We start from the raw sequence: 62,500 nt of genomic DNA on the forward strand, positions 1-62,500 counted from the left end.
GTGTGTGTCTGTGTGTATGTGTTTGTGTGTGCGCACACATGCGTGTGTGTGTGTGTGTATGTATGTGTGTGTGTTTGTGTGTGCGCGCTTGCTTGCGTGTGTGTGTGTGCGTGCGTGCGTGTGTGTGTGTGTGTGTGTTTATAGTTCTTTGCTTGCCTGGTGTTGCTGTTTGCCTGTGAGGTTGCTGCTGGCATCTGGGGCTTCATGCACAAGGATTCGGTGAGTTCACACACAAATACACATGTAAACACACACACACACACTAACACACTCTGTTTCTCACACACACACTCCTTCTCTCTGTCTCTCTCTCTCTCACACACACACACACACACACATTTACACACACACTCTGTTTCTCACCTTCCCTCTCCTTCTCTCTCTGTCTCTGGGCTTTTCTCAGTATGCGTTCTTTTCTATACTTGTGTTCTCATGAACTTGAAAATCGTTCTGAAACGTCATCAATCACCGCCGAAGTACTGTTCCAATTCACAAGTTCGCATTTATTCAAGAACGCATAACATTCCCGGAAGTGTTCTCGAATCGTTGGTTTTATCAAGGATGCATCTGGTGGTGACTTGGTGGCTTGAAGATTCCACAATGCATTACGTCAGCTCAGCCGTGACACTCACATAAGAGAAATGGCAACATTGATACATAGTAGGCCTACCTATCATAATTGCTGCTACAATCCGATCCATGTTTAGGCTATAAACGGTAGGCTACAGACTTCACAACTAACGTTAATCATAACTTAAACTGCAAACTTCAAACGTTGTTCCCGCCATTGACAAGTGAATATATTGTTATTAATGAGCGCCCTGTGTCCTCGCGTTCTCCAGAGTCTGGACTCACGATCTTAACTTTTCAAGTTCGAACTTTCAAGAACGGGAGACCGTTCTTTAGCGTACTTTGTATTGAGAAAAGCCCTCTGTCTCTCTCACACAAATACACACAAGCACACTTACACACACACTCTGTTTCTCACCTTCCCTCTCCTTCTCTCTCTGTCTCTGTCTCTCACACAAATACACACACACACACACACACACACACACTGATACTTGACCTTTCTGTCTGTGTGTGTATCAGGTGTCTAAGGAGTTCATAGCGTTCTACGACTCAGTGTATGAGCAGGGCCTGACCATGAACTTGTTAGAAGACAAGAAGCGTGCCGCCACCCAGGTCCTCAAGGCCATCCACGAGACAGTGAGTCTTTACCACACACACACACACATGCACACACACGCACGCACGCACACACACACACACACGCACACACGCACGCACGCACGCACGCACGCACGCACACACGCACACACACGCACACACGCACGCACGCACACACGCACGCACACACACACGCACACACACGCACACACACACACACTGCCGTGACATGGTAGGTGAGTTATTGACACCTGCACTATCCAGTCACTATCCACTCATCATAGAACATGTTTTTCTTCTCTCTCGTGTGTGTGTGTGTGTCTGTAATTGTGTGTGTGTGTGTGTGTGTATGTTAACAGCTGGACTGCTGCGGAAAGGACAACACCATTGAGAACCTGTTCACTCACCTGGGCACCGACGTGTGTCCAGAGAGGAGCAGTGTGTTCAGCCAAAGCAAGGTGAGGCACGCCGTGTCCCCTCAGACATCTGGACACAACGTCCTCTCATACCATCTCCCCAAATGAACATTTGAGTTTGAGACCCTAGCTTGTGCTTTTATTCTTCATTATTCCCTTAAGAGACAGTTGGTTCCACAGATGTGTTGCCATGTGCCAGATGTGTTATTCACGTATACCTCAATCACAACCTCACCCTATACCTCAATCACAACCTCACCCTATACCTCAATCACAACCTCACCCTATAATAGCTCTCCAGACTGCCAGTGAAATCTCCGGATTGGTCAGTTGTAACGTTGCAACTTTGTTGGCATTGCATCGGTTGCTAAGACACAGCTGTGCGCAGGTTCACGTGGGTCTTGGACATGTACAGCCGGTTGGAAACTGTGCAGCTGTGCGCAGCTTCACGTGGGACATGTACAGCCGGTTGGAAACTGTGCAGCTGTGCGCAGCTTCACGTGGGACATGTACAGCCGGTTGGAAACTGTGCAGCTGTGCGCAGCTTCACGTGGGTCTGGGACATGTACAGCCGGTTGGAAACTGTGCAGCTGTGCGCAGCTTCACGTGGGTCTGGGACATGTACAGCCGGTTGGAAACTGTGCAGCTGTGCGCAGCTTCACGTGGGTCTGGGACATGTACAGCCGGTTGGAAACTGTGCAGCTGTGCGCAGCTTCACGTGGGACATGTACAGCCGGTTGGAAACTGTGCAGCTGTGCGCAGCTTCACGTGGGTCTGGGACATGTACAGCCGGTTGGAAACTGTGCAGCTGTGCGCAGCTTCACGTGGGTCTGGGACATGTACAGCCGGTTGGAAACTGTGCAGCTGTGCGCAGCTTCACGTGGGTCTGGGACATGTACAGCCGGTTGGAAACTGTGCAGCTGTGCGCAGCTTCACGTGGGTCTGGGACATGTACAGCCGGTTGGAAACTGTGCAGCTGTGCGCAGCTTCACGTGGGTCATGTCCAGCCGGTTGGAAACTGTGCAGCTGTGCGCAGCTTCACGTGGGTCATGTACAGCCGGTTGGAAACTGTGCAGCTGTGCGCAGCTTCACGTGGGTCTTGGACATGTACAGCCGGTTGGAAACTGTGCAGCTGTGCGCAGCTTCACGTGGGTCATGTACAGCCGGTTGGAAACTGTGCAGCTGTGCGCAGCTTCACGTGGGTCTGGGACATGTCCAGCCGGTTGGAAACTGTGCAGCTGTGCGCAGCTTCACGTGGGTCATGTACATGTCCAGCCGGTTGGAAACTGTGCAGCTGTGCGCAGCTTCACGTGGGTCATGTACATGTCCAGCCGGTTGGAAACTGGACTAATTTAACATGATTTTTCTTTTTCATTTTCTTTTCTTTTTTGTTTTACTTTTGATGTATTCATTTATTTGTTGTCTTGTCTTGTATGTCTTGGTGTCACGGGTATGCTGGCGACTACGCCGCTCCGTCCGGCATCTATTGTCTTTTGTTATGTGTCAATGACAATGTCTTATATGTGGAGTGCTTTGGGTTGCACTCTGTGCATGTTAAATGCACTATACAAATAAAACTGACTTGACTTGACTTGACTATAGCCTACCATAGCTTGTTGTCACTTATTCTCCCATACCTTAGTCTCAATTTGAAAATCTGTTTCTTTTGTCTGTCTTTCAGAACTGTCACACACGAATCAGGTCGCTCTTCACTGATAAAGTCTACCTGATTGGCTTTGCTGCTCTGGCTGTTGCAGTCATCATGGTGAGTGGGAAACAGATGTATGTTTATAACAACAGCATGCTGTGCTTGGCAATTGTTTCACATTTTGTGTTGCTTTTAAAGGAGTCTTGCCACAGGAAACCATTTTATTCTTGGCTTTTAAAGAAGATTTGTCAGTGTAACAAGGGAACATTCCAGGATTTTCAAATGTAATGACCATAGAAAGGAAATGGTTTCTATAGGGCCCATAGGGTTCTCACAGCATGTTACAACATGAAAAAAAAAAGAGCTAATGCATTTTTTTTATCATTAAAGTAGACTATGCAGACTTTCCAAAGGCATCACAGGGAATTATATGAACTGGCTTAGATATGATTATTAAATAACATTTAGTGGTATATTGTAGGGCTGGGCGATAAAACGATAGCAATATATATTGCGATAGACAAGTAATCAATATCAATAAAAATATGTTTGATAATTTCACTAAACCTTAATCAGTAGAGAGAACAGACTAATCAAGGTGGTTGCATGAACAAACACACTCACTCCCTGGTAACCTAGCAACTTATGGAGTGACACGGTAACAGCCAATCACTTTCAGTTTCATGTTTGGTTGCGCCATTCTCATCGCCTCACAGTATTGATATTCGTCCGTTTCCCAATTTGTTTCATGCATTGGTCAACTATTAATGTAGCCTACAAAGTACTTTATTCACGCGCGCCTAACAACAGCCTGTTAATTTGGTCAACTTTACACAGCCCTAAAAAGGCTAAATTTGGCGCCAGCTGTGGGGCAACTGGCTGGGGCACCTGCACCGTACGCCGGCGACCCGGGTTTGATTCCTGCCCCGTGGTCCTTTCCAGATCCCACCCCGACTCTCTCTCCCACTCACTTCCTGTCATTCTCTACTATCCTGTTGCATAAAAGCCCAAAAAAATATACTTAACAAAAAATAAAGGCTAAATTTACCTTTGGTTTACTTTTAGTTTAGCATTGTGCGTGACTGTAAACAGTGTGCATGCATTAGTGTCAGTAAGGCATGATTGTGCTGCATTCAGCGTGCTATTCCAGCTCCTAATGCATTTTGACCAGCACACCAATGTACCTCATTCTTGCCCACCTGAATAAAACTCTAGCTCTGCTGCCTCCAGCCTTTGGAAAAAAATGTTTTACATCCATGATGGCCTTGAAGTCTTGAGTTAGTGATTTAGCTTCACATTGTTTACTAGTAACCAGCAACAAGTACAAAGTGTGCGTGCACTGCCATTCTCTCTCCTGCGCAAGCTGAATATGTGCGTTCCAAGTAGCCTAGTGCTTAATTCTGCTTTAGAAAGGTGAACAAATGCATTTGGTTATTTTACAGAGAAATATAAATAGTCTACTGTCATGCAGTTTATGGCCTACATTGCAGAGTTGGGAAGTTATGATACGCCAACTTGGAGTGAATATATACACAAGGGGAAATTCTTTCTCTACTCATAGTTGAGTAGCCGGATGGTACGCACAGTGCGTACGGCCGTCCACCTGCAGGTGCCACTGACCGCTCTCTCCCTTTGGAGCGCGGCCGTATTTGCCATCCACGGCCAGCTGAAGCATGTGGACATGTCTATTTATATGTAGGCTACATTTATATATTTTAGTGATTGATAACTGAGGTGATTTAAATCAGAGTAATTTGATCCTTATTTCAAATGCAAAACAAAAAATCAATAATTATCGATATCGACTGATATAAGACATGTTTATGATGATACAGTTTTCAGCCACTAGTGTGTGTGTGTGAGAGAGAGAGTGTCCCGTGTATAATGGTGTTGTTCTCTCTCCATAGATCTTCGAGATGATCTTCAGCATGGTGCTTTGCTGTAGCATCCGCAACAGCCCGGTCTACTGAAGGCCCCGCTGAGGAGCCTGAAAGGTCACAAGCTTTGACCTCTGGAGACAACCCCTCCCCCTCCCTCTTCAGAAGGAAGAAAATGTGTTTATCTCTCCTGCTCTCTTTTGTATCTCTTCTCTCGATGTAGTCGCTTGTCCCATTTAACAGCCCACAGGAGGGAGCACATAATGAAGTGTCTTTTAATCTGCCTGAAGTATAGCTAGTAGGCCCAATATGGTTACCACTTGCCTCTCTTTCTCTCTTTATCTATTTCTCTCTCTCTTTCTCTCTCTCTGTACTGTACTGTATGCTATGATGCATAATGAAGAGCTGTGGTGAACACTCAACATTCATATAAGCATGCGCACACACACACACACACACACACACACACACACACACACACACACACATGTCTAATTCTAATGATGTCTAAATTTCAAGACATATTTTAGCTAATTCCTCTCTTGACCCCCATAGCGCCCCCTTGTGTTATACATCTAGATATTGCTATTGCTATATGGTTGTGTTCTTTTTTTCTTTTTTTTTACCACCTGTACATGTTTCAACTGTATATATTTGCAGTGCTGTCTGACGTTTGAGCATGGATATTGTGTTCTTCTCCCTCTCTTTCTCTCTTTCTCTCTCTATATATGAGATGCCTGTTGGCCTGAGTTCGCTCCTAACTAGATGACCACTATACTAAAACAGTGTTGTACTTTCGAATAGAGCGTTAGAGAGATGAACCTAGTCACCGTTGTTTGTTAAACAGAGGTTGATATTTGACCATATCACATCAGTTCACAACGCTCCTGCTCTTTGATTGCCCGTTAACTGCACCAATAACAACAGACACAGCGATCACAAAACCCGCCCATCTGGCCAATCGGCAGCACTGTTAATCTGGGGGAAAGCTATGATTGGTGGTCCAATACACATAGTGACAGAAGAATGTCATTTGAAAGAAAGGTTTCGGTCAGTGAAGACCACTGGCAAACAACACACATTAACTATAGTTTATGTGGTTTATAGAACCCATATCAGGAGCCTGGGAGGAGTTTACTCTGTACAGGATATGACCTTGATTGTGCACACATCCAGGTTAAAGAGCTCTGCTCTCAGGGGAGACAGTCGTATGACTTTGTCCAGAAGGGGACACATGTTGTCCGTCGCTTGGCTACCAAGTCCTGGGCTGTCTGTCTTGATATCCTATGAATGTAGTAGGCTCCAGTGTTAGCTTTATACTTTTTTCACTGCACGGCGGTGAGACCCGTCAACTGGACATCTCTTCTGCTATCTCCCAAATAACTCCACACACAGCTGGACAGAAGCCTAAAACGGCACCTAGCTTTACTAATACACCCTCAATCCAACACCGTGTCTAGAACTAGTCTGCGTATATGAAGGCACCTAGCTTTACTAATACACCCTCAATCAAACACTGTGTCTAGAACTAGTCTGCGTATATGAAGGGTGGAACTGTCCTGGTCTGGGGTCTTCTCCAGAGAGAAAGGGCCACAGGATTACTATGGCAATGAGTTTTAGCATAGCAAGATGTTAGTGTCTTTACACATGGCACAGGAATATTATTGTCCCAGAGGAAAAGGTCCCTCGGTATCACAGTGCAACCGCCACTATCCACCCCACAATCCTCTTTGTCTGCGTGTCATCTCGAGTAGAGTTTCTTAATAATGTTCTGTTTTTAGAGACAATAAAAAAACGTACGTTTTTCGCGTAAGCGCTTCACGATGCTGTGCCGATAGTGGAATTTCCTGTTGTGCTGAAAGTAGCTTGACAATGCTGGTATGTGATGTGAGGCGATATTCCGTAGGGACAAGGTGTGTGAGTGTGGGAGAGTGTGTCTGTTTGTATGTGTGTGTGTGTGCGTGCGTCTGTGTGTTGGCTTCACGGAGGACTTTCTCAGGAAGTCCAAGCAAGGACAGACTTGTCTCAATCTTTGGTTTGATTTGACGTGCCACTCCCTCTCTGTACCATAGGAGTCTTGGGCCCCCTCAGTGTTCCCTGCAGTAACACAACCAGTCCTCCAGGGGGCTTTTTGGTCCTCAGTTTCCACCTCCACCTGGGTGGCAGTGTTCTGCAACCTGTGTGCATAGCAATGTCACATGCTCATCTAATCATCCACAATCCAACCCACAAACCAGCACACGTGCCCACACACACACATGCACACATGCACACACGCACACACACACACATGCACACACGCACACAGACACACTTACACTCACACACAGGCACCATCACCCTTTGTGTAATCTTACATGCAATCTGCAATCCTGTCTTGTTAACACTTATGCCAATGCTGATATGCTGAAAAGTGTCTTGTAATATGTACAGCTCTATATTATTGAATTAATGACTATGTAAAGACAACGTATGCCCTTTATTGTAATATCTTTTTTCTGGTACTTTGACAACAGAAGGAAGTGGGAGGAGAGTTTGGGGGAAGCAGGACTTGTTTGGGCGTTTGGACGGGTTGAGTCTGAGGGGGAGACACCAGTCACAGGATGAAGGTTTCACTTTGTTGGAATTACGACAGCAAGATCACTGTTGCTAAATATAATCGTTTCTTTAACTTTCACTGTGCAGGATGCTCAGTCAATTTGTGTAAATGTCGGAGGCATCTTATACCTATACAACCTGGCCAGGACCCACCTCTGGTCTGGCTCTGATCTGGCTCTGATCTGGACCCAAGTCTGTTAAGTTTTCTCAGAACAACTGCCCAGTTCCAGCAGGTCTGCTTCCACACCAATCTCTGACCCTGCCGATCAGTTAAAGTTGTGTTGCCCAGATATTTAGGGATTAAATGTATTTTACAAATAATCCTGAGTCAGACTCGTCTTTTTGTCTTGCACATTCTATTGAGGAACACCGGTACATGACACATTTTATTTAGGAACAGCGGAATTACGAATGGTTAGCCTAGAAATCTAGACGCACCCTAGCATGTAATTTGCAGCCAGGGTAGTCTAGCAACTGTCCGTTGGCTTGAATTTCCTGCTACTTGAAAACAAAGAAGATGGATGCTGCTGCTGGTGAACAGCGTGACATGAGTTAAGCTTTTTTTAAGTTGGCAAAAGTTTGATCAACTAGCCAACTAGCTACGCTGGTGGGAAATCGCATGGGACTCATGAGTTGTAGCACTATCCTATTGGATGCAGAGGGAATTTGATTGAACACTGCGAATGCGAATCTTAATGTGGTTCTGGCCCGTCAGGCTAACAAATGCTTCCAATCCAACTCCTTTAATTTATTATTATTTGAAAAGGGAATACATCGAAGTGTGAATGTACAGTATGCTTTCACTGCCGTTTGATTGGTTTTAATGATCACTGTCCTTAGGCCTGAACAGAATGTCTTATCATTCTATCAAAAACAGTAATGACCTCCTGCATAGTATTACTGTGCCAAGTATTATTAGGATTTCTATTCACAATGCAAGGTTGTCAGATGCAGTATAATCTGATGAGATGAAGAAACTGTTTTTATAAATAATCATATAGAAAAGAACAAATACCAATCGCATGAGAAAACTGACGGAGTGATCATCTAATGACTTTGATATGCTTTTACAGTATATTATTTTATATTATATAATGATTATTATTTAGGGTTTTGGGCTTTCTTCATGCATCATTAATTAATGACACAGCTATGTTAGGTGGAGTCGTTATCATCAACTTAGGGACTGGACGGGGTTCTGATGAATCGGTCAGTCACTATGGACACAAAATTAACATGTACACACAATGTAGGCTACTGTATATGTATATACTGTACTGCATATATTGACAAGAAAGGGTCACCGCCGCACACTCGTAAATTTACTTTCCTTTATTGAGCTTCTTTATTGAGCAACGCGTTTCGCATTCTGCTTCGTCAGGCTCAATTCTAGCTTCTCAAGTGAGCTCAAATAAGCAAATGCACTACATCACAGGTGAGAGGCAATTAAACCCCAAAATGTCACATGACTCAGGTCATCAATCAAATGATGATGTCATGACTGGCTGATGAAACAAACTGACAACAGCTCTATTACATGTTAATGGCATATATTAAAGGTACACTATGCAAGATTTGTACCTTAATATAACAGCTTCGAAGTCATTTTGATGATAAACGAACTCGTAGTAGAGTGAATCACGTTGCTAGCAAAGAAGGTGGAGGCCGCTGCTGGCAGAACCAGCAATGCAACGCTACGCAATGTCTTGTGCGCCGACGTTACAATATTATTTGTTTAAATTGTTGTATTCCTATAACTTGATGTCTTCTGATAAGTTCGCCTTGACTGCTTTTTGGTCATTGGTCATTATTGGCATTTTATAGATTGTGCCAGTCTGGAGAAGAATTAATGTCTGACAAAAAAGTAACTATCAGTCAGTTGCATTTTAGATTTTTGATTCAATAATGTATTTAAGTAGATTTTATAGCATCAATTACATTCTACTTATAGTGCCATAACATATTGAATTATGTCTCACAAAACCCAGCTTAAACCTGATCCCTAAGAACAGGCACTAAGTTGATAAGGGCACAAACTCTTACGGGAAAAAGCTTTGATTTGATCAGCTGGTAGAGAGTTCACACACTAGACATTAGCAGTAGCACACATGCAATGTATGCACACCATTCATGTGAACAGCATTAGTGGGTGTATGTGCGAGACCGTGCTCTAGAGTTACTTTGACCAGATAAGTAGAGCGATGAAGCAAAAAACTACATGTATTTACTTTCTATATCACTTTAGTTTTACTAAGCCGATATTATATTTTACTCATAAGTGGAAGACATGTTGCGTGAATCAGATCATTAACGTAATAACATCCATGAATAACTTGGAAGAAGTTATTAGCTGATTAATACTAGATTCTTAACTCTCTCAAGAGCAGAGAAAAGGCCAAATCACTCATTCCTTATCTTCATCCAACTGAAGCATGAAGGTAGACACATGACACCTGATAGCAAGATTCTTCAGTGTTAGTAAAACATTTTCATAATTACAGTTTTTTTCAGTCGCTAACAAGCGTTTGTCTAACCAGTTGTCACATTTTCAAAACTCTAAACACTGTAGAGTAAGCAACACTGTAAGCAATACTGTAAAACTTTTTCTGTTCTATCATACTGTAAACAGTATTTCTACTGTACCTCCTGTAGTAAACAATAAAGGGAAAAAAACTGATTTGCTTTTTACTGGAATTCTTTTGAATGTGAGCATTACATGTGCATACAGTTCCCAACCAAGAAATTTAGTGTAAAAACGGTGGATAGCATGTTTTGCATGCAAATACCTGTAAAACTGAAACATAAAAGTCTATGCAGTTATTGTAATGTCAACAATAGCCAGTATTTTGAAACCTGGTGTACTTTGATTGACTGCATTTACCTTGTGAAGTGAAAACAAGTGTTATTCTTTGACAGAATGATTTCAGTTCAGTCAGATTTCCAGTGTTTTGGTAAAGTTAGTGTGTGCAGAGAAAGATGTGTTCTGTTTTGAAATGAAGAGTTAGTATATATTTAACAACATGTGTTTTTGAGAAGAAAGTTAGCCATTTGGCCAATTGTGTTTTGTAGGTGTGAGTCTGTGTTAAGAGTTTAGAAAAACTATCTGAAGTAGGCTATGGGTAAGCGTTTGTTAGCGATTGAAAAAAACTGTAATTCGGTCAGTTCTTGGCATGGCCATTAGAGGGCGAAAGAGTACCACAGACAGCTTTCTTCCTCAATCATTATGACCGCCGCGCAGCGAAGCGGCGGTCATATAGGTTTAGTCAGATTTTTTTTTTCCTTTTTCGCATGCCCAAATTTCCGTCAATGATTCCCGGGACACTGAAAGACCGGGGTACACGAAACTTGGTGGGCATGTAACCCCACATGGATAGCATGGAACCATCGTTTTTCGCTTTGATCTGTAGCCCCCCCGCTGGACTGGACCCCCCGAAAGGAGGGTAGGGCAGACACAGTTTTCTGTGAATATCTCGAAAACCGTAGGGTTTAGGAGGACCATTTTTTTTTGTATGTTGATCTCAAGGGGTCATGTCAACCCCTTCCATAACCACTCATTTCATGTATAGCGCCACCTATTAAACACAAAAAAGTAAAAATGAGGTGTTGTAATTGAAGGTATCTGTGACCTAACATAGTCAAAACTGCACAAAATTGGAAGTGTAGGATCATTATGACACCCTCTGTATGCACGCAAGTTTTGTGGAATTCCGTTCATAGGGGGGCCACACAATAAATTAATTTATGTTACTATACACCAACTGGCCTGTAGGTGGCCGGAGACAGTTTTCTGTGAATATCTCGAGAACCGTAGGGCCTAGGAGGTCCACCTTTTTTATGTATGTTGGTCTTAAGGGGGCATGTCAACCCATCCCATTACCACTTATTTCATGTATAGCGCCACCTAGTTAAAAATTAAAAAGCAAAAAATTAGGTGTTTTCATCACAATATCTCTGGCTGACAAGGTCAAAACTGCACGAAATTAAAAGTGTAGGATCATTATGACACCCTCCGAATGCATGCCACGTTTTGTGTACTTTCGTTCATGGGGGGCCTTACAATAAAATAATTTATGTGTACATTTAGAGACGTACACCAACAAGGATTCCCGGGACACTGAAAGACCGGGGTACACAAAACTTGTTGAGCATGTACCCCCACATGGATAGCATGGAACCGTCATTTTTCGTTTTGATCTGTAGCCCCCCCCGCTGGACTGGACCCCCCCGAAAGGAGGGTAGGGCAGACACAGTTCTCTGTGAATATCTTGAGAACTGTAGGGCCTAGGATGACCATTTTTTCTGTATGTTTGCCTCCAGGGGTCATGTTAACCCATTTCATGTGCACACATGTGCACAAACAGATACACACACACACACACACACACACACACATACATTCACAGTAATCATACGTATGACACATACTCACACAGTAGACATATGTACGCTTGCATGCACAGGCACATACGCAGGCACACACAAGCACGCACACACACACACACACACACACACATAACATAAACATAACACAAACAATCAAGAATTTTTCAGAATTATGAACAGGCAAGATGGAGGTGGGGTTGTATAAAATTAATTTTACATGTGAAATCTATGAACTAATCATGTTTTGGTACTTGTTGTCTAGCAGATACCAGTGAGTGTGGATAATGCAATTTAGTGAGACAGTTAGAATCATATAGGCCTTTCAGTGTGATGTGCTGGACTGTGCGGCGGTCATATTTTGTACCGCTCTGCGGTACATCTAGTTATCTCAGTAATCACTTAAGTTTCTCCACACTATTTGGTCATTGCATTGATGTTTGTAAAAGGATGGATACTGAATCACTTCAGACTCACTTAAACATCAGATTTCAGAAATGTGATTTTCAGAAAATGTTCAGAAAGAGTCCTTCATGTTCCCACATACAGTAATTACAGTTTTTCTCAGTCATTTTTCACCAATCATCATTATTAACACTACAGCACATTAGTAAGTGCATTTATCCAAACAATTTGTGCAAATTGCACCACACAAAAGCAGGTAACTGGCTCAAAATGCTTAGTTTATGTCTCCACATGTTTATGCCAATCAACATGTCAGTACCATCAGAATAAAAAATATTGTGCCCCAGTTATGAACAAGATTGTTTTAAATGCTTAGCCGTGTTGTCAATATACCAGTTTACACTTTGAGCATTTTCTCATAAAAAGATGCACACGGCTGCTGTTTTTGGCATCAATTTAGTAAATTTAGTCAGCAAAAAGTTACACACTGCATGTGGGAGTTTAGAGTTATATAGCTGAATGTCTGTTGAACAGATTAGACTGCGACTGCTACAGGTCTGAAGACAGGTTGGGTCAGCTATGTCTGGACTCTTTAAATATCAATAACAGATTACAGTATCACAAATTCCCAAAATTAATCACATTTCATCATCAGAGACAGCGCTATTTACAGTCCACTTATTTATAGTAAGTGTTTCTAATATTACAAATAAAATATCTCACAATCTTTTAAGGAGTGTTTACATTTTTATACACTCCTGAAAAACACAATGGAATCTTACTAATCCTCCAAACACTAACACTAAATAACATTGCATAAAATGGACACAGTTGTAAATAGCACATCTTACCATAACATAATTTAAAAAATCATTTTCCCTTAAAAAATTACTGGATGTTTGCCTGCCCCAGTTAAGCTATTTCATTTTTAATTGCAATTTATAAAGAGTGCACTTAAGAATACCTGTACAAAACAGTCAAAGTTTATGTTGACAAATAAAACAAAACTAACAGACAGAATAGTAAATATTAAATACATTACAGTAAAAGAATGCTGATGGTCACATACACAAGTGAGCACAGGAGTTCTTGATCACAAAGTTTGTAAATCAGAATTGGTCCTTTGGAGTCTGAGAGTAATCTTTGTAACCCAATGTAGGGTTATTACTTTAAACACCTCATGCATGTTTGCATATTTTTGTTTATTTGTTTTGTAAATAACCCTCTTCAGGCGTAGAGTAAGGTGGGATGTACAACATTCTATGCTCCTAAACACCAAAACATAAACAAATACCAACTTTCTGACAAAAGCAGTAGCAGATGAAGAGGGCATACTAGCCTACATGATACTTCATTTGCTCTATCTGTAAGACAGCATATATCCTTTGTATGTTATTAAATGGACCAATATTGAAAACATTATGACTATAGTCCACAGCCTTGATAAGGATCTTTGCTGCCATCTCTGCTGCTGATGGGCTCCTTCAGTGGCAACAGCGGCTTCTCTCCCCTCACCCTCACCACCACTGTCACTCTCACCCTCACCACCACTCTCACTCTCACCCTCACCACCACTCTCACCCTCACCACCACTCTCACCCTCACCCTCACTCTCACTCTCACCACCACCCTCACCCTCACCCTCACCACCACTCTCACTCTCACCCTCACCACCACTCTCACTCTCACCCTCACCACCACTCTCACCCTCACCCTCACCCTCACCACCACTCTCACCCTCACCACTCACTCTCACCACCACTCTCACCCTCACCACTCACCCTCACCACCACTCTCACCCTCACCACTCACTCTCACCACCACTCTCACCCTCACCACTCACCCTCACCACCACCAGCACCCTCACTCTCACCCTCACTCTCACCACCACTCTCACCCTCACCACCACTCTCACCCTCACCACTCACCCTCACCACCACTCTCACTCTCACCCTCACCACCACTCTCACCCTCACCACCACCCTCACTCTCACCACCACCCTCACTCTCACCACCACTCTCACCCTCACCACCACTCTCACCCTCACCACTCACCCTCACCACCACTCTCACTCTCACTCTCACCACCACTCTCACTCTCACCACCACTCTCACCCTCACCACTCACCCTCACCACTCACCACCACTCTCACTCTCACTCTCACCACCACTCTCACCCTCACCATCACTCTCACCCTCACCACTCACTCTCACCACCACCCTAACCACCACTCACACTCTCACCACCACCACCACTCTCACCACCACACTCACTCTCACCCTCACCACTCACCACCACTCTCACCCTCACCACTCTCACCCTCACCACCACCCTCACCACCACTCTCAAACTCACCACCACACTCACCCTCACCACCACACTCACTCTCACCACCACTCTCACTCTCACCACCACCCTCACCACCACTCTCACTCTAACTCTCACACTTACTCTCACCCTCACCACCACTCACCACCACTCTCACTCTCACCACTCTCACTCTCTCTCACTCTCACCACCACTCTCACTCTCACCACCCAAAGACCTTGGGGGCGCTGATTGTCGCACACACTGTTACTCCTCTCAAGTCGAGTACCTACTTCAGAAGGCTTCCAAAGATCAAGGGCTATATTTTGGGCTCCAGCGCATGGCGTAAAGCTCATTATTCACCCGCGCAAAGCTTAATTCGGTATTTTGCACGTTTATTTTTTAAACATTGCGACCAGGGGTGTGGCAATTAACAACCTAGGGAGGGGCCTGGCGCGTTGTCTAAAAATCGCTATCATACACCACCTAAACCTGGTCAGAAGTCAATGGCGAGTTGTTCATATGCTATTTTAAGAGCGCATGTCAACAGTCATATTGAAAGGTGCACGCACCATCCTTCTATCATTCATGAACGCACACCAGCGCACGTCCATGCAAAGCATTACACAATGCACGATTACAATGGGAAACATAATTAGAATAAAGATATTACGAAATACTGTACATCTCATGATGAGTAGTTATTCACCATCATTTGCAAATTGGTAATGACGGTTAAAAGTGATTAGGGGAGAGGCGAGAGACACATATGGAGCACGGCTTAAGACGCACTGTCACGAGATATAAGCAACTCCTCTGCAGGATAAATGTTGTTTTATTCAGTCATTTGAGCAATATTAGGGTAAGTGTTGCTTTTTCCAGCCTATGTTTTCGATGGTAACCCATTGTCAGTTAATAGTGAAGGTAACTGCATATAACTATCTTCATTGACTGACACCTTGGTGAAGTTAGTTTCACTTTGCCAATGAGTTCAAATAATAGACGAGTGCAAATGCGTGAAGACTATGCTAGGTTTTAGTAATGCATGTGTAGCACCCCTCTACTCTACTTAATAATAAATTGCACTTTAAAGTAAAAGGAGGTGCTTCTATGAGTTACTGTTAAGTTTAGGCCAGTTCTAGGTTCGGCATTAAGGGGGGAGTAAATTGACAAGGACACCAGTATGTAAAATGTTATAAATAAATAATGCAGGTTTATTAAATGCAAGAATATCTTTTCTCTATGAGAAAAGAAGAGGAAATACTAGTAAATAGAAAATAAATAGTAAATAAATACAAAACCCTATAAAATAATAAAAGAGCTCTTAAAAATTCAAAGTATCAAATCAATAGTAAAAAACTCAAATGTCCAAAAGAAAAGAAATACCCGGGTAAGGTGGTGTGAGTGTACAATGTCAGTGTATGTGTGAAGGCTTATCTGTATCCAGGGAACAGATCCAAGGGGTTGGTTATCCAGTATGAAAGGGCAGTTCAAGGGGTTGGTTATCCAGTATGAAAGGGCAGTTCAAGGGGTTGGTTATCCAGTATGAAAGGGTAGAACAGTTCAATCGATCCAAGGGGACTGACTCGCCATCCAGTGTTCCAGTGTACATAAAAAACCAATCTGCATACAGCAGTTTGAGAATACAATTAAGGATATATATTCAATATCAAAGTCGTAAGATATCATTAAATTCCAATTGAACTACAATTCCAGTTCAATTAAGTCCTATTAACTTAGCTAGGCACAAACTACGACGTTAGCGTCGCTGGTAATGAGAGAGAAGAGGTGCCGTTCTCACTCACACACACACACAGTCTACTACTGTGCGCGCTCCTCTAAACATTCTAATATTAACGTCTCCTATCTCTTAGGAGTTCGTTACTACCAACGATCATATATTTAAAAATCATGTAATTCAATATATTCATTAACAACTTCTCTATTACTCAAAAACATACTTAAAGACAATATTATTACAATAGCAGCACTTAAAAGAACAATAAAGTAAAAGCATCTCCGATTGGTTTTTAATTAGTTAGCTCAGTTTTCTAGCATGCTAATCATCCTATTGGCTTGAATGCACTATCAGCTAACGGTGCTAGTCACTCGCTAGCAGAATGCTAGCGAAGTATTTTAACTCACCGGAGTTCGAGGTTCAAACAACACAGGTCTTCAACAATCAGTAGAAAAATAGGTATAAGGAAAGGTAAGATGATTCAATACGATCAATAGATTTAGAAAAAGTTAGATTAGAGTTAGCTAAAGTTAGTATTCATTTTCTTAAGAGGATTATCAGTAACGTCTAATCAATATCATTCAAGTGGAGTCTCGAGAGTGAAAAAACAAACCCGTCACCTAGGAGATGACTATACCACAATAAAAGTATTTTAGAATACCTGCACTTTCAAGCAGACCAAAAAAGAAATACATATAATCATGTAAACTCAGCTTCTTGCTATTTATTCATATTTATTCTATTTATATATTAAAATATTTATTGAACTCAAACTGTTCTAAAACTTGGTTATGGTCTTAGTAACCAAACTTTAAGGTGGGTTACACATGGTTTAAGAATGACTATTTCATACGGTCTCGCAAACAGCCTCCTTCAAATGCGCCGTTGAATGCCAAAATACCGATGCATTTATTTGACATATCGCGCTTTGCGCCGTTAAAGGGAATGCCAGATGTTATTCTCATTGGTTTAACCCTTAGAACCCTAAGCTGTTTTAGGGTGTTTTCACTACCTTTATTCATAAGGATTTATTCTGGTCATTGTAAGTGCCACACACACATATTGTTGTTGTTTATTATTGCTATTCTCCTTATTATATTTTGACCAACATTCTAATCTATTCCCTGTTACATTTTAATTATTATGTTGTTTTTGTATTTGTGTGTTGCTTTGGACAAAGGCGTCTGCAAAATCCAATAACCATAACCATGTCAAGACACCAAAGGATCATATTCATACAGGGCCTCACTTATAAAGGTTGCTAAGCACAAACAAAATGTGCACATTTCTACTCACCCTTTCATCCTGTTAACCTAATGATTCTGACCCCGCTAGATATGGAGAAGTTTCAGTCAAAGTAATATTACTATCCATAGTAGGCTGATGTGGGCCTACCCACGATACTGTTACAAGAATGCCTTCTAGCTATTTAATTAGACGCATCTTCCCCAAGAATAGTGTGCAAGGCCCTCCTCTGCCGATTAATTCGGGAGGTACCATTTACTAAGTAATAATCCTAGTGTGAAAGTTGGTCAGAGGCTATAGTGCTGACCTGGACCACTATACTCACCTGGACAGAACATCTTACCGAAGCTACAGAGGGTTCAGGGTGTGCTAAGATTAGCTGTCTAATCCCAGACTACTAATAAAAATCAGTGACCCACCACAATACAATAGTCAGTTCTCCTGGTAGCATGCCTACACTTTCACTGATTAGCCCCCACGGCACCAGAGACTAATCCTAGCCGTTCCCCATGGCACATCTTAAACCTGAGGGATATCTTAAGAAATGCTAGAAAACTATGCAGGTCAAAGCTTAACAATTTATTTGTCAGGTAGGCTATAAGTTACTCATCCAATACATTTTAGAAGTACATCTAAATGAATAATGTGAAAGTTACGAAAACAGGTTAAAGGAACATGTAGGGAACCATATGAAACAATCAGAGAATGAACATACCAGCTCAGAGGATGATGGCTACACACCAGAGTGGTGTGGGAGATTCTGACTACAGAATGGCTCCTAGAACAACATGTTAACCTCCCTTAAATAGGCTACCCAGTTTGTGATTGGTTACATTGATATGGATCACATGGTTGGAGGTCAGCTGATTTGGGATCACATGGTTGGAGGTCAGCTGTTTTGGGGGTCACATGAGGAGTACTTTGATGAGACTTGAGACCATTGTTGTAGTGAGAGTGAATCAATCAAGACATGACAAGGTATACATTTGATTACATTTCCTGTCCCTATAGTTAACTGCTTCTGTGGACATGTGACAGTAGGCCCACAATAGGCCCACACTTAGTACCACTTAGTAGTTGATCAAGAGTCCATATATAATTGAGAGGATTATCATCAGCCTGCTAATTAGGATCCTTACAGAAGGGTGTGTGGAGTAAATGTGATGTGGGGCTCACGCCCACCAAAATGAACTTTACCTTGGGGTATCCCCCCTCCCCTTCCTTTGTCTCTTATTGGCTGGTGCATCATGAGAGCATGCATGTTTAACTGATCAATCATTTCCGGAAGATGCAGTTCGGTTGTCACATCGAATTATATGTATTTTTTATTATTTTCAACAACAAAACACAACGTAGAGTAGAATAATAGGGACCAAATACTCCCATTACACATTATACATAATATATTCATTACAGATACATTATACAGTACATAATATATCATTACATAAGACAAGCATTACATGACAGAAAAATCAGATTGAAGTGATTAAACAAAAATTAATATTGCAATGCCAAATGTCTGGGAAGGTTACTTCATTATATCATTGAACTACCACACAAGTTCCATACAAATATATTACAGAATCACAAGATGCATGCTTAAATTATCTAGTTCTTTAATGAGTATCATCAACCCATCCAATAAACGTATGAAAGTAAGATACTTGTCTATGAACTCCACACTCGCACTTTGGCTATGTTTACACGTGGTTGGCTATGTTTACACGCGGTTGGCTATGTTTACACGCGGTCGGCTATTTTCATAAACAGAAAGCAAAATAACGTAACTGTCTGCACAGCCCTTGCCACCAACTGCTGCTCATCATTAGAAGTTTGGACATTGAAGGCACATTTACACTACATGCTCCACCAAACACTATCTTAGAAGGCAGGATTTTTCTTCAGTTTCGGACACACAGACAAAAATCATGAACAAAGTGAAAAGAAAAATTAAAATGTATATTGCCTTACAATTCTAATAGGAAGGTCATTTCAGTAGGTATTATATATCACAATATCAATGGGTCAATATCATAATACCTTTTAACTACCAAATTACATAATAATGTGTTACATGATCAAATTATCTTCAGTCATTAAGAACCTTTTGAAACACTACCACCCTCCCCAGCAGGAGACTGAGGAAAGTTAGGTACAGGTCTATCTCAGGTGAATCTGGGGCTAGACCTCTTTCCCTCATGACCTTTTGTGTCTCTTTGTACATCTCCTCAGTGAAGTAACTTCCCCCATTTATCCTCACCATCGTGTCTATTTTATTCACCAACTGCACAACTTGACTCCGGTCATTGCTTTTGTTGTTGAATGCATGGTATCGTCCACCACAGCTGTTTATGATTTTCTTCAGGTCCTCGCTGCCTAATTGCACATATTGATCAATAGTCTGACCCTCCAGTTGATCACCACGAGTGAACAGGACGATCATGTACTTTTCAGCCCTTTCCCCAAAGATCTCCTGTAGGGCCTTAACTGCATTCTGCTCTTCTGGAGTGAATCTCCCAATCTGAATTACCAGCAGGAACACATGGGGCCCTGGACATGAGTACTTAATGCATTTCACTATCTCATTTTTAATTATCTCTGGTTTTTTTTGTGTGTCTATAATACCAGGTGTGTCAATCACTTCAATTTCTCTCTGACCAATAACACTTGCTCTCGAACAAGTTCCTGTGACTGAGTTTGCAGAAACATCTGATTTAAATGCTGTCCTCCCCAGGATGGTGTTTCCCACAGCACTCTTCCCCACTCCAGTCTTCCCAATCAGCACGATTCTGAGAGGTTGACCTAAAAACAAAATAGTATATCATATCAACACATATTCTGTGTAAGGTATTGCTAAACTGCTTGTTGCATACATTTTTTAATATTTGTGGAGCAGCAAATATTTCATATTCTTGACATCATATGAATAATCTACAACGACATACTGACAACCTCATTACATATTATTTTGACAAATGTGTTGGTCCCTGCAAAAAAGAATCAATCTTAATACATCATCAAAATAATCAAAGAATAGCGAACTGATACCTTCAGGGATAGATTGTTTGGGACCCATCTTCTCTCCGTGTCAGATGAATATCTGTGCAGAAATGAAATGGACCTGTTGCTGTGCTGGTCCTTTAATAGAATCACAGAGTCGTGGAATGGTCCGCCTACTCCCTCAACAGTATAAACTCCTGCAGTGTATGGCAGACAGTGCTCTTGTTCGTCAGAGCTGCAGTCTGTTCTTTAGAACACACTTAGGACAGCATAATGTCATCCGGTAAGTTTACATTGCAGATTATGGTGTTATCATCTTTCATGATTAATCATATAATTTGGAGAGCTAAATTTATCAGTAAATTTAGAGTTTTGTCTCATTCAAGAAAGCTAACAATCATCCTGTTCCTCTATTGTGTGTGTTCTTGTCAGTGTGTCATGAGTCTTCATAAGACATACAGTACATGTAAGATGATGAGTTGAATTAAGTTGTTAAGTTGACTTGTGACTTCACTATAGCTTTCTTATAACACTTTATTTCAATTTAACTAAAATCTTATTTAAAAAATAAATTGACTGTTTGAATTATTGAATTGAATTATTGTCAAAAGAAACCCAATCTTTTTTTTTTTTCAGAAAAGCCACAATTTAATCCGCATGAATCTGAGAGTGAGAAGTTCATCATAGTCGTGTTGGGCAGTGAGTGGAGAGATGGAAGTGACCGTTTCCACAGTGCACCAGATCAATGTCAGTCAATCCAAATCGACAACACTCTGATCATCAGCACCCCAGATGCCTCTAACTTCAGTGACGCAGACATCTTGGACCTCATGGCCCTGTCCCACCCTGGCCCTCATGTCTACCTGCTGGAGGGGGGCAGGAACACACAGGCCCAATTGCTAAAGTGGCAGAAGATTCTTGGAGATGACATCACTAGCAACATCATTTACATCACAAATATAATTCATTTTGCAAGTTTGTTTAATAAATTCATAACTAAGGACAGCACACAGACGAATATGAGAAGATGTGAAGAAATCTATGACACACAGATTAATTCTAAACACAGTTTTGGGAAAATGCTAAAAAGGAGAGCAGAAAAGTTGAGTCAACGTCTGAGTTTTCCCAGGCCTGGTCCAGGTACGTCTGTCTGTGGTTTCTTCCGATCAAAGTTTTTATTTTACCGCCATTATTGTACAGTACTCGTAGTAGTAAATAAGACATAATTATGTTACAGTGATGTATCCTACTAACCTATAACATTATTTTATGTAAAACAAACATGCATGCTGCTGTATGCAGTTGCACTGGTATACAGGCAGCTATTTACCAGTGACATACTAGAAAACAATTTACAGGAGTCATCGGACTACTGAAACATTTGACCCCTGGAGGGTCATTGCAAGATATGTTGTGTATATATTTTGTGTATATCCAGAGAATTTGTACCCAATTTACTAAACTGTGCACACATTTTACTATATAGTGCGCTCATTTTACAAAACTGCTCTCAATTTTGTAAATTGTGTGCACATTTGACTAGATTGTGAACAGAATTTACTAAATTGTGCACATGTTTCGCTAAATAGTAATTTTTGCAAAATGAGCACACAATTTTGTAAAATGCGTGCAAGATATAGTAAAATGAGTGCACATCATTTAGAAAATAGTCTCTCACAGTGGGTATGGCCTACTTAGCTAAGGACATTCTAGGACAGACCGCAAAACATTTAGTCAGTTTAAAGTATAATTTACCAATGATATAAGAAGGCTTTGGTAAACCCTGTCCTGGTCATCATGTTTTCAATGTTAATTTGTTCCCCCGTTTGGAATAATGATCTGATTTAAAATAAGAAGTGGCAGCCCAAGATTGGGTCTCATAGTATAAAACTTTATTGAGAGCTCAGACATTTCTCTGTGCAGGTGACCAGGAGTGGAGCCCACAGCTGAGACTGGTGCTGCTGGGAGAGTACGGCTCTGGGAAGAGCTGCAGTGGGAACACCATCCTGGGAGAGAAGGTTTTCAGATCAAAGACCAGCGCCCAGCCCATCACAACTGAATGCAAGATAGAATCAAAGGTTTTGTTTGGAACAGAGGTGCAAGTCATCGACACTCCAGACTTATTTAATGATGGGTGTCGTCAGCAGCGCAATGTTGAGGAATGCAGGGGGCTGTGTGAGGGGTGTGTGTGTGTGTACCTGCTGGTCATTCAGATTGGCCGCTTCACTGAGGGAGAGAAAACATTTTTAGAGAAGATAGAGACAGCACTGCCCAGAGTAAGGGACAGAGCCACCATCCTCTTCACACATGGGGATGATCTGGAACACCAACCTATTGATGAGTATGTCAAAAACACCAACCAACACCTCCAGCAGCTCATCAGAGAGTGTGGTAACAGATATCAGGTGTTCAACAACAAGGACAAGAAGGAGGGAGATCAGCAGGTGAGAGAGCTCATGGGGAAGATGGCTACACTGGTGCAGAAGATCTACAGAGTTGGAATCTTCCCAGATTATGAACCAGGGAGGTCCGCTTGTGTTATTGCATAATTGCTGTGATCATGTTAACTATTCAATTCATGGATTTTGTTGCAGTCAATATAAAATTTAGTTGCATGTTACTCAGCTTAGTTTTAGTAAATCCTATATTGTGCTCATTGTGTTATTGTGGTAAAGGATACTGAATGTTTTACAAACCATTTACATTTTACAATCCACACTGAATGTGTGTCTGTGTTAAAATCACATTTTGTAATTGTTTTATTGTGGATTCCAAGGGCACTTTATCCCAAAATGCTTCAAAGGGCTTTAACTTTGGATAAAATGTCAGCTAAATAAATCAAATAACATGTGTAGAGGTTAAGTCTTCATTTAAAGCCCTGAGGGGATGCACATAGACAGGTACCTAATTGATGCTCTCATAGCCACTTGTGTTACTTGTGTCTAGTGAAATAAAGGTCAAACGTGGTGTGCCATTTGTGTTATTTATTGCTCACCATAATTTTCAATCACCAATAATCTATACAGTGTCCATGCATCCACAAATTGGTCATTATTGCACAACTACAAAAAGTATTGACAACCTGATGTGGCCGACCACAGCGAAGCTGTCAAAAACCTATGTGTGCTCCCCCTCCGTTAAGCAACACTTGTCACCTGCATATCAGTTCCCCCCTTTACTTCCTCTATGTCCAAGGTCGGCAGCCATCTTGGTAACACTTTGGGCAGTTATCGGGCAGCTATTTCCCTATTCAAGTGAATGGGGAGGCATACAGGAAGGGGTGGGGTGTGTGTAGACCACTGCCATGTTGGCATTACAAACTCACCCTATGCATTTCTATGGAGGATTATTTGAGTATTGTGTCTCCTCGTTAGAAAGTCTCTGTTCTATTGCTTTGTTTCCAAGGTAGGCTATAATAAAGTGACACCTAGTGGACCAATTAGACATTTCCAAAATGAGACCAAATTGCTCCTAAAACATGAAAATTGTTCTGATGTTAAACATCAAACAACAACACCATTTTTTTCTCATTCCTTATTTTATGAACAAGTGAAAGTAGTCCGGCAGCCAAATGCTATAACTTAGGTGAACCTGGTTTTGTCGGTTAAACTTTTTTTTTGGTGTTTCTTGTTCTCAATAACATTAGAGAGGGTGCCCGGTGATATCCCTTGGGCAATTCTCGATATTAAGCCTTTCTTGTCCAATATGTTGAATATAAGGTGAGGCACTACAGGTGAATAGGGTAAAATAATTAACTTGCAGATATCACTATGAAACTTCCCCAGTTGATTACTTTAATTAATATGGGGGGGAATGTATTACAACAAGTAATCTGTAATTTAATGTTTAAATATGCAAATTAGGCATCATCTAATTAAGTATGTGCTGATTTGCATAAACTTTAAAAAAAATTGAACATGGGATGAAGTCAGGTTAAAAATTACTTCATTGTATTAACATATTAGATGAAAAGTCTTTTACACAGAGAATTTTGGATATCTCTTTTAGTTAATTCTGTAAATCAGAAAATACTGCCAATAGCCTTAAAAAAATATTTTAGCCATGTTTTTAGGAATAAAATGCCATATAAAACAGGCTAGGAATAATATATCAACAAACCCCTCTGTGTAAGCCTTCTAAATATAGTTAGGTATATGACTGGGATGTTTGGTGTGTGTATGTGCTTCTGAAGTGCAGATTTCATTCTCAGAGTGGGAGAGGAAACTAATCCACCCATGGGTGCTAACAACTCTCTCTAGCACGTCTCTTAGGTGTGGAGACTTTCTAATGAGGAGACACAGCACTCAAAACATCCTCCATAGAAATGCATGGGGTTAGTTTGTAACGCAGTTGTCTACACATATCCCGCCCCTTCTGCAGCAAAAAGGACTTTTACATTGTGCCAATCATGTGGTGTGTTGTGGATACATTATGCCAATCATGTGTGAATACATCATGCCAATCATATTGTGATCTCACTGCTGGAGCAAGGTTGGAGTCTTGTGCATGCCGAAATAGATGCCTGATAAGTGCCCAAAAAGCATTACAATGGCCGCTGAGTGGAGGGACTTGCATAAAAGATATGTAAATGACTACTGTTAGCCTCTTTTAGCTGATTTCTAAAGTGTCTGTTGTACTGTTCTAATTTGTATAAAATATACATTTATTTTTATTCTTTATTGCAGTAGTAGTCTATGCTCAGAGCCTAAACTCGTCTTTCAAAAAGAGAATATTAATTTTTAAGTATTGAAGTATTTGGAACTGGAAACGGAATACTTCAGTTGGAAATTCAACTGCCATTTGAAGAAAGATTCATTGATTACTGAGCGCAACCAGTCTACCAGAAAATGTCAAACTCGCACCAGACTACATTTTGGAGATGGATCAGATGTGGCTGCAAGAGTGAAAATCCTTGTAGCCCTAACATATGCAGTTGGCAGGTTAATGTTGTGCCTTGCACCATGTTCTGGGCATGTTTTAGGGTAGGAGGAGCCAGAACGGGGCAATTATCAGAACTATAGAGCCTATATGACTTCATCCAATGTTCAGATTTTTCACACACACACAAATCACAGAACATTGTGCAAATCACTCAAAAAATGCATTCTTGCTTCTAGAGCTGAAAAGGGAATCAATACTACAGGGTCAGGTTATGCCACCAGAGCTTCACAACATACAGTACTGTCAGATTTGGAGAAATGACTACAGTGTATCCAGACTATTCAGAAGTGTTCAGATCATGAAAACACATATAGGGGTGTGTAGACCATTTAGACCCACATAGGGGTGTGTAGACCATTCAGACCCACATAGGGGTGTGTAGACCATTCAGACCCATATAGGTGTCTAGACCATTCAGACCCATATAGGTGTCTAGACCATTCAGAGCCACATTATCGTCTCTGGAGAATTCAGAACCAAATGATAAGTACTGTATTCTTCCCCTGGGCATATGCTCCTGGACACACAAGCTGATGCCAATCCCAGCACTCACAGGTTGGGTCTAGCAGCGCTGTGCGTCCTAATGAATATAGTGACATGTTGTGTAATGTGTCCTTTATCATTTATTACAGTTGTTGAGAAAAGAGAGCAATAAATGTGTGAGGCCAAGCAGAACTCTTTGTAATTCTTCAGTCGACTTTTGAACTGTTTAATCGTCCTCCACTACAGTCAAGTTCACACAAACTATGTTTTTTTTCCCCACAAAAACTCAGGTGAGAAGTGACAAAGGAAATGACAGTCAGTATGTGGTGACGTGTGTAAGGCTAGCTGATTCTGAACGGTGTGGAAGGCTAGCTGATTCTGAACGGTGTGGAAGGCTAGCTGATTCTGAACGGTGTGTAAGGCTAGCTGATTCTGAACGGGAGATCCATGGAAAGGTCTTTTGAATTCAAAATGCAACTAGAGGAAAAAACGCTGGTAATTGATCCAGGATATCCGAGGTATGGGTGCATAAGAGGACACATGTAACTCCTCTCCTAGTTACTCTCCATTGGCTCCCTATAGTAGCCAGAATTCAATTTAAATCTCTCACTTTGGCCTATAGGACACTGACTGGTTCTGCTCCTAGTTATTTTAATTCAATAATCAAGGTGTACATCCCCAACCGCCCACTGCAGTCTTCTGATGAGCATCTGTTATGTCGACCAGTCAGAAACACTAGGTCGGAGTTGCCCAGTCAGTGCTCTCCGTTGCTGTGGTAGCGCTTCTCATGCGTTATGGCTTGTATGATATTGTTTCATTTCCATTAGGCCGTTGATTAATTTGACATTATTATTTATTATTGATATTCTACTTAATGTAGTCTGTCATTGTTTTTTATATTATTGATTGAATGGACATTATTGTTTTTTATTGCTTTTTCCCTCATTTTCATTACTTATTTTTAGTGCTGTCAAACGATTAAAATTTTTAATCGCTGAATTCCTACAGTGGGCATCGCTTTCAAATGACCACTTCATTCGCGCATTACGCGGCGTGAAGCTGCGTGAAGCTTTAGTACCACTTTTAGCCACCGTGCGTCGCTCTGCCACTGTACATCGCTCTGCCTGCCGTCTCTTCTGAAAAAGCAGGATCTACCATTAAACATAATTGTTGCCGAGAGTAATCCCAGCCTACGAATTCAATAACAAAATAAATCATGCATAATTAAACATTACCTCGATTTAGACTACTTGGGTATGGCTTAAGGCTTGACTACACGGTGATAACGAAAATCGAAATCGAAATTTGCTGTCTACATTATTGTCAGTGTTGGGGTTAACGCAACTACGCAAATCAAAACAGTGGTGTGATAATTGAGCCAGTAGAGAAATAACTGTTCAGAATTAATCTGTAGCCTTGGGTAGGCTTCTGCAGAAAACAATGTTGTTGCCGATTTAATACTATCTGGCGACGTTTTTAACAGGCTACACAATAGAGGCTTAGACAACTATGACCCACGTTTTGGTTTCGTAAATTAATTTGCCCTACTTCTTGACTGCAATGTAGTCAATTGACTGCTTGACATGTCATTTTTATTTTTCTGTACAATAAACAAATACATCTGCTTTATGCCGCAGAATTACATTCATATTTGGCTGACTTCTGCAGACGCGCAAAAAAACACTGCCACTTCCCTTCCCATATTCCACCGATCTCACATCAGACACCAGATCAGCTTGTATTGTTTATTTTATTTTATGAAGCCTATACAGTAGATCACAATTACAAAAAGTACTTCATACTTTCGTTAAAACGAATAGCAATTTGCAACTTGACAAAACACTGGATTATCGTAGACACAGGAGAAAACGTGTACATCCACTGGTCCGTGGGGAGATCACATGCCAGTTGCCTCTCCCTTCAGTTCTATGACTCTGTTGATGACTTTGTCCAAATGGTCGATGTATTTATTGTTCGTTCGGCTGTGAGTTTGTTTCGCCAAAAAAACTCTATTGCCGATATCAATGTGTCTTTGTTCATGGGTTTGGCGTCACAGCAAATATATTGTTTCATTTCAGCCCACACTAACTCGATAGGGTTCAGATCTGGCGACCTAAAAACAGAAACACATGGACATGTCAGTAAAGTGTTAGCCGGATTCTGAATATGTGTTCATCAATTTTATTATTTTAGGTTATTAAAATAACTTACTCCGCCGGTGTTGGTACCCAGTTGATCCCCTCTCTCTGAATGCAGGTCTTGACACTTTTAGCTGTGTGTTTCGGATCGTTGTCTGACAAAATCAAACAGGACAAATTAGTGTTACTCATTCAACAAACATCAGTAGCCTAATCATCACCACGTTGATTTTACTATAGGCTCATGCAAAAAAAAAAACAGAACAATAGCCTACCTTGGAAGAATCTGTGTGTAGACATAGGGAATTGCTCCCTTAAATATGGACCAGCAACTGTTTCGATGATCTCTTCCTTGTAGAATTGTTGATCCATAATACCTGAGGATTAAATAATATGTAATCACATTGTAACGATTTATTTTGCATAGGCATTATCTTCTTTATTCTAACCCTTGGCCTGTCCACTTCATCACTCACCTTCAAAAATGACAAGCGGGCCCGGTCCACAGCGAGATATCCCACCCCAAACATGCAGTTTGACGGGGTGTTTAACTCTTGGTTTTACATTGCCTGTGTAGCTCGACTTTCTCCAACAGCGCAATGCAAAACGCTCCAGTGCCATCGGTGAAGAGAACATCGTCAAACTTTTCGCCAGCAGCCTTCCATTCTTGAACTTGGATTAGACGCAAGTGTTTGTTTTTGTCCCGGGTCATTGGAACGAATCTGTAAGCATAATATATCAAAATGTTACTGTACTGTAAGAAGGCTATATTTGCCAGATTATCACAGATGGATAATAGCCTAAAGAGACGAGTTATTGTTAGGCCTACCTCGGCTTCCCAAATGTCCAGCCAAGAATCCGGACTGCCTTTCTCATTGAGGTAAAACCGATTGATATGTTGTGTCTTCTTTGGAGAAGCTCTTTCACTTTTCTTGATGATAGTTCATCGTCTGTGCTGATGATGGAGTTTATTATTTCCCTCACCTGACTGAAATAGACATACATAGGTTGGTAAAGCAATTGTTGTTGTTTTGATTAACATGTCAAAGGTATAGGAGTAACTTGAGTTTAAGAATAAAAAAGTAAATGTACCATGTCACTTTACGCGGCTTTGGTTTCTTCTTTTCCACAACAGCACGTCGGCAATGACGCCGTATAGTCCGCAACGATGGTCTTATTCCAATCATGGCTAGTTGTTTGGCGATAGAACTAGTCGGACAGCCTTTTTTCCGCAGGGTCCTGATGCGCTCACTGACTTCTGCGTTGACGACAACCATCTCTGAACTGTGTAAATGGGCTATGCATTGGGTGTCTAACCAGGCCTTTTTATCAGGCCATCAAGCCTCAGGCCCCTCCTCCTCCTGGACAATAGGCCAGAGGTGGAAAGGTGGAAAGGTGAGTTGTTGGGGGCAGGGCACCCACACCCACACCCACACACACCATGACACAGAGCATTTCCAATTCAAACGGGAAAGCACTGCTCATTGCAAAATGCAGAATGCAGAACCTTTAAAGGTAAACAGGCCTATAACTTGACTAAAACCGTCCAAAACTTGAGGCACATCTGTTATTATCTGAACAGTCTCATGTCCCCATTTTGCGAATGCGAGGACGATATGAGCCTGTTGCATTTTGTTAGATGTCCAAGTCACGCATAATGTTTCAAAACCACTGGTTCGTAATCACAATAATTTAACGCACGACAGTTGGATACTTTATCGTGTTCCCATGCATACATTTGGTGAGTAGCATAGAGATTGTTAAAAACAATAAAGTATGGCTTTGGGACTTTGGGACATCGGAAACGTATATTCTAAATATTGTAGACTACCGTAGGAGATGCTGACTTGCAAAGGCCTTGGGATAACACGATCTCCACTATCATCAGTCAATGCCTTTTGAGAATGGGCTAGCCTACATTAAGAACAAGCATATTTCTGGTCGATTTAAGAAGGGCTTTCAATCGTACGTCCCCATGCACATAATAGAAACGCACTCGCTCAGAGAGCACAGACCTCCGCCAAGGCACCTCAATTATTGTATTATTATTATTTAAATCTAAGTTATTTAATTATTGTGTGAATGTAGGCTATTGAGTAGATATTTTTTGTATTTCGTGTTTTTCAGTAGTGTCCACAAATCGTGCATAACGTGTAATTAACGTGATTAACACCTGTGTATGACTGTCCATTCTATGGCAAGGCTATTAACACCTGTCCCTGAGTCTGTATGGGCAAGCAATTACCGGGTGTGCTCTAAACTTATCATAAAATAAGCACCTGCACCCGGAGCGGTGCTTATGAGCCTGTTTACACTTGCTTTAAATACTGTAAATAGGTGTAAACAATCACCAAGAAGCAGGGGCGCAGGAGATACTTTGAAAGTGGGGGACCAAATTGTGAACACGAACCCATAGTGAGATCAGATTTCCAGATATCGGATCACCACCTCTGGCCCACGACCATCATATTTTAAACTTGCCAGAATATTAAGATAATACCATATACTGGATGAATATATTGTACAATGCTGTAAAATATTGGCCTTTATAATCAACTTTGTTCCAACAGCATTCAAACAAAGCCTTTATAAAAGTGAAAAATACTGTTGCTTTTGCTTTTACTGTCTGCTCACTTGTGCCATCTACCGGTTGTTTGGGTTGTTGCAGCGTCTCACTGGAAAAATACAAATTAAAGTCGCGTGATACCGCGTGATCCCACGCGCGGACCGCGAGTGAAGCTGGCCAAGTCGAAGCACTGCCCACTGTATAGTTAATCACGATTAATCACTATGATATTTTATCATATGATTAAAATTCTATTATTTTGCATTTCTGAACTTTCCAGGAGTCCATATTAACAATAAAGCAATTATTGTGTATCTTGATTGGGATTCAAATGAAAGCAAAGCAAGTTACTTTATTAACTGAACTTTAAGACGTAGATCTATTTGATTATTTCAAATCAAATTTCAAAAGATGTGCAGCAGACCTGAGGCAACACAATATATTCTTCAGAAATATAGCTGATATAAACTGAAATAAATGCTACCGCATAAGTGCATACACAAAATGTAGGCCTACACACATTATAAAGGGCATAACAAACAGAAAATATTATATTCATACTATATTCATTATCTTTGAGTTTAGTTGAAAATAAGGAACTTTTCAACATGAGTGCATTGCCATTTTATAGGCCTACAGTCTATGGTGCACCGTCACTTGCCATACCAACGCCGAAGTTTTTAACAGGCAAACACTGGATGAACAATGGATTTTATGGAGCAGCGTCGACCAAATATAACTGAATCGTGATTTACACGGCGGCAAAGTGCGATGCTGGTGTGCGGAGTTGTATTGAAAAGAATGGAATCTAATGTAAATGAATGTTGAAAGCCGAGTGCATCGCAAATAGTAGCAGCTAGCAGCCAAAGAGGAATATTGATAACAGAACAAGTGACGGTGAAAAAATCTTTGGCGGCACACAACTAAAGCATCAGCCTAGGCTACAACTCTTTGGCTTGTAAACCCAACCAAGTGTGTGCAGCATGCCTTTACGTAGCCTACTAACGGTGCATCATCATAAAGATACATTTAATCTGCATCACGCCACATTTTAGCGGAAAACAAGTTAACATTATATTATTGATTCTAATGGGAAAGACTAGTTATTAATTCACAGGACATTCAATCATTTTACTAACACGGCAGTTATGAAGAATTATGTTTATGTAACTTCTCATGTCGAAACTATGTACATTACCAACCTAATTCGTTTGCAATACCCCATGTATTGTACAAATTTAGCATGTAGCTACACTTAATAACATATCCCATGCAAAACGGTTAGCTTGCTAGCTAGCTAACTGTGGAACTTCAGTATAACATAGCCAATTATCTCACCTAGTTGTAGGAAATAGGCTACGTTCATATTACAAGCGATAGAATGAATGTGTGACTTGTTTAGTTGATGTTATGACATGTAAAGTTAAGCTTGCTGAACTTAATTATAGTCAGCCACAGGCAGTTTGACTGTGCCTGCCTGCCTATCGATACATTCGTGACACTCCTGTTTGTAAACTGGAAAGAGCAAAACATAGGAACATGGTCACATTAATCCCATAAACACACAGATAACTCTTACACCAACCTTATTTTGTGCCTTTTATTCACGTTTGTTTCAAGATTTAGTAAGTTTACTATAAGCCCTTTTCACTCCCTACTTTGATGCAGCACAGGTTTCCCCTAAAAGGGGGCGTGTACGTGCAGCACATACAACGTTACATTCCATTCATCAGTGCGTATTGTTGCAACAGCATGTGAAAAAACTACAAAGTTTGTTATACAAAAAAGAATGTTAATCTTGCGATAAACAAAATTGACGCCGTTAAAACAGGTGTAACACTCCATAATAAGGTGCCATAACAAATAGCAAACTAGAATTGCGGTTCCGAGGAACTGCAAGAGTGGGTTTGATCAGTGGCATGGAACTCGGCCTCATCCAAGGATTCCAACGGTACCTCATTTATGAAAATCGGGCACACGGATCAAAAGTTATCTGCATTAACGCAACATCCAATAAGCTAAAACGCATAAATAACATGGTTGCTATGCTGGTTGCTATGGTGGTCGCTAGGTTGACATTACAGGGGTGGTTTCTAGGTTGTTGCTAGGGTAATTAGTTAGTTGCTAGTAAGCCATCTTAAGCTGACTGCATTAAGTGATTATTTTAAGAGATACATTTTCAAACCAGAACTGTGTATAGGTCATAGTTAAAAACGTATCAGAATCTCAGAAATAATCACGTAATGCAGCCAGTTTAAGATTTTTTAGGAGGTCAGATTTTTTAAAGGCAATCAAATTTCTGCTAACTCTCTTCTGGCTGCGGTTAAAGGCCAGCGCCTCCTACATGAACCCACCCCCTCCTCCCAACCCCTATCAAATTGTAATGATATCACAATTATTATTTTTATACTATATTGCTATACATGCACTTCAAAACAGTCAATGTTTAAAGTGCTAAGATTGTTCACAAAAGTTTGTGAAAGCGTGCACATCAGAGTACTGCTTTACTAATGTAAAATATAATTAGGCCTACACTAGTTTGATTGTTTTTGCATTGTTGCATGATGCTTGCATGAGAAATACTTCTCAAAACAACAGCAACTAGATGTACCGCATAGCGGTACAAAATATGACCGCCGCTCAGTCCTGGACATCCGTTCCGCGAAAATAAATCACACTTCAATTTGTCTCCATATTTTACTCCATCCCCCACTCTTGAAACTTTTGTGTATGCTTGTTTGGCATGCCTGAGTGTGTGTGTGCGGCTGCACAGAAAGTAGCCTACTGGTGCTGAAAAGGTGAATAGATTGTAGAATAGCCAAAGAAGATGTAGCATTGTTATAAAACCTTTAAAATCTCTAAGCAATCACAAGTAGGGCAGTTCATCACAGTTCATCCATTGCAACTGGATTGATGAAAGGTCACTTACACCTGTAGGCTACATTGTATTTGGGAAAAGCAAAAGGTATCAGCATAATGTTATTATGACCGCCGCGCAGCGAAGCGGCGGTCATATAGGTTTAGTGAGATTTTTTTTTTTTTCTTCTTTTTTTTTTTTTTTTTTTTTTTTCTTTTTTCTTTTTCGCATGCCCAAATTTCCGTCAATGATTCCCGGGACACTGAAAGACCGGGGTACATGAAACTTGGTGGACATGTAACCCCACATGGATAGCATGGAACCATCGTTTTTCGTTTTGATCTGTAGCCCCCCCGCTGAATTGGACCCCCCGAAAGGAGGGTAGGGCAGACACAGTTTTCTGTGAATATCTCGAAAACCGTAGGGTTTAGGAGGACCATTTTTTTTTTGTATGTTGATCTCAAGGGGCCATGTCAACCCATTCCATAACCACTCATTTCATGTATAGCGCCACCTAGTTAAACACAAAAAAGTAAAAATGAGGTGGTGTAATTGAAGGTATCTGTGACCTAACATAGTCAAAACTGCACGAAATTGGAAGTGTAGGATCATTGTGACACCCTCTGTATGCACGCCAAGTTTTGTGGAATTCCGTTCATGGGGGGCCACACAATAAATTAATTTATGTTACTATACACCAACTGGCCTGTAGGTGGCCGGAGACAGTTTTCTGTGAATATCTCGAGAACCGTAGGGCCTAGGAGGTCCACCTTTTTTTTGTATGTTGGTCTTAAGGGGGCATGTCAACCCATCCCATTACCACTTATTTCATGTATAGCGCCACCTAGTTAAAAATTAAAAAGCAAAAAATTAGGTGTTTTCATCTCAATATCTCTGGCTGACAAGGTCAAAACTGCACGAAATTAAAAGTGTAGGATCATTATGACACCCTCTGAATGCATGCCAAGTTTTGTGTACTTTCGTTCATGGGGGGCCTTACAATAAAATAATTTATGTGTACATTTAGTGACGTACACCAACAAGGATTCCCGGGACACTGAAAGACCGGGGTACACAAAACTTGGTGGGCATGTACCCCCACATGGATAGCATGGAACCGTCATTTTTTGTTTTCATCTGCAGCCCCCCCGCTGGACTGGACCCCCCGAAAGGAGGGTAGGGCAGACACAGTTCTCTGTGAATCTTTTATGGTATGTTGGTCTCAAGGGCCCACATCAACCTGGCTCATAATCACTCATTTGTGATTTGCCCCCCCCCCGGTAAAAAATGAAAATCAGTAGGATTAAAAGAAAGCCAAAATAAATATTCATCATCATCATCATGGCTGCATTTTCAGTATTGGCGAGAAGTAGTCGTTTGTCCACTAGATGGCGCATCGTTGCAGTGAGACGTAATTTTGTTGGAAGTTAAAAGTGGGTTGGAAAAAACAATGGACGCTTCATACAAGGACTGTAATTTACCGCAGCGAACATCTAATAAGGATAGGACGATGTTCACATGAAGTGTAATTCCCATTTCTTCTTGAAGCCGAAATAAATCTGAGGATGTTTATCGGACATGCTTGGTTTTTACTGCAGGTACGTTAATCTTGTAATATCAATAAGGACCTAGGTAATGTTACCGTTAGCGTTGGTTGAGTGATGGAGGCATTTGATTTATTGCATTTGTAGAAAACTATAAATGCGGTTATACCAAGCAAATGTATAGCAGCACTGTTTGTATCTTTCGACTGTCATTTATTGCACGTGCTACAAAATCATTCTGTGCAATGGAAGATTTACCAACGTTACACCGGTCTGATACAGTTTTGCCTATACATGCGTGAGACTGAGACGCCTGTTTATTTTGTTTTAAGTGCGTGCAGGGTGTGAGAGGGGAATCGATGTGCTTTGATTACAGCTTGGTAGTTGTAGTCTGTGAAATTAAAAAGCACGTGTGTGTAAAGTATCCAAACAATGACACCTTCATTTCATTATGGCTGCTTTAGCAAAACACCTTAAGCTACTGTGTAGTGGGTCCCATTTAGAAGTGGCTACTTCATTCGCGCTTTCCTTGACTCATGGAGCTGCGTGAATGTTATTACAACTTTTCGCCACGATATGACAGTTTAAGTCCGCTTGATACTGTAAGGCGTAAGCCATTGGTTTCCAAAGGAGATTTTATTTGTGTCGCCAGCATAGCCTATTGACAATTTATGTTGTAAATAGGCCTACCTTATAATCCTACCTGTAGCTTAGGGAAGCTAACAGCTTTCTATTAGGATCTAGTTTGTTAGTTACCGTTTTGTCATAACTCCCTGATGCATTTTTGCATTTAGAATAGCCAGAGCGTGTATATCTTAATCGGAAAATTAAACAATATCGGGTGCCTATTTGGACATGTCAGTTATTTGCACCACTGGTTAGATGTAAAACAGCATGTTCTCAGAGTATTATAATCATTGTTATGTAAAAAAACTAATCAATGATACATTTTTATAATTAATATGTAATGGCAAACGAGTAATCTCACCAGTTCACTGTAGTCTCAGCCAGCTGCATACTGTATTATAAATCATTGTTAAGTAAAAAAAAACTAAATCAGTGATAACTTTTTTTTGTAAATAAAAGTCTGACAAGAAAACATGTTGCTTCCTGAATCAATATAGTCCATGCAGTCATGTAGCACTCTGAACAATGATGATGCCAAGGTCACTTGTTACACAGTAGTAGTTCTTGTCTTATTTTCTTTATTAGGTAGTAAGACGAATGAGCCAAGTGCATGACAGAACATCCAGGCCTAGAACCTGTGTGTCTAAACCCATACAGTCTGCAAAATATCTACAACATTTACAAATATGATTACGGACCTGTTAGGCACAGAACAGAAGAAGAGTAAGTTACTTTGGCTGTAATAAGCTTTTACTAAACAAAACAAAAGCATTATTCTTATGTAATTTGTATGCATGTAAACATTGATGACAATAGTGCATAGCTTCTTCCATAGAGTATGAACCTTTGAGGTAATATTTGAAGAGTTTGGTTTCAAAACGCTATATCTCCATTTTTAAAAACATTAAAAAGTCATGTTATTCAATTGTGTATTTCAGATAATATCAATCAACTTGCTGTTTTGCTGTTTTGATTGAGTAAAGGTAAATCAATTAATGCCCAATTACAGTTCTACTGAAATTACTTGCAAAACAAATTGTAAAAAAATAATAATTATTTATCAAAGTTCTTTAAAATGGTCGATGTAGCGTTTTGGAACCAAACTCTTCATTTGAAAACAGTTGAACAGAGAACTGTGCCTTTTCCCTTCAGGCGTTTGAGGCATCTTGCCTATCGCAGCTTTGTAAGCTGGTGCTGGGGTTACTTAGGACCTAGTTGTCGGGTCATCATCCCGTCATGTGTGGTGCAGCGGATACGGCAGCAGTTCCCGTCTAGTGATTACATAGGCTTCAGACCACCTATTGATTGAAGCGGGAGACGTGACGGGCAACCAGCTCAGCCTTTGGAGTTTTCGGGAATTCTGCTGAGAGGTCTGGAGGGATGAGGATGGTCTTCAATTCCTCTGCAAAAGATGTAGGGTCCTCAAAAACTTCCTGCATGAGCAACCTCATGAGTTCACATACATAGTCTGGAAGATATAGCATTCAAATCCAATAAATGTCTGTACAACAATCAGCCACAACAATTGTGGCTGTATTTAAAGAAAATCTTTAACAAACTTACTGAAGGTTGGATTTGTTTTCACGGGCTTCACAATGCCTTCCCCCCCTCTTCGCCTTTGGAAAAACAACCTTGAAAACGGCCTGTCCTGTAGATGTTGTGGCTTGCTCCCGCATAGCATTTTCATTGTGGTGCATTGCTGCTAGATACAACCTATGGTAACAACACAGCAAAATGATTAAATACATAGAATGACTGACAGTCATCTCAATCAGTCACTTTTAAAATAATGACATTGTGTATTACCTGCACAACATTCCCATGAAGGGGAAAACTACATTCTTTGGTGCAAAACGTGCTACGGCTGTGGAAGGACTCTAGTGATGAGGTCTGGTGATGGTGGCTGAGTTTCTCTACATCCTTCAGGACTCTCTTGTTGAGCAGTATTTTCTCAGCTTTGTGAAGTGCAACTGATCCTTCAGTAAAATAAGAACACGTGGTGAAATATCAACCCCCCTGCATCACAACAAAAGACTGGAAAAATGTAATACTTGATTTTCTGAGTAAAGATAATTTGGCACATACCAGGTTGTAACCATTTGGTCCCTTGAGACGTGGTCGGGATGCAGACATTTGGGGAAAAGGGGGTCTTCATGAACATGAACATTTTGTAGGTGGTTTAGCAGTGATGTCCATTTTGCCACCTTTTCTGGTCCAGTGCTTGATGACGTGGCACACCAGTAGACATGGTTTTTGATGCTCTGTAGCCACTTCTTCAGAACATCACAGTCTTCATTGTGCGAAGCTTTCTCAAGTTTCTTGGACAAACCTGTTTACCACACACACTGATTATACGATCTGTTAATTGCTAACTTCAAAGTTTAGGATATGAATTAGGAAAACACTTTACCTTTCTCAAAGTGCCAAACGTCATAGAACTGAGTTACGCTGCGTTCCCTCAGAAATTTCTGGATCTGTGGATGACGGTCTGTCACAATGTAATCCACCTTCAATCCATTCGACTACAGATGATCTAGGCATCTTTTCAGTCCTTCCTTCTCCATATGATAGCTGCCACCTACTTCATTGCTCTGGTAGTGAATGGTCATTACAAACAAAAAACATTAGACAAAATCACACACTTTTAAGATTCAAATCCAAAGAGAGAAACATACCTGAACAAGTTGGATGTCCATAATGGTGTTGCTCTCCAGATTCATTAGAGTGTAGCTGCCAAACTTTGCGGAGTGCCCTAAAAAAATGTATTACAGAGTGTGTAAAGCTTTTCAGCACACCATCAAGGGATGTCATATGATTCAGAATGCAAACTAATAATTTAGTTGCCAGACTATTTCAAATTTCTACAAACCTGGAGAATCAGCCCTCATGTCTCCTCCTACTGCAACCACCCCACCAAGGTGCAATTGATGCTGGAAATGACTCTGCTGATCCATCTTCCACTTATGAACAATAGCCGGTTCCATGTAATTCATTGCATGCCTTCTGAAGGTGTCATACTGAAATATCTGGAGTTGCATGGCCTTGCACAGCTTTAAAGAAAAGACAAATAAGAGGCGTTTTAGACCAGTTTAGTTCATCACTAGAAAGATTCACATGTTTGAAATGGTAAAATGCTTACCTTTTCCAGTTGGATGAAGGAGGTCCCTGTAAAGTAGGTAGCCGCAGAAAGTTGTAGGTTGCCGACAGGGGTACTTCCAACCATGGGCTGACTCTCCCACTCTCTGAAGTAACTGCAGTGTGGACATCGCTGAGTGAAAGCCACATAGGTTCCCATCCTTCGTCGTTGGAGATTACAGCCCTTCTTACACACTGGACAGTTTTCAAACAGCTGTTTGAGGCAACTTTCAAAAACAATATACTTTTCCTCATCATGTGTGGACTGTGTCTCAAACCTAACAGATTAGAAACACAACATAATATTAGCTTTTAAATATGTTTTCTAGAATAATAGCAATGTTGTACCGCTGGTAACCATATACTGAAAACAGTAGCCAATACTGCTTTTAGTACAGCCAATACTAAACAGTAGCCAATGCTAAAAACTTGAGATGTCTCTGTAAGTACAGAATCTCCAGGGTTGTAAGTCGAGTCCAGAGGCTCCTTATGAAATTCATTTGAGGAGTCGCTCTCCTCCTCGTCCTCCAACTCAAGCCGTGGTCTCTTGCTAGGTCGACAGCCTGGGCCCTTTATTGGTGTAGACGCCAGTGGTGAGTCTATACCAGAAATTATTCCAGTGCCTACACTGAGAAGAGGCAGCTTTGTCTGGATACCTACGAATAATATAGACAAATCTTATTAGAAAATAAAAAAATAATTCAGCTGATGATTTTGTCCTGGGTACTGAAGATATAATACAGAGTAGACCTTGGTTAACAACTACATCACACAATACCTTTGCTTCTCATGTGTGCCGTTTTCAGCGATCCCATGGACAACTGTGTGCCGACTGAAGTCGTCTTCAATGGCGCACTTTGTACTCCCACAGAATGCATTCCCACGATGTTACTTGTCTGGGTTCCCGCCGAAATAAGCTGAGGAGAGTCGGTCTGACATCCGACATGCTGGAAGGGGCTATATGGGGCACTGGAGTCCTGTAATTATAACACCAAAATCTGTTACGAAAATAATTTTATACAACCTAACAGTTAACATCTGAAACAAAAACTATAACCATTCAACAATGGTCGGTAAAGTTGGGGGAATAGAGTTAAAAATAAACTCTAGCCAACAGGTACGTGTAGGCTCTGCCTTTGGCAAAGCATACAAGGGAGACGTCCCTTCACAACAAAGAAAACACCTTCTACCCATTGCTAACCGAAACTTTACTTGCTGAGAAACGCGAAATCGAACTGTTCTAGACTGACTGTGAAATCATCTGATGAGCGCTGTCCCATTTACTCCCAGCAAAAGTACGAGGTTACGTCACCTCGTACCGGAACTAAAATAAAGCAACGGCTGAAATTCACATCGAGGCGTTTCTGGGCAGCTCAGTAGTCTGTCTTTGCGATATTCATTTACTCCCCCCTAGTGGTTACTTTTGATATTGTGTCTTTGCCGACCATTTACATACACAAAAAGCTATGTAATCCACGATAGGACAAGGAAAAAACGAAAAAGCATAATAGCACCCCTTTAAAAGAAGCCTGAGCAACAGATCAGTGCTCAGTCCTCATCCTGCTTGACTTATCAGCAGCCTTTGGTACGGTTAGCTAACCTGACTCTCGCCAGATGAATTTCGTTCCGCCTAGCTCCACTCACATCCATCTGGGATCGCTTCCGTTGAGAGTGATTTCAGCAAAAGATTGTATGGTAGAGCCAATCAGGACGCAGGGCGGGAGTTTCATAGATGTGACGTAGCGTAGAAGCGACTGTGAGACTGTTCTCAGTGTCACGGGTTGGCTTCGATGTGAGTGGTTGAAGTAGCATGTCAATAGATGACGGACAAGTGGCTTATTCAATCACATGCAAGGATTTTTGATAAGGCCCAGCCTTCTGAAGCACCACTCCAATGGATCGATCCCAGATGGATGAGTGGAGCTAGGCGGAACGAAATTCATCTGGCGAGAGTCAGGTTAACGGCCACTGTATTCCTTCTCTCCATACTCTCAAACATGGGCATCTCTGGCTCAACACTTTACTGCTTTGAATCCTAACTCACAGGACACTGGTTAAATGTGCCAGCAGCCAGACCAACGGAAACCTTGTCTTAGCTGAATTACTGAAGCTAAGCAGGTGTGGGCCTGGTTCAGGGGCGGAGTGGCAATCGGGACGGTCGGGAGTTTTCCCGGTGGGCCGGCCGAGGTGCGGGTCGGCCCATAGAGCTTTTAACGCGGCCGTGCATGTACAGTGGGCAGTGCTTCGACTTGGCCAGCTTCACTCACGGACCGCGCGTGGGATCACGCGGTATCACGCGACTTTAATTTGTATTTTTCCAGTGAGACGCTGCAACAACCCAAAACAACCGGTAGATGGCTCAAGTGAGCAGGGTGTCTCGTAAAAAGAAATGGAGCCTGGAAAACCCTACACAGACTTCACTACAGACTTTAGCAGACTGGTTTAGAAATAATTTAATAGCCAGAAATATGCCTGCCCTGCCCTAATAAAGAAATATTTGGTTAACTGCGAGTGAATCCCGTTTGCAGCCGTAGAAGAAACGCAGGACAAAGTGCAACGATGATAGACAGACATCATTTGGACAAAATATAGAGCATATTAACCTCCGTTGCTCAGCCAAATGCCTTCCTGTTACGTCCTGTTATCACGGAGTTACAGGCGATAAACGATTTTTGATGGTCACAAGTTTACTTCATTAGCGTTTTTTTTTTTATTATTATTAAAGAGTGTTTTTCATTTAAAGGTTTGACTTTGTGCTTATTCAGTAGAGCATTTAGTGCTCTCCCCAATCCCAGACGTTCACATTGCAAGTTTGTTTGTAATGGATGCAACCGTGAGATAGGCTATGCGTTTGACGGCAATGAGTTAACAGACATGAACCAAGACATATAGCCCAGCAGCAATCTAGGGACTGTTCGTTATTTATTGAAGGGGCCACCGGAGGAATTTTGAGTGCTTCAGTTGCAAGTTGCATGACCCTCTCTTGCCTGCTAGAAATTGTTCAATGACCCTCCGACAGAATTGTTAAAAAAGACATGACTCTCCCCTGCCAATTGTCGCTGTTTGAGATGTTTGAGATTTGAGATGTCTTCAAATCATCGTTTTCCTTGCTTGAAGGCGAACTTAGAGTGATGTTAACCTATTTAAATTCAAAATACAAAATCATGATTTTTTTTAATTTTTTTCTTCTTCAACCTTCCTTTCCAATTCTCTGACTTTAGTGGCCATTTCGAAAAGGGTTGATGTATAGCACTTGCCGTTTTGTTTCATCAGAGCTTGCACTTTCTCCATAAGTTTGATGACCTGTTCACTGTCTTTGCTTCTGTTGTTGAGTGCATGGTATCTTCCACCACAGAGGTCAATAAGTGACTTAAGTTCTGAGCCTGCCTTTTTGAAAAAATCCTCAACACTCATGTCATCTGCCTCAAGGTCATCTCCTCTGGTGAGCACAACAATAGCAAAATCGCTAATATCTGCACCAAATATCTGTTTGATCAGGTGAACAGCCTCCTTTTCTTGTCTGGTGAAGCGGCCCACTGCCACCACTATGAAGAACACATGGGGCCCAGGAGCCAGCATAGTCACACAATTCCCAGTATCAACAAGTGTTACACTGATCACACACCATGCCTGTTTCCTGAGAGCAATGTCTGGTCACTGATGTCGCACTGGCCTGGGCTACAAACGCTTTCTTGCCGAAGATGGTATTTGCAGTTGAACTCTTGCCAACTCCAGTCTTGCCCACCAGAACAATGCGCACTGCATGAACAACAAAGAATTACTTAGATAAATGTATGCATCTCTTAACAGACCGAATATTGGAAAACATGTTCAGTAAAAACAAAACAGTTCACCCATAATTATTAAGAGTTCCTGACTGTCCTGGTTCAGCTCAGCAGCTCTGTGTCGTCTGGTGCAGTTCAACACCAGCTCATGTTTATCAGTAGAAAGTTGTGGTCATCGTAAGCCCACCCATGTGCTGTCAGATGTGAATGGTGATTGGACAAACTGAGCTGATATCTGAGTTTGGCTCCCCATTGGACAAAGAATGAGTCCCTCTTTTCATAACTCACCACTTGGCTTGGGCTTCTCACTTCACAGTCAACCAGCTCACTCCACACAAAGGTAAGAGCAGACTGCTTTCAGTGCTACTGAGGAAATGTACTGTCCTGGCACTTGTTTATCATATTCACTCATTTTACTTAAATGTCACTGTGTTTTTGCAGACAGATATATGTTATCTTAATTACATTTTATATTGCGGTAAAAGTTGTAGTTATGTGTTCACTTTGTATCTCCTACTCCACTTGTGAGGAGAGAGGGAGAGGAGGGAGGAGGACTGAGGATATATTTTGTCTGATCTGCCTGTTTTTGTTATTTGTACCATTGTGGTGCTTATCGACTGGGACCTTGAATTTCCCCTTTGGGATTAGTTTCTATCTATCTATCTGTCTATCTATCTATCTGTCTATCTATCTATCTATCTATCTATCACTGATACAGTAAATTACCTGTAGCGCTGACATTATGCTTTACCAGAGTAATTTGTTTGTACATTTTGCACATACAAAATGCCAGAAGTGTTTCTGATTCAACACCATCCTGTGTAGTTGGTTTATTACAAATTGAACATGCTTTGCATTTGACAACATTATATGTGTTGTTCATTTATGTGTACAACATTGGAAAAATGAGACCTAATTTTAGAAAGAAAATGACACCTATGTTTGCCAGAAAGACAGTAGGTACTAACTAATTGTTACTTTTTATTGTTAGATTCCAAAACAAGAATTATGACCACAATGCCATCAGCGTCCGCATCTCATGTTCAAAAACATGAAGAGAAACTTCAGATTGTCCTCCTTGGAACAACAGGCTCTGGCAAAAGTGCAACAGGCAACAACATAATAGGAAAAAGGAAGTTTGAATCTTTTGTCTCTGACCAATCAGTCACTGTAAAATGCCAAACAGAGATGCAGATGATCAGTGGCATCAAGGTAACAATTATAGACACTCCTGGATGTCACTGCACCAGGCTGTCTCATGCAGAGGTCATCTCACAACTAAAGGAGCTGACTGAAACTCTTGAGCGGCCATATGACTTCCTCCTGGTCATACCTGCTGGCTATTTCACACCCCAAGAGAATAAGACTGTGTCTATGCTCCAGGAAGCTCTAGGAGAATCGTATCTCTCTCACACAGTCATCATATTCTCAAAAAGTGATAATCTTGAGCTCAAAAACAAATCTGAACAGGGTTTTATTAATGAAGGAAATAAAGAGCTTCAAGAACTGATTGAAAAATGTAATGGCAGATACCATTTTATCAGCAACAGGTTAAAGAAGGTTAATGATAATAATAATAATAATAAGTTTGATAAGTTAGTCAGTGACTTGAATGAGGTTGCAAAGAAAGATGAAATCCTACCAACCACACCAGCACACCCAGAGAAGAAGAGTAAACCAGAGAATGGAGAGGACTTACAGGGGGAAAGGAAATCTCTCATAACATATTCAGAAGCCTCCGAGACACAGCTATTAGCAAACACGTGTTTATTGGGGCTTGGGATGAAAGGTGTTGGGAAAACAGCCTCCATTAAGAGTATCCTGCCTGCAGCTGAGCTCACAGAACATGAAGGATGCTCCGTATACAGCACTGGTCAGATGAAGATGGTCGAGTGTCCTGGCTTCGATCAGGACCCAGATGAGATCAGGGAGGCCATCCAGAAAGGTCTGCGTGTGTGTGCTCCTGGGCCCCACGTCATCCTGATTGTGATGAAGGTGGACCGCTTCAGTCCTGCAACAAAGAAAACCATGCTGCATGTCCAGACCTTCCTTGGGGAAGCAGCTCGGAAACATGTTATCATTCTCTTCACCAGGAAGGCTGATCTGGAAGATAAAAGTATTGACAAATTCATCCAAGAATGTGAAAATCTTCAACATTTTGTCTGTGTGTTTAGCAGCAGATACTTTGCCTTGGAGAACAGAGATGCTGCAAAACAGAGTCAGGTGAGGGAACTGCTGAGGGAGATGATTATAGAGCTGTTGAAGACCAACAACAAGGCCATCTACACCTTCACGGAAAATGAAAAGCATTCTTCCAGGCCACAGGGAGTGTTGCCAAGGAAACAGCAGTGATGAAGAGGCAGCCCGCTGGGCTACAGGGGAGGGAAGACGACTCAGACCCTACTCAACTCAACTCCTCAGCCGGCCAAGAAACGGGTCAAAATCACTGCTGCTGCTGCAACTGCTTTTCAAGAATGTTTTAAATGATGCCGATTTTTTTTAGAGCCACAGTATTATTGTGCAACATCAAAATAAAACTGAAAATGTATTTGGTAAATTGTAGTTTCCTTTGCTGCTTGTAGGTCACAAACCTCCACAAAAAAATATTTTTTTATCTTTTTACATTTATATTTATTATTAAATGGTATAGTTAATTGTGAGATGTAATTGTCAATTTTCAGGAATCGGGAATCCTTCCATGCAGAGAACAGAGTTGACATACAGTGCCAGTGAGGGACCTGCTGAACATGATTGCAGAGCTGCTAAAGACCAACAACAAGCCCATTTACACCTTCACAGGGAGTGAGAAGCAACCCACCTCTGGCAGCCATTCACATCGATGGCATAACACAATGTGTATATTTTCCTGGTCAAGGTGCCACCCACTAAGGGTTTGTGTGTATGAATAAACATGTGAAACTTTACATTTCTTTGTCCACTCATTGCAACTAGAACTATAAAGGTATAACTATAGGACATGGAACCAATGAACTGGAACAAATAGCTTAATGAAATTAAGGGTTTCTCATGGCTATGTAAGGCTTGAGAGGTGCCAGGTTGAGCCTAACACCTTCTCACATGGTGTAATGTTGAGTGATGGTGATGATCCCTGTGCCTTGCACTTCTGCCTATTACTGTTGTTAAGACACAAGTGGCATCAGTGAAGTTAGTTTGGAGAAGGTAAAGGAAGTAACTAGTCTGTGCACTCTAACTGTAAATAAGTGTAGCCTATTTGTCTTTAGTCCATCTGACATGGAGAATGTTTTTTACGATCTTTTGATTGACTGAAAAACATATGCTTATTTTGGACTTACCTCAAAATATTTCAAATATTTATTTTGTAGAGTTGAAAACATGTTCCCTTCACTGTTGCATGAAGTGCTAATTTGAGAGGGTCAATCACAATGTCCAGAAAGTTGTAATATGCTACCCCCTAGTGGCCACGTGGAGAAGAATGCAGAACAAGAACAAGTCATTTTATTCTATTCTAGGCTAGGCCTATTCTATTCTAAATACTCTCAGTGGCGTTGGGAATATTCTGAAGTTTTAAATTAGCTATAAAAAGTCGTTAACTTTAATGATTTGCATGCCGGATCTGATTCACATTCAGTTTGTTTGCCTTGTATTACCAGAATCACGAAGTAGCCTATGGAATGTCCATTGTAGTAGGCCTAGGCCTACTGTTTATGGCATGTTACTGTGTTCTGTAACTTTTAATCTCACAGAGAATTATCTATAAATAAATAAATATACATTTCTGAATTATCTTCATATCTAAAGCAAATGTTGTCAAATACATGATTAACATTGTAATGCAATTTGACTTTAAATATTTTACTGGTAATTAACTGCAAAATTCCGAGGGACTCTTATCTTCTTATAGTGGTCCCAGACAGAGCACCAGCTTCAGTTTTAAGCACAAACGCCTTGTGTGTCTACGGTCCGATCAGTGGTTGCTGCAGGCCCGGAAGTAGGTCCCGCTCTGTTCCGTTCATGCGTGGTGAAGTGCAGACTCGCAGGCCTTGAGACGTGGCCGCTTCTGGAAAAGCCTCTAGCGAAATCCAGCAAACAGAGTTTCTTGAGTCGTCTGCTGCCGGGGCGCCCAAAACAGAAGTGCGTCTGACGCAGGGAGCTGGATGGCAGGGACAGACCGGAGCCGTCTCCGCAGGAAACTCAGCGGGTAAACAACGCACTTGCGCCTCTTCATTGTTTTCCTTTCTCTCTGCTGAACGTTTAAACATTATATATATGTTCGTGATTTAGCAACCTCATAACACGATTTGAAGTTTTGTTTTAGTCTTGTGCCGGTTAAAGCAGCTGCGTTATAGCCGATATCAAGTCCTCGAAAGCAGACAGCTTACAGTCATCATTATTCCAGAAATGCTGCAGCCTGTGGTTATTCGTATGCGCATCAGTCTGTTTTGATTTTGACATTAAGACACAGAACAGATACAACGTGGCAGCTATCTATCGTCATTGTATCCACTGCAGTTCCTAGTCTGCCCCGGGATATAATTGTTTACACAGTTCGTTGAATATCACTGTTTTGCAACGTGTAGGCTACAACGTTAGAAGGTTCTGTTTGTGACTTTAAAACGTAATTTATTTTAACAGTGTAAAGAAATGCTGCGCACCTAAGTTGCATTGTGTCTACACTTCACCTCGTTAGTAGCCTAGTTTGATGATTTCACCCCTCCTGCACGTCTGCCCATCGCGCTTACAGCGTGTTTGATCAGGTCACGGTGTAAACTTTAAACTTTCATTAAAGTCATACATATCAGACGCCCACGGCCAAGGACCTGATTCAGCATGCTAGCCTATTCCAAAAATGTGTCACTGCCATGGACGGAGGCTCCATTTCACAAACGGTGTTGTTGACTGCAGCCCGAGCCAAGTCGGACATAACCACGTCCGTTTCAGTAACGTACACACCACATCAGCGCCTGGTGTCGTCCGGCGGCCACCGGGTCAGGTTACAGCCAAGCGAGCCGTCCGGCAGAGGCCCTGATGTTGAATCACACAGTTGTGGAGTATGCAGATCCAGAAGCCACACTAGTTGCTGCTACAGGGATTGGCTTCTGTATGGTACTTTGCCTGTCCACATACTGGCAATCTACTCTTCATAATCAAAGGAAAAACCCGCAGCCTGAACTGAGTGTTGCACATGATAATTCGTACGAATTTTTTAGAGTTTGGTAATAATAACCCCACATTGACAGATGTTTTGTAGCGATAGGGCTGCATTTGACAACTACCAAAAGCCTGATGTATTACTTTAAGTCTAAATGCATGGACAAGATTACTCTGTCGTCAATTGTTAAATGTTGATGTTCCAATTAGGATGGCCATTTCCATAACACCAAAAAGGAGGACACTTTGCGGCATTAATGAGGCAAGAATAATTACATAGGACTCTGGTGTACTCCCAACTACAATATAGTTTTGTCCATGATAACGATGGTATCATGATGCAGTGATTCTGAAATACTATGGTCATTGCAAGACTATTTGATCTACGACATATCTTGATGTATATGTAACAGAAAAGGAAAACATATTCCTGGAAAGGCTAAACGTGTTTGTTCAAAGTATGACCAGATGATCCTGCTTTGCAAATGCACAGTGCCACAAAGCATAACATTTTTGGACATAAAATGTGAAAATCTAGCTCACATAAACATAAAACAAACAAATGAATGAATGCAAAAAATACATTTCAGTTCTTAACAAGCATACACAACTTGTTTTATGTAAACAACAAAAGAGAGTGTGAAGAAAGCGCCATGCAACTGGTTAACATCCAACTGCACAAACAACAAGTATTTCTAAAGTGCTTTAGTCTTTAGTTTGGGGACTTGTCTGCAGTGTCTTCGTCTGTGTGTGTGTGCAGCAGTCCACCTGTATTTTTAATTGATGTAAGTTCCTGTCCTCAGTATCCTGTTCTTCAATTTAGCCTCAGCCAACTCCACCTTCACCCTCTGCAGCAGCTCAGGAGACAACACCTCTAGGGTGAGCTCTTCCAGGTTGAAGCGGAGCTTTGCTACGTTATCAAGTGGTTTCAGTTTCTCTCGCGCAGACGTGCACGTACGCATGCATTGAATGAACGCTTAAACCACTACCACTTAATTTTATGTCTATATTTGATGACACCAAAATTAGCATGTATTTCCTCCTGATTGCGAAAACGTATTAGCCTAGAAATCTAGACACACCCTAGCGGCGGCAAATTAATTTGCTCAGCCTGTACGTCTAGTATCAAACCATAGGGATTTCTATTGGCTGACGCCGTGGACCTCATCCAATCACAGCGCTCTATTTTGTTAGAGAGTCTTAAGGCGGGCTTAACAGGATGACGACAGTCCTGCGACGGTGAACAACAAGGAAGGTGGCTATGGCGAACGAAGAGCGGTTGTTTGAATCGGCGTTGGCGTCAACTTTGGAGGAGTTGGACTTGTGCTTGTCTTTGAAAGTTGAGCAACACAATGCACTTAAGTCATTCCTTTCGAAGAAGGATGTATTTGCCGTTTTGCCTACCGGATACGGATATGGTCATAGCGCTGGCCTATTGCATGCCTAGGCAGTTTGAAAGACAATTCTCTGCCCGCCCCTTGGATTAAGCGAGGTGAATGGTTCGATGCCAGACTATACATTTCAATGATATAGGATGGCCCGCCAGGCTAAAAACGTATGTTATCAGTCCGCGGTTCCTTGATAAATTGCGCAGCAAATGATCAGATGACTGACAGAAGCACCAGGCAGAACTTGGCTCCACGGACCAGCAGGCTCCTCATCCATAGTTTGAGAAACGCTGCGTCCCAGCAAAGACTCTAGAGCAGGGCTCTTTAGGCCCAGTGCAACTCCAAAGAGGACGACAAATGAGCGTCCAGTTTGAGGCTGCGCCGGACACCGGGCTGGGTGTTTAAAATCCGGGACGTTTTCCCCACCCTAGGTCCAACGTGCAATGATTTGCACTAGTGTAACGGATGCCAGCTAGCATAGCTGTGCGTGTGGAACATTAGTAAACCTCACTCCCTGACGCCTCAAGAGCAGTACTGGCAGTAAAGCTAGCAGCCCGGCCTTTTAGCTCGACCTCCGATCCCAGGTGCTGCTGTTCGCGGGTTCGAGTCCAGGCATGAACCGTGCAGGTTCAACACAACGCAGGTTACACTAGCCTATGGGGTATGCCATAATTTGTACATGTGAAGGAGGAGCTTCTGCCAGTGCTTCTCTTCTGATGGGCTCCTAGGTGAAATGAGGGCAACATGACCGGCCTGCTATATTGGCGGAAATGACTTGGGTTAGATCATCATCACCTTGGCAGCATATGCGCTGATGGACACGTCTACCAGCATAGCAAAGGAGGTCTCAGTTTAGATCTTAGTAATACTAGGCTACTACCACAGGATGAGAGCATGTCTGTCATGAGTTTTAACTGGGCATCTCTCTCTCTCTCTCTCTCTCTCTCTCTCTCTCTCTCTCTCTCTCTCTCTCTCTCTCTCTCTCTCTCTCTCTCTCTCTCTCTCTCTCTCTCTCTCCTCTTCCTCTCTCTCTCTCTCTCTCTCTTCTCCTCTCTCTCTCTCTCTCTCTCTATATATATTATATATATATATATATATATATATATATATATATATATTATATATATATATATATATATATATATATAATATCTCCTCTCCTCTTATCCTCCTCCTCTCCTCTTCTCCTCTCCTCTCCTCCTCAGTGCACTGCATGTATGTCCAGAGTGCGTTGCGGTCAGCGTTGCGGTCAGTGTTGCGGATGAGCCGGCGGCCCCCCCTGCGTCCGGTGTGTGCTGCTGCCGCCTCGCTGCTCGTGGGCGCCGCCCTGCTGGCCGTGGCCTGCACGGGCTCCTCGGGGGGCCGCCAGATGGCCCAGACGGCGGTTGCCCAGGCGACCGGGGCGGCAGCGGGGCCGGGCCTGGGTGTGCGGAGGAGCTGCTGGGCTTCAGGCCGCTGGCCGAGATGCTGTCCGGGGACGGGGCCGATGTGTGGATCTGCTCGCTGGCCGGAGCCGTCGCCGTCGAGACTCAGCGGCATCTTCCGCTCCTCGTCATCCCCATCGAGGCTGGAGCAGCGCTCAAGACCGAGGGTAGGACAGCTGTGTGTGTGTGTGTGTGTGTGTGTGTGTGTGTGTGTGTGTATATGTATATATATACATGTTTACTTGGCAGAGCTGAGAGACATTGTGAGTGTTATTTCTTAGAGGATTGTGCAATCAGTGTGTTTGTATGTGTGTGTAGGGGGCAGGTGACTGTGTGGAAGGGTGTGTGGAGGGTGGAATCTGTTTGTGTATATCTTAGTAGAGTTGGTTCCTGTTGAGTAGTAATGTGTGTGTTTAATAGACATGTCATTGTAGAAGTAGTAGTGGGTTTGTGAACATGTTGTGTGCTGCTAACTGAGCTAAACCTTCACATGCTGCTGCTATATATGCCTTTTGTTCTATCTCCCGTAAACTAACACAGAAAGGTTTTAACTCACTAAAGCTAACTGTAGACTAACACTGAAAGCTTTAACTCTCTAAAGCTAACCGTAAACTAACACTGAAAGCTTTAACTCCCTAAAGCTACTAAAGCTAACCGAAAACTTCACAAAAAGGGCAACCCTCACTAAAGCTAACCATAAACTAAAGCAGAAAGCACCCCTCAACCTTAAACTAAAGCAGAAAGCATCCCTCACTAAAGCTAACCATAAACTAAAGCAGAAAGCACCCCTCACTAAAGCTAACCATAAACTAAAGCAGAAAGCACCCCTCACTAAAGCTAACCATAAACTAAAGCAGAAAGCACCCCTCACTAAAGCTAACCATAAACTAAAGCAGAAAGCATCCCTCACTAAAGCTAACGGTAAACTGAAGCAGAAAGTATCCCTCACTAAAGTTGCCGGCTTCTCTCAGTCTGCCTCTCTTCCTCAAGGTCCAGATCCAGTCATAGTCATCTGTGCCTATGTCTAGGTTTAGGTGTGTGTGTGTGTGTGTGTGTGTGTGTGTGTATGATTCTAGAAGTTTCTCTCCAGCTGTAGTTTCCCCTCTGGGGTGCCTGACACACCACAGCAGCCAAACTCCAGCAGTGGTGTCCATGGAAACACAACCCCGTCCAAGTAAACGCTGTCACGTTGACGGAAACTCTGAACTCCGATAATGACTGGCTGCCTCACTAAGAAAAGAATGTGGGCAGAATGTGGGATTCCGTGTGTGTGTGTGTGTGTTGTGGGAAGTACCTGGCCTAAAATTAACCCACAGCGCACAGAATGATTTTCCAGTCGGGGAGTTGGCCAGCTTTCAACTGCTACCTAATGTGGAGGTCCACTTCTTTAACTAATGCTAAATGTCATCTAACACACACACATTCTCTCTCTATCTCTCTCTCTCTCTTTCAAGAGTCATCATGGAGATGGTCTAGTTGTATGTGTTGAACATCAATTTGGTCTTTGGTCTCTGCATGGAGAATGACAGGTCTGACTATTAGGAACTGGTGTTATGAACACAACTGAATGAGGAACTCCGTCAACACAGTCAACTTGTGTGTCTGTGTGTGTGTGCACGTGTTTGTGTGGAAATGTTCAGTCACATATTAGTCCTTGTCTGGACAACCAGTAAGCCTCTGTGTGTGTGTGTGTGTGTGTCATATATTACAAAGCTTTCATCATGCCCCATCTATTATCTATAGCTGTACTCTTTAATCTTGAGGTGGTGTGTGTGTGTGGGTGTGTGTGGCTTCTGCTACCCTCCCATCAATCACTGTCTGATGTGGTGGGATCTCTGTGTGCTGTCATAATAACTTGTGTTGGTGATCTGGATTTGGGGAAAACTGCTCGTCATATTAAAGCAGGTGAGATCTGTCTTACGGTTGGGCCACTTCTTTTGATTGGAGCAGGTGTGGCTGACTTACGGTTGGGCCACTTCTTTTGATTGGAGCAGGTGTGGAGATCTGACTTACGGTTGGGCCACTTCTTTTGATTGGAGCAGGTGTGGCTGACTTACGGTTGGGCCACTTCTTTTGATTGGAGCAGGTGTGGAGATCTGACTTACGGTTGGGCCACTTCTTTTGATTGGAGCAGGTGTGGAGATCTGACGTACGGTTGGGCCACTTCTTTTGATTTGTGGAGTGGTCAGCGTCTGGATAAAAACTTTGACATTCTGAAGACTAGTTTTGTGGACTACAGTAGATCATTGGACTAGTTCTTGAGACTAGTTCTGTAGAGTAGTTCTATAGACTACACTAGTTCTGTAGACTAGTTCTGAAAAGTAGTTCTGTGGATTGCAGTAGTTCAGTACACTAGTTCAGTACACTAGTTCAGTACACTAGTTCAGTAGACTAGTTCAGTACACTAGTTTAGAGGACTAGTTCAGTACACTAATTCAGTAGACTAGTTCAGTAGGCTAGTTCTGTTGACTACACTAGTTCAGTACACTAGTTCAGTAGACTAGTTTAGTAGACTAGTTTAGTAGACTAGTTCAGTAGGCTAGTTCTGTTGACTACACTAGTTCAGTACACTAGTTCAGTAGACTAGTTTAGTACACTAGTTCAGTACACTAGTACAGTACACTAACTGGTTCAGTACACTACACTAGTTCAGTAGACTAGTTCAGTAGACTAGTTCTGTTGACTAGTTCTGCAGACTACACTAGTTCAGTAGACTAGTGGTCGAGTAAGAATACTCAACAGAGTTTGTTCAGATTAACCCCTCACCTGCTGAGCAGTCCACATGTACCCAAATTATAATTTCTTCCACTCAATTAGACAAGGCAAACGAGGTGGTGGAATTGCCTCCATTCTCTCAAACAAATATAGTTGCACACGAGTCAACTTTGGCGAATTCGCTTCCTTTGAGTATATTGCCCTCACTCTGAAGGCTGACCCAGCTGTACTTCTATTAACCTTATACCGCCCTCCTAAACTATGGACTGGCTTTCTCGACCAGTTTTCTGAACTTATGTCGCTCATCATCACTAGCTATGATCGGATAATTGTAAATGGCGACTTCAATATTCATGTCAATAAGACAACTGATGCTAAAGCCAGTAAGTTCCTTAATGTGTTGGACAGTTTAGAGCTAAAGCAGCATGTTACAGGACCCACCCACAACCTTGGCAACACCCTCGATCTAGTCATTTCTAGAGGGATAGAAGTCACAGACTTATCAGTAAATGATATAAATATGTCTGATCATCATTGTGTATCTTTTAATATAGTACTACATACTCCAAAAATTCATCCCGAAATTGCAATCAAATCGCGACTCTTGGACATTAGAGCAGAACAGCAGTTCATAGCTCTTATAGACTCCATAAATTTAGATATTTTACATCATCCCATTGATCAAATGGTAGAGGCTCTCAATCGTGAATTAGGCGCTCTGCTTGACAGAGTGGCACCCTTAAAGACTAAAAAAAGGCCCTGTAGCAAACTGACACCTTGGATGAACGAAAATATCCATGATCTAAAAAGATCATGTAGGAAAGCTGAGAGAACATGGAGAAAAACTAAGTTACAGGTTCACCGTGCCATTCTAAAAGAAAAAATAGCAAATTATAATAGAGCTATTCGGAATGAGAGGAGGAACCACTTCTCTAAGGTAATTGCTGAAAACAGTGGAAACTCTAGGGTGTTGTTCTCTACCATTGATAGGCTATTGCATCAAACACCTTTTGGTACACTCAGTCAGGCATCCTCTCTAAGATGCGAAGAATTTGCAGACTTCTTCAAAAACAAAGTCATTTCTATAAGGGAGGCTATTGGTAACACAAGTAATATGTTTGATAGTACACCCAAAAACAGCCCCCCAAAATTAAGGTCCTTTAGCACTATTACTCAATCTGATCTTGGTAAAATTATAACTCAAACCGGCTCCTCAACATGTGTTTTAGATCCAATCCCTACTACATTCCTCAAAAAAGTATATGATAGCTTAGCTCCCTTTTTTCTCAAGGTAATAAATACCTCATTAGAAACAGGTATATTTCATGTACCATTTCAGGTATAAAACATGACTTGCCTTTTGGTGTGGCCCAGGGGAGCTGCCTTGGTCCCCTGCTATTTTCTCTATATATGCTTCCATTGGGAAACGTCATAAGTCAGCATAATGTAAACTTCCACAGCTACGCAGATGATACCCAATTGTATATTTCTGTGGAGCCAACTAACCCAGATGGCCTTTGCTCCCTCACTGCATGCCTAACCTCCATTAATCAGTGGATGAGCAAAAACTTTTTGAAACTAAATGATGACAAAACAGAGTTACTTCTGGTTGGACCAAAACTAAAGCGAGATATTATTCTTAGTAATCTGGGGAACTTGGCACACCAGGTCAAACCAAAAGAAACAAGCCTCGGTGTCATCTTAGATGCAGAGTTAAGTTTTAAGCCCCAATTTAGTAAAGTTACTCAGACAGCCTATTTCCACTTGAGAAACATTGCCAAAGTGCGGCCCTTTTTAACTCAACAAGATGCAGAAAAAACGAATTCACGCCTTTATCACTAGAAGGTTAGACTACTGCAATGCACTTTTCACTGGTCTTCCCAAAAAACATCTAAAGAAATTGGCACTCATACAGAACTCTGCGGCTAGACTTTTAACTAAGACTAAGAAGAGAGAACACATCACCCCTGTGTTGGCTGAACTGCACTGGCTCCCTATTTCCTATAGAATTGATTTTAAGGTTATGTTAATTACTTACAAAGCTCTGAATGGCATAGCACCTTCATATATCTCTGAGCTTTTAATATCTTATCAACCACAAAGGAAACTTAGATCATCCAATTCTAATCTTTTAATCGTACCCAAAGTGCTCCACAAACAAAGTGGAGAAGCTGCATTTATCCATTATGCCCCCAAACTATGGAACACCCTGCCTCTGTACATCAAGCAGGCGAGTTCAGTAAATATTTTTTAAAAAGATCTGAAAACATACCTGTACAGGAAAGCTTTTAGTTAACTCATCTTATCCTGCAGACTACATTTTCAGATTATTCTACATCTGCTGCTATTGGAGGGCGCAGCCAGCCAGAAGCAGATGGGCTCCCCCTATTAAGTCAGGTTCTGCTCAAGGTTTCTTCCTGGAATATGGGAGTTTTTCCTTGCCACAGTTGCCATATGGCGTGCTTGTGGGGGGTAAGAGGGTTAAGGCTGCCAGTCTTATGACATGTCATTTTCTATATTTTTGATATGTTGCTGAGTGGATCATAAACGGCCCCTAGCAATGAAGAAAAGTGATTGATAATGACTGACTGACTATTATTGTGTTACATGCTTCAATGTAAAGCACTTTGAGCTGCATTCTGTGTATGAAAGGTGCTATACAAATAAAGCTTATTATTATTATTATTATTATGTAAAGTTGGGCGCTACGAATGTCTCAAATGCGTCTGTACGTAGCTCATAACGGCTTCGGTGTGTCGTCATCGTCTTGCTGCCCTCCCTCTGTTCTGTGATTGGTTCCTTCGTTGAGGTGAAAACGAAGTCCATAGAATCCAGGCTGCCTAGCAGCGTGAATAAAATTGCGCGCGTAAGGCAGCATGGGAAAACCCAGGCTAGCAGGCAGGTTCCCTGATTCTGCTGGTGTCCTGGGAAGGAGCTTATGGCAGGTCATTCCACCATACATAACTGTGGCATTATGGCAGGTTATCCCACCATACATAACTGTGGCATTATGGCAGGTTATCCCACCATACACAACTGTGGCATTCTGCAGCTGTTGTTGTTTTATTGGATGACATCCACCCTAAAACCACAGCCCTTCTGGATAGATGCTGGGGCAACTGTGCCATTTTTAGCTGCATTACCAAAGGCAACTATTTTGAAAAAAAGGGACTTAAGCCTGCTACCTCACTGTCTGTGTGTGTGTGTGCAGCCACATCCCAGCAGCTTTCTTCCCCATGATGTTTTAAAGTACACACACACACACACACACACATATATATATATATACGTACGTAGGTGTGTGTGTGTGTGTGTGTGTGTGTGTGTGTGTGTGTATGGTCCCTCATGCAGGGGCATATCCTGCGACGTGTTGTCTTTTGGGTAAGGCCCAGGCAGAGTGCTCCAGCTGCCACCAGCAAACGTGCGTGTGTGTGTGTGTGTGTGTGTGCCCCTCACACCTACCTGAGAGCCAGCCAGACAGGCCCCACTCACTTTGTGCAGATAGGCCCAGAAGATGGAACACTTACAGAGGACAAGTATTGTGTGTGTGTGTGTGTGATCTAATTTCAACTAGGGCTCTGATAATTAGACGTTCGGATATACTCCAGTGTGTGTGTGTACTCCAGAGTGTGTGTGTGTTCTCCAGAGTGTGTGTGTGTGTGGATGGCTGTTCCGTGGTTGAAAAGTAGGTCATGCAGTAGGACGCTGGACATTGTGACATTGTATTAATGCACAAGGGTGTGTCTCTCCCTTTCTGACACACACACACACACACACACACACACACTCACACATACATACACACACACACACACCCTTGAGACCTCAAGGGAGATATTCCTTTGTGTGTGTGGTGTCGGGAGGAAATGGCTGGGCAGGGCTCCTGTCTTTCAGATCTGTTTGTGTGTGTGTGTGTGTGCGTGCGCGTGTGCGTGCGTGTGTGTGAGCGCGTGTGTGTGTTTGTGCGTGCGTGCGTGTGTGTGCGTGCGTGCGTGTGTGTGTGTGCGTTTGTGCATGCGTGTGTGTGTGCGTGAGCGTGTGTGCGTGCACTGTGGAGTGAAAGAGACTCTTAGAGAGTCTAAAAGGTTTTTAATTTCATTCACAAAGGCCCTCTCAGTTGGAACATGAGCGTCTGTCTGAATAGGCTTTGCACATGCTGGAAACCTGTGTGCGTGTGCGTGTGCGCACGCATTTCCTATTCCATTTACCAACTCTCTCACTCTCTCTCTTCCTGATGAAGAATATATTAAACAGGTAAAGTGTTGTGAAGAGTTGGCAATGCGCGTAAGTCTGTGTCTTGGGGAATGTTTTGTCAAATCAAAAGGAAAACAGAGACAGAGAGGATGCCCTTCTTCCTTCTGAACTGACCTGGTCTTATACTATGGACCATCCACCGCAACACACCCCACCTTCACCCTGCCTGCACCTATACCACACCTTTACCACACCCACACCCCACCCCACCTACACCACATCACACCCCACCCCACCTTCACCACATCACACCTACACCCCACCTACACCACATCACACCCCACCTGCACCCTGCCTGCACTCCACCCCACCTACACCACATCACACCTGCACCCTGCCTGCACCCCACCACACCTACACCACACCTTCACCACCTACACCCCACCTACACCACACCTACATCCCACCTACACCACATCACACCCCACCTACACCACATCACACCCCACCTTCACCCCACCCACACCCCACCTACACCCCACCTACACCCCACCTACACCCCACCTACACCACACCTACACCCCATCACACCTCACCTACACACCCCACCTACACCACATCACACCCCACCTACACCACATCACACCACATCACACCCCACCTACACCCCACCTTCACCCCACCTACACCACATCACACCTGCACCCTGCCTGCACCCCACCCCACCTTCACCACATCACACCCCACCTACACCACATCACACCCCACCTACACCACACCTACACCACATCACACCCCACCTACACCACATCACACCCCACCTACACCACACCTACACCACACCTTCACCACATCATCATAATAATAATAATAATAATAATAAGCTTTATTTGTATAGCACCTTTCATACACAGAATGCAGCTCAAAGTGCTTTACATTTGAAGCATGTAACACAATAATAGTCAGTCAGTCATTATCAATCACTTTTCTTCATTGCTAGGGGCCGTTTATGATCCACTCAGCAACATATCAAAAATATAGAAAATGACATGTCATAAGACTGGCAGCCTTAACCCTCTTACCCCCCACAAGCACGCCATATGGCAACTGTGGCAAGGAAAAACTCCCATATTCCAGGAAGAAACCTTGAGCAGAACCTGACTTAATAGGGGGAGCCCATCTGCTTCTGGCTGGCTGCGCCCTCCAATGGCAGCAGATGTAGAATAATCTGAAAAAGTAGTCTACAGGATAAGATGAGTTAACTAAAAGCTTTCCTGTACAGGTATGTTTTCAGATCTTTTTAAAAAATATTTACTGAACTCGCCTGCTTGATGTACAGAGGCAGGGTGTTCCATAGTTTGGGGGCATAATGGATAAACGCAGCTTCTCCACTTTGTTTGTGGAGCACTTTGGGTACGATTAAAAGATTAGAATTGGATGATCTAAGTTTCCTTTGTGGTTGATAAGATATTAAAAGCTCAGAGATATATGAAGGTGCTATGCCATTCAGAGCTTTGTAAGTAATTAACATAACCTTAAAATCAATTCTATAGGAAATAGGGAGCCAGTGCAGTTCAGCCAACACAGGGGTGACGTGTTCTCTCTTCTTAGTCTTAGTTAAAAGTCTAGCCGCCAATTTCTTTAGATGATTTTTGGGAAGACCAGTGAAAAGTGCATTGCAGTAGTCTAACCTGCTAGTGATAAAGGCGTGAATTCGTTTTTCTGCATCTTGTTGAGTTAAAAAGGGCCGCACTTTGGCAATGTTTCTCAAGTGGAAATAGGCTGTCTGAGTAACTTTACTAAATTGGGGCTTAAAACTTAACTCTGCATCTAAGATGACACCGAGGCTTGTTACTTTTGGTTTGACCTGGTGCGCCAAGTTCCCCAGATTACTAAGAACAATATCTCACTTTAGTTTTGGTCCAACCAGAAGTAACTCTGTTTTGTCATCATTTAGTTTCAAAAATGTTTTGCTCATCCACTGATTAATGGAGGTTAGGCATGCAGTGAGGGAGCAAAGGCCATCTGGGTTAGTTGGCTCCACAGAAATATACAATTGGGTATCATCTGCGTAGCTGTGGAAGTTTACATTATGCTGACTTATGACGTTTCCCAATGGAAGCATATATAGAGAAAATAGCAGGGGACCAAGGCAGCTCCCCAGGGCCACACCAAAAGGCAAGTCATGTTTTTCAGATACATGATCTCCTAGACTGATATAAAAATCTCTGCCAGTAATGTAGGTTTGAAACCAGTTTAGAACATTATCAGAGAGACCCACCCACTTCGCAAGGCGGTGAATTAGGATGCTATGATCAATGGTGTCAAATGCCGCACTCAAATCCAGAAGAATAAGGGTTGAGACTTTGTTTGAGTCACACCCCACCTACACCACACCTTCATCACATCACACCCCACCTACACCACACCTTCACCACATCACACCCCACCTACACCCCACCTGCACCCCACCTTCATCACACCTTCATCACACCTACGCTGGGGCCTGTGTACCTGGTATGGTCGATACAACGGTCACACTCTGGTCCTCACTGTTCTGTGTGTGTGTGTGTGTGTGTGTGTGTGTGTGTGTGTGTATATATGTCCTGTGTGTAGCTGGCAGTCAGAAGCTGAAGAGACTCTTGAGCTTTGCCATTGGTGGTCTCCTTGGTGATGTGTTCCTGCACCTTCTTCCTGAAGCCTGGGCCCAAACCTGTACTCCAGGTTAGTCTTTCTTTTTTTCTTTCTTTCTTTCTTTCTCTCTTTTTTCTTTCTCTAAGTTTATCGTACACCTCCAGGAGGACTGTCACACCCCTCTTCTCACTCTCTCCCGGTCTCTGCCTGTAGAGGGCGCTCATGAGCAGCACTACCGTAGTCAGGGCCTGTGGGTTCTGCTGGGGCTGCTGTCCTTCCTGCTGCTAGAGAAGATGTTTCCAGATGAGGACACCCCCAACGAAACAGCCACAGTCACGGTAACACAGACACGCACGCACGCACGCACGCACGCACACACACACACACACACACACATGTGAGTGCTGTTTTCTGTAAGCCATACCTGTCAACATTTAGCTTTCCAAAAACGGGAGATTTTTTTTTTTTTTTTGGGGGGGTCAGTGTTTAGTGTTTATGCCGGATCTGTGTTTGCATATTTAATACGTTTCATACACGTGTTTCAACACTGCATTTCGGTCGTTGCTTTTACCTTACCATCACCTTACGCATGCCAGTTATGTATCCACCAGCTGCCTGCCTGCAGCCTACTTCCAAAACTCCAAAAGCTGCTTGCTGTCAGATTTGGTTCCGAGGGCACAAGTTCAGTGTATCAACAACACTCAATAACAGTTTACAGGGCTCTCAAGTTTTGACGTTTGCAAGGAGTGAGACTTTGTTTCTCAGGGGGGAGGGGGCGTGGCATTGGCACAGTGCCACGCCCCCCCCCCCCCCCCCCCGATCGAAGTACATGAAAGTCCTACGTCTGCTTGAACTACTTGTGGCGCCACGCCCCCTCCCCCGATCAACAGACCGACCCTCCCCATGTCCCATCGACCCAGCTTCATGAGAGCACAAATTCCATTATTTCAAACACACTGTTTTATTTATTCTAGAACCCTATAGTAAATAATAATAAATAATAATAACATAAATTCTAATAATAATTTCACCCAAATGGGGCCCTTTGAACAGCAGTGGCTCATTCTGCTCTCAACAAACAGAAAACAACCAAATGAGAAAAAGCACATTTAGCCCCAAAATGGTCTCTTGAACAGTGGTGGTTCTGTCCGTGTGTGTGTGTTTATGAGTGATGTTGTGTGTTGTAAGTGTGATACTGGGGGCTCCCATTTAAAGCACTGTGGTTCAATGTCATCAATTTTCAGTCATGAGGCCATCCTTAAAAATATTCTTGTTTGCAGTAACAGCCAAAAAAAAAAATGGGTCGGTAGGTAGGTCAATATTTTTTTTTCCCAAGATTCAAAGTAAAAAAAAAGTACAATTTTGGTCTTTTGGTCATGGTGATTACGTAGGTATGAATTTAAACAAATGTGCATATTGTGACGTAACTGACTGGGTCCTCAACCCGTGCCTTCAGGCGCATCACTGCAAACCTCAATCTGATGCAGGTTATGTAGACCAGCCTTTCTCAAACGTCTTTGACCTGAGGCCCAGTCATGGCAGACTTTGGGGTCATAGGGCTCATCTATACGTACCCAACCCCACTCCCTCCAAATCAAATTGTCATTATCATTATCACAGTCATTATTATGCCTATATTGTTATACATGTACTTTCACTTAAATGTTTTGTGACATGCACATCAGAGGACTGCTTTACTAATGTAAGATATAATTAGTTTCATTGCTTTTGCATGGTTGCATGATGCTTGCATAAGAAAATAAATACTTCTCAAAACGGCAACAATTATATGGGTGCTATTGTTTTGGGATGTTTCCCTCATGCAAGCATCATACATTGGTAGGAAATAGAGAAAAAAAAAACATGTTTTTTAATGAAGTTTAATTTGAATGCCTGAATGTAAGGATTCAGGAAACACAATACCAGCTTTTTTGGCGAGCAGATAGGCGTAAATCACTGATCTGTTGATCTTTAACAGATAGAAAGAAGGCTACAATAGCTTTTGGCCATGTTATATTCAAATTTGACTATACAATACTCAGTGCTATACAGTGTATTATACAGTCTCTGCTCTGTTTCTATGGAAGTTCCAAAAATCAACGTTGTTTTAAGTGTTGTTAAACAATTAAATAGCATTCAACAGGTTGAAGC

The 62,500-nt window shown here is 42.1% G+C and overlaps 4 protein-coding genes and 4 long non-coding RNA genes across 8 annotated transcripts in view; 4 read left to right on the plus strand and 4 right to left on the minus strand.

Moving 5' to 3' along the window:
• LOC121695069 (CD81 antigen-like) overlaps window positions 1-8,030 on the plus strand; it is an 8,549-nt gene extending 519 nt beyond the window's left edge. The window contains exons 2-6 of the mRNA XM_042075593.1: window positions 145-219; window positions 1,093-1,209; window positions 1,530-1,628; window positions 3,268-3,351; window positions 5,142-8,030. Of these exons, the coding sequence (XP_041931527.1) occupies window positions 145-219; window positions 1,093-1,209; window positions 1,530-1,628; window positions 3,268-3,351; window positions 5,142-5,204 (438 nt within the window). The 3' untranslated portion in view covers window positions 5,205-8,030. The remainder of the gene's footprint in view (window positions 1-144; window positions 220-1,092; window positions 1,210-1,529; window positions 1,629-3,267; window positions 3,352-5,141) is intronic.
• A 7,811-nt stretch (window positions 8,031-15,841) lies between these two features.
• Window positions 15,842-17,318, minus strand: LOC121695070. Its single transcript, XR_006025995.1, has 2 exons — window positions 16,948-17,318; window positions 15,842-16,425 (listed from the first exon to the last, which is right to left on the minus strand). It is a non-coding gene; the product is annotated as an uncharacterized LOC121695070 (long non-coding RNA).
• LOC121695073 lies at window positions 16,705-23,207 on the plus strand. Its single transcript, XR_006025998.1, has 3 exons — window positions 16,705-16,715; window positions 17,054-17,059; window positions 22,948-23,207. It is a non-coding gene; the product is annotated as an uncharacterized LOC121695073 (long non-coding RNA).
• zgc:113625 (uncharacterized protein LOC553227 homolog) lies at window positions 19,819-20,910 on the minus strand. The gene is made up of 2 exons (XM_042075592.1): window positions 20,837-20,910; window positions 19,819-20,590 (listed from the first exon to the last, which is right to left on the minus strand). The coding sequence occupies exons 1-2, from the start codon at window positions 20,862-20,864 to the stop codon at window positions 19,878-19,880; spliced, it is 741 nt and encodes a 246-aa protein (XP_041931526.1). The 5' UTR covers window positions 20,865-20,910; the 3' UTR covers window positions 19,819-19,877.
• A 14,329-nt stretch (window positions 23,208-37,536) lies between the features above and the next one.
• Window positions 37,537-38,047, minus strand: LOC121695072. The gene is made up of 3 exons (XR_006025997.1): window positions 38,030-38,047; window positions 37,751-37,920; window positions 37,537-37,657 (listed from the first exon to the last, which is right to left on the minus strand). It is a non-coding gene; the product is annotated as an uncharacterized LOC121695072 (long non-coding RNA).
• Window positions 38,048-38,051: 4 nt separating this feature from the next.
• On the minus strand, window positions 38,052-38,936 carry LOC121695071. The gene is made up of 4 exons (XR_006025996.1): window positions 38,814-38,936; window positions 38,620-38,696; window positions 38,355-38,535; window positions 38,052-38,273 (listed from the first exon to the last, which is right to left on the minus strand). It is a non-coding gene; the product is annotated as an uncharacterized LOC121695071 (long non-coding RNA).
• A 4,250-nt stretch (window positions 38,937-43,186) lies between these two features.
• On the plus strand, window positions 43,187-45,771 carry LOC121694212 (GTPase IMAP family member 8). The gene is made up of 3 exons (XM_042074217.1): window positions 43,187-43,204; window positions 43,856-45,087; window positions 45,546-45,771. The coding sequence occupies exons 2-3, from the start codon at window positions 43,873-43,875 to the stop codon at window positions 45,579-45,581; spliced, it is 1,251 nt and encodes a 416-aa protein (XP_041930151.1). The 5' UTR covers window positions 43,187-43,204; window positions 43,856-43,872; the 3' UTR covers window positions 45,582-45,771.
• Window positions 45,772-46,790: 1,019 nt separating this feature from the next.
• Window positions 46,791-62,500, plus strand: part of slc39a13 (solute carrier family 39 member 13) — a 23,553-nt gene continuing 7,843 nt past the window's right edge. The window contains 5 exon segments of the mRNA XM_042074220.1: window positions 46,791-47,044; window positions 50,588-50,797; window positions 50,800-50,973; window positions 60,332-60,439; window positions 60,563-60,692. Of these exon segments, the coding sequence (XP_041930154.1) occupies window positions 50,596-50,797; window positions 50,800-50,973; window positions 60,332-60,439; window positions 60,563-60,692 (614 nt within the window). The 5' untranslated portion in view covers window positions 46,791-47,044; window positions 50,588-50,595.

The sequence above is a fragment of the Alosa sapidissima genome, chromosome 20 (genome assembly GCF_018492685.1).
Source record: "Alosa sapidissima isolate fAloSap1 chromosome 20, fAloSap1.pri, whole genome shotgun sequence".
Taxonomy (NCBI): Eukaryota; Metazoa; Chordata; class Actinopteri; order Clupeiformes; family Clupeidae; genus Alosa; species Alosa sapidissima.

Bases quoted from the DNA above. Each gene is read 5' to 3' on its own strand.
- zgc:113625 (XM_042075592.1), bottom strand. From the start codon at position 20,864: ATGGGTCCCAAACAATCTATCCCTGAAG. The intron at 20,591-20,836 runs GTATCAGTTCGC...TTTTGTTTTTAG, and splicing joins CAAACAATCTATCCCTGAAG to GTCAACCTCTCAGAATCGTG.
- LOC121694212 (XM_042074217.1), top strand. From the start codon at position 43,873: ATGACCACAATGCCATCAGCGTCCGCATCTCATGTTCAAAAACATGAA. The intron at 45,088-45,545 runs GTGAGGGAACTG...GTCAATTTTCAG, and splicing joins ATGCTGCAAAACAGAGTCAG to GAATCGGGAATCCTTCCATG.